General features: G+C 36.8%; 1 protein-coding gene across 6 annotated transcripts; it reads right to left on the bottom strand.

Annotated features, from left to right (window-relative positions):
- Nucleotides 1–28,810: 28,810 nt before the first annotated feature.
- On the bottom strand, nucleotides 28,811–68,082 carry TTK (TTK protein kinase). Of its 6 annotated transcripts, none has more exons than XM_049653928.1 (23): nucleotides 67,760–68,082; nucleotides 66,774–66,962; nucleotides 66,411–66,551; nucleotides 62,797–63,019; nucleotides 62,114–62,220; nucleotides 59,318–59,461; nucleotides 58,489–58,603; nucleotides 58,257–58,329; nucleotides 58,071–58,162; nucleotides 56,041–56,131; nucleotides 54,941–55,061; nucleotides 51,154–51,302; nucleotides 46,873–47,009; nucleotides 44,943–45,075; nucleotides 42,304–42,396; nucleotides 37,922–38,079; nucleotides 37,638–37,789; nucleotides 36,030–36,154; nucleotides 34,592–34,672; nucleotides 31,176–31,352; nucleotides 30,745–30,829; nucleotides 30,283–30,380; nucleotides 28,811–29,083 (listed from the first exon to the last, which is right to left on the bottom strand). In XM_049653928.1, the coding sequence occupies exons 3-23, from the start codon at nucleotides 66,547–66,549 to the stop codon at nucleotides 28,997–28,999; spliced, it is 2,580 nt and encodes an 859-aa protein (XP_049509885.1). In that variant the 5' UTR covers nucleotides 66,550–66,551; nucleotides 66,774–66,962; nucleotides 67,760–68,082; the 3' UTR covers nucleotides 28,811–28,996. The 6 variants fall into 6 exon arrangements, with proteins under 6 accessions (XP_049509885.1, XP_049509887.1, XP_049509886.1 ...); XM_049653930.1 differs by having other exon boundaries at nucleotides 66,774–66,908; XM_049653929.1 differs by lacking the exon at nucleotides 66,774–66,962.
- Between the last annotated feature and the right edge of the window lie 4,007 nt (nucleotides 68,083–72,089).

The following is a 72,089-nucleotide window of genomic DNA, read 5'->3' as shown; positions in this document are numbered from 1 at the left end:
ACTACATTCTCCATGCTCAGGACCACTTTTATAAAGCAGCCCCTGCCTCAGAGTACTAAAATGATTCAAATAGTGTGGGTCTGTAATAACCCTCCACAGGTTCCTGTCTCTGAACCTATTCCCTTTTGTCAAGACCCTTCAAGAGATAACCACCCGTTTCTCCTTAGTCCCTCTACCCCTATTCATTTATTGGGCCAAGATTCTTAGAAAAATATCATGCTGGAATTTCTTTCTCCAAAAAGAGGGAAATAATGTTAGAATTTTATGGTAGTAATCAAAATAGCCAACCAGGTGAATTGAATCCCACTTCGACATCTTTTATTTGCTTTATAGCTGAGTCTGAGGGCACTGATAAGCTGTGCCTACTGGATCAGCTACCACCCTCCTTCTGGACAAAATCTTCAACTAATATTGGCAGAATCCACGGTGCACCTTCCGTGAAGATTCAAATAGACCCCTGAAAACCTCTCCCCAGAATTAATCAATATCTATAAATAAAGAAGGCTTTTAAGGCATCAAGCTCATAATAGATTACAATGCTCAGGGCCTCATTATCACCTGCATTGTTCCTTCTAACTTTACTCTATTTTACCTACGAGAAAACCAGTGGCCTTGGATGGAGTTTTGTTCAAGATCTGTGAGCAATAAATGACATTGTTATCCCTTGGCACTCTGTTGTTCCTAACCTCTATACGCTACTGACATCCATTCCCATTGAGGCAAATCTTTCACTATAATTGATACATGTAGTGTATTTTTTAGTATTCTAGTTGATAAGGCTAGCCAGTATTTTTTTTTTTTTTTGCTTTCACTTAGAAAGAGCCATAATAAACCTGAACACTAATGCCCCAGAGTTTTAATGAGAATCTTCCTTACTTTTCACAAACTTTAAAGACTGATTTGGATGACAAAGTTTTCTGCACGTTTTACTTTGTTACAATATGTAAATGACTTGCTTCTCTTTTCTTCTCAAACCTCTCTTCAGAGGAGACAGCATCCACCAGTTAAAACTTTCAGCCTTAAAGGGATATAAAGTCTCCAAAGAAATATTGCAGTTTTGCTCAGACTTGGCATTCAGGGCACCTGACCTTGGAACAGGGGCTACATTTAGACCCGGCAAGGCTTCACGGTATCCTGAACTTCCCCAATGCAAAATTACGTGCCAATTATGAGGTTTTCTCTGACTAACTGGCTACTTTCAAAATTCAATTCCAAATTTCTCTCTTATGTCTCAATCTCTATATGCTTCACTGAAAAATGACAAACTTGATCTTATTTGGAAAGATCGGGCTGACATAGCTTTTGGAACTTTAAAGAAAAGCTTGACAAAGCCCCTCGTGCTTGGACACTTGATCATCAACTCCCCTTTTTTCTCTTTGTATATGAGAAGGAAGGCAATGTCCTTGGAGTACTCATCCAAAAACATGGGGTCCATCATCAATTCACAGGATATTATAGCCAACGACTGGACTCTGTGGCACAAGGACCCCCTTTGCCTCAGAGCCATTCCTGCCACTGCCCTTTTGGATAAGACCACTGAAGAAATAATCACAGGATCCCCTTTAACCATCCTGCGCCCCATGCAGAAGCCCCTCTGAATACTCACCCCCTCAATATCTTTTGGCCGGCCATCTCACCTTCTATGAAATCCTTTTGCCAACTGCTCCTCACGTAACTCTTCCTCACTGTGATAACCTAAGCCCTGCTGTCCTTCTCCCCTCTTTAGCTGATAAAACCCCTCACCCCTGCTTGATGCTGACAAATCACCTTCTGATTCCCTGTGATAATTTACAGAAAACTCTAACCAATGCAGATTTTTCATGGTATACTGATAGTCTTATTTAAAGGATGAAAATGGTGAATATCATACTGGGTATGCTATTGCAACAATTCCTTTTGAAGTTGTCAAGGTTTTACCTTTGACAATTTTACCTTTGGCAGCTCTGGCCCAACAGGCTCAGTTGTATGCCCTTACTCAGGTTTGCACCTTAGCCAAGGGTGAAACTGCAAATATTTACACAGATAGGCGGTATGCCTTTGGGATAGCTCATGACTTTGAGACGTTATGGAAATAGCGAAGTTTCCTCTCCTCCATTGGGGATAAAATTAAAAATGGCTCCCATCTCCAAAATTTATCAGATGCCATACTTTTGCTCGCTGCTCTGGATATTATTATGAGTCCCGGGCTTTCCAGACTCGACCCCCAAAGGAAACTACCTTGCTGAGGTTTCAGCCAAAAATGTTTCTGTCAAGGACACCAATACCAACTTTCCATCATGGTCTAAAGGGATGTCCTCCTAAGTGATAATCTGGAAAAATTGGCCAGAGACACCCAACAATTGGCCCCAGAAAAGAAAAAAGAAAAAAAAAGAAAAAAAAAACAACAATATTGGAAATCTAATAATTATTGGTTTGATAAAAAGAGATAACTCTGGATTGGACCAAACAACAATCCAGCCCTACCAAAATTTCCCAAATTTCCACTACTTACCACTCATTGTACAAGAATTAAGCCATTGGTCTACTGACAAAATGATAGCACTCATGAACAAATATTGGTAGGAAAATATTAATAAGGCTGCAAGAAATGCCTATCTAGCTTGTCCTGCCTGTCCTAAATACAGTCCTTGGAAACCTGCCCACACTGCCCTATAGGATTTTAAATTGACCAGTGGACCATTTGAGGTTTGATAAACAGATTTCATACAGTTTACCCCATCTCATGGATCTGAATATGTTTTAGTCATAGTTTGTATGTTTTCTCACTGGAATGAAGCTTTCCCTTGTATATAGACCACTGCTGCTTCTGTGGCAAAAAGTCTATTAGAAAAGACTACTACTACCTGGGGAACCCCACTTGAGTTTCGCAGCCACTTGATGACCCACTTCACTAGTCAAGTACTTTTTTTTTTTTTAATTTTTTTTTTCAACGTTTTTTATTTATTTTTGGGACAGAGAGAGACAGAGCATGAACGGGGGAGGGGCAGAGAGAGAGGGAGACACAGAATCGGAAACAGGCTCCAGGCTCCGAGCCATCAGCCCAGAGCCTGACGCGGGGCTCGAACTCACGGACCGCGAGATCGTGACCTGGCTGAAGTCGGACGCTTAACCAACTGCGCCACCCAGGCGCCCCTAGTCAAGTACTTTAATAGATGTGTGCTGTTTGGCTGGTCCTACAACACTTTACTTACCAACTTCAACCCTCAGAGCTAGTAGAATGCACTAACAGCACCATTCAGACTCAATCAACAAAATTTGTAGAGACCCTTCAAATGCCTTAGCTAAAAGCATTGCCATTGGTCCTTCTAAATATGAGATCCATCCCCTTTGGAACTCATAGACTCTCACCTTTTCAGATAGTCACAGGGCACCCGATGCACCTGGCCCTGCCTCTTTGGAGCCACAGCCGATAAAAGGAGATACACTCCAATACCGTAAAGACCTAACTGCCTTAGTTGAGAATAACCATGCTTTAGTAGAATAATGGTTTCACAGAACACTCCCACAAGACAAAGACCTTTAGCATCATACCTTGCCACCTAGAGATTTAGCCTATTGGAAAAGACACCTCCAAAAAGACTCTCTTCAACCTTGCTGGAAGGACCCCTACAGGTACTGTTAACCAACACTGTGCTGTCAAACTTTAGGGAATAGACTCCTAGATTCATGTGTCACATCTAAAGAAAACAGCAAACCCCAAATGGCCCTGCACACAAACTAGTGACCTAAAAGTAAATATTTCCAGTAACGAAACCAGATGGCATCTTATAAAGACAGCTTTCCCAAGATATCCAGACCAGTCTGTATACCTTTTTCTCATTGTTGCTTCCTACATTAATTTTTCTCTCTTTTTTGGAAAGACAATGATCTTACTGGTATTTCCCAGTCTATTGCAAAAGGGAGAAACCTTTCTGACTGTTGGATCTGTCAACAGGAACTCCAATCTGTTCATGATATCTGAGATCCTTTAGTCTTACTGTAACCCATTTCTCTTGTAATCTATTCCGCATACTCAAATGGAATATGAATGGGACGAGTCCTCATTTAAGTCTTTTAGAAAAGACCCCTTAAGGATGGGATGGTGCCTCACAGAATGTCATCCTAATTCCTCTGATCCCTGGCTTAAAATGGCCAATTAGGAAATTCCAGCCAATGGATCTATCAATGACCAGACCTTAGTTGCAGTCATCTGTGCTCCACCTGGTATCTTTTTTGTTTGTGGTTAGCCTTTCCCAAGGGCATATGAATGTTTAGATAGCTGGGGAACTTACTGAGATATTTAGCTGTCCCTGTCAACATCCATAAATCCGAAATCCCCCATTGATCTGCCCACTCATCCTCTAGAGCTAACTTAAACAGGAACTTCCAGGAAGTAGTCATGACTGCAGGTTTGCCTTCATAGGGAGAGCCTTTCTCCCTTCTGTTGGAGTAAGTGTCAATGAGTACATGATTGGGAACTTCTTCTGAAATAGAAGAGCTGGCTGATTCCATAGCCAAAGCAGTAACAGCCCAACAATGATCACTTCAGGCATTGGTTAAAGTAGTTTTGGACAATCGCATAACCCTTGATTATTTACTTGCTGAACAAAAAGGTATTTGTGCAATAGCAAATACGACCTGTTGCACATGGATAAATGCCTCTGGACAGGTAGAAATTCAATTACACAAGATCAGGGAATAAGGCCACCCATTACAACAAATTTTATCAAATGACCTCTAGTCTTTTGACCTATTTAGCCAGTTACCTTCAGGTTTGGGCTCCTGGTTTTGAAGACGGTCTAAATTGGATTTATCATATTAGTTTTGATTCTGCTTTGCATAATTATTTTTAAGTTTTGTACCTGTCGCCTGTCAAACCTTTGTGAAAAAAGGCATACCCAATAGGGTGATGCTAGCTTAGTGCTTGGAGAGGATCTCCAATGTTTATCACCTTGATAAGACTTTAGAAAAGAAATGCCTGAGATTTCTCTCTCTCCTAACCTTCCTTGCTACTCAAATGTGGCCTTAAGCGGTTTTCAACTGCTATGTACTTTCCCTCAAGGTACATGACAACCAGGAAAGGTCCTTTCTGGCACCAAGGGACAAAAACCACTAAATACAAAAAACTTGACTCTAGATGAGCGCTGCTTTCTTCAAAAGATCTTGACCAAAAGGGGGAAATCTCTCTTCAGGTTTCGAAAACATTTATCTTCTATTCTACCTCATCCTGAAAAATATCAGTTCTGAGACTAGGGAGGCAAAGAGGTAACTAAGGCATCCAGATAACTCTAGAAACAAGAAAAGCCCTTGATCACTTAAAAGACTCTGATTCTAGCTCTTCAAGAGTAAATCAACCTATGCCCGTTTAGCTTGGCTTTGTCGCTTAAAATTGCAGTGAGGAGAAATAAGAGTTATTGGTGTCTTTTGTTTCGGGGGTGTTTTGTTTTGTTTTGTTTTTAGCACAGGAAAAGTTACACTTTTGCTCAAAGGAAGTCCTTTAAATTTCTCACTGATTCTGTCTCTTAAGGCTGAGGGCAGCTTATTTTGGCCTATAGTTGCAAGGCATAAAAGAGGGTCAAGGGCACAGAGAGAATGGAATGGGAATCTTGGGTGAAGAAATGGAAGCACGTGTACTGTCTGTTCTGAACCTCTTCCTGCAAGAGTCCTCAAAATACCAAGTGCTGCTACCGTGTGTTTCCAGGCAATGCACATGCCCGCCCTTGCAAAATGACCTCCCACAGCCACCCGAATTCCCTCAGATGTCTTTTCAGAATTGAGACTAAAGGGCTTAAATTACCAAAACCTGGAAGAATTAACCTGCTCATATGAATGAGTTGTAAATGTAAATGATGGTCTCAGATCTTTGTTTGAATTGAGGGAGAGCTTCAAAAACTGTAAGAATAAAGACAATCATGTAAACTCTAAGAATAAGGGGAAAGGGAGGGTTTGACACTGAAGAATAGTAAACCCAAAGCAGAGGCTGCAGAGAGAGGAACGTTTCCAGGCATTTCACCCGGACTGGAGAAAGACCAAACTATAGTACGAGGGACACTAACTAGCCAGGTTTGGTCAGGTCCAAGGCGTTACCTAGGACTGAGAGGTTTCCCAAGATGTGACACTTCCACTGCTAAAACCAGAAAAGCCACTGGCAAACCAGGACTGTCACCTTAACTATACTTCATACCCAGGGGGCTCTAAGGAAGGTCACATTAGCCAGAAATCAGATTTCAGAGTAAAGGCCTCAGGGCACTTTCCATGACTTAAAGTTACGATTCCTGGGGTATTTAGTTTACTGGAGTTCCTGCCTTCCTTCCTCCGGCTCCTCACTGTGAGTGGGTAGAAGGTACAGATCCATGAGCTTTGTAAGAACAGTGGGCCTTTGAACAACTCGGGATTGAACTGAGCTGGTCCACTTACATGTGGATTTTTTGAATAAATACAGTGTAATACTGTACATGTATTTTCTCTTCCTTATGATTTTCTTAATAACATTTCCCTTTCTCTAGCTTACCTTATTGTAAGAATAATACATTATTATTATACAATATTGTATTATTGTAAGAATAACACATTGACATGTATATGATACATGCTATTACGTTAACTGGCTGTTTATGTTTTTCATAAGGCGTCTGATCAGCAGTAGACTATTAGTAGTTAAGTTTTAGATAAGTCAAAAGTTATATGTGGATTTTTGACTGTGATCCCTGTTTCTCACACATAGCGTGGCACAACAGCAATTCAGAATGGCTGGACCCAAGTCATTGGTCAGCCCCAGCTTCTCTCTCAAGCAATGTAGTTGTGTGCAAGGATCTAGAAGGGAAAAATGTAGCCTGACCAAAGAAACATGATACACTCCCCTGCAGTTCAATTACAAGTACAGTATAAAGTGTTGTTTTCAGGATCTTGACCTTTAAATAATAATTGAAGTGACTTTATTTTTACTTTCAAATGTAGCTATTTTGGAGGGGTGGTTACTTTTATATTATGGATTCTTATTTAATTTTGGTCTCCTATGTTCCTTATTCCCATAAATGGCACCCCACACTGCCCAAGCTGGAAGCCTACAATTGCCCTTCTCTTTTCCCCCCTTCCCCAACTACAGTGACCATCTTATTTACTAATCCATCCTCTTCTCCCCACCCCTGATCAACTGGGTGTAAGCCCTCACTGTCACTCATAGCTTTTAGCAAAAACCTATTTGCTCATGTCCTCACTATTCCATTTTCCTCAAAGAATTAAAGAGACATTTTAAAGTACAAATGGAGACAAATATGTCTCCATCCTGCTTGAAAGGCTTTACTGATTCCCAGTTAGTTGTGGGAAAAGAACCAAGTCCTTAGCATTGTATACACAGTCCTTCCCATCTGGCCCTTACTCCTGGCTCCAGCCTCAGCTCCTGCTGTGACCCTACCAGTTTCACAAGGATAGAATCTTTATTTTTGCATCCCCAGCACTTATCCCACTCCCGGATTTGATAAATGTTTGCACAATAAGGGAAGGCTTGCATATAGTAAGAAGCGTGAATTTTAAAAAGATACTTTTTAGGGGCACCTGGGTGGCTCAGTCGGTTAAACATCCGACTTTGGCTCAGGTCATGATCTCGTGGTTCATGAGTTCGAGCCCCGCATAGGGTTCTATGCTGACAGCTTGGAGCCTGGAGCCTGCATCGGATTCTGTGTCTCCTTCTCTCTCTGCCCCTCCCCTGCTCGTGCTCTGTCTCTCTCTCTCTCTCAAAAATAAATAAACCTAAATAAATAAATAAATAAATAAATAAACAAAGAAAAAATAAAAAGATACTTTGTAGCTCTGAATTTTCTATGAATGGTTCAAATTTATTTCAGATTGTCACATTGAAACTTCAAAGTTAGCTAAAGCTCAATTTCAACACTTAGAAAGTGGTCATAGAAAACATATTTTATATAGATGTACAGATATGTGTATATATGTGTGTATATTATGTGTATATATATATATATATATATATATATATATATACACACATAGGCATATTTCATAGAACATAAATACATTTATCTCCTAAACATCTGTTTTAAGTTTTATCTGCTTCCTAAAAACATCATTTAGCACAATAAACATATTGACGTTTATATCTTTTTGCCAGATAAAAAATGAGATGTTTTTTATTAAAGAGTGACAATTAAAAATTAGAATAATTGAAAATGAAGAGTACTGAAGACCACCCCCCCCCAAAACAAAAAACAAAACAAAACAAAAGGCTAGGCAAGGAGATACTGTGTTTGGAGGCCCAAGGAGTAAAGATCAGGCCAAAGGAAAGCATACCTGAACAAAGTGTAGCTATGACCTGATAGAAGGTCTTGTTGACCTATGTATGTGGCAACTCATTAGACATCATTTCACCCAGGTGCACATTATCAAAGCTAAACTGAGTCCCTCCTATGTGCCAAGCACTATGCTGGGTGACAGGAGGCCTAGATGACCATGAAATAGATATTAAGGAGTTCACAATCTAGCAGGACAAATAAGCCGTTGATAATTATAATATGGTGGCATATTCAAAATGCTGTGAAACACAAAGAAGGAGCTTGAGTGTTGGGACCAACAAGGAGGCCAAATCAAGGAAAGCTTTTTAAGGGAGGTAGCATGAACCGGCCTTTAAGGAAAAATGGTGAAGGGTTATCCATCAGAGGACCCAGTGTGAATACTGGCAAGAAGTTTGGGAATTCATGGCATATTAGGTGCCAGATGAGAGGTGGGGTGGGGGTGGGGGCTGGTAATGAAGCTGGACAAGTAGGTGGAGGACAGATGATCCAGTGTGAAGGGCAATCTAAATAATTAATGGAGGACAAGTCATAAAGCCAGTACCCTAATCTGATGCTCAGAAACCAGACCTCTCCAGAGTGGAGAGGCACTGGATGCCTGTTTTTTATCCATGAAGCAATAGGGAATACTTCGCAAGGGTCATTTTGATTAAGTTTCGAAATATAGAATCACACTTTTCATTCAGTGCTGCAGATGTAGTCCTCTTCCTAACCACAGTTTTCAAAATGCTAGTCAAATCATGTATAATCCAAACACAGGGATTTTCTAAATGTGGCCAGCCTCATTAGAGCTAGCTATTTGATCTTCTTTCCAGGAAAATGCGCTTTATTTGAGGATTGTGGGCTTCTTTCCCCCTTTTACATTTATGCGTGTATTTATACTCCTACCACTTTCACAAATGATTTGGTGTAGTCTGTGCTATTTGCTATAGAATAAAATAAGGATAAAATAGAAGTAGAAATAATTATGACCAGGAAAAATCGGGGAAAAAAGAGTTCAAGACCAAGGAAAAAAGAACACAAATGTACAGATGATAAGATCAGATATAATTCATCAGAGCTTCAAAATTAATGCTGAGCTTCCTGGAAATCAAAGCAAAAAGGGGTATCCACCAGTCAGCTCTCTGTTTTCAGCAGGAGAAAGAACATAGCATACCAGTTGATCAGGAGACACGGGCTCTAGAACAGGTCTTTTCTAATTTGTGTGACCTTAGGACAGTAACTGAGCCACTCTGTGCTTCAGAGTTCTCATCTGTGAAATGTATAATCATATTTCACTTGGTCTCATTCAGGAGGATCAACTGGAATTATAACACAGAAGTACTTTGAATAATTTAAAATGTCATACCAATGGATTATTATTTGTAACAGAATGCTGAAAAAATTGCCTTAGGAGTATTTGCTATCCATCTACAATGACGCAACTGCATGGCAACATCCCTGATGGCATGACAATCGTGTTGACATTTACATCAACTTGCAAATAAATCAAACACCAGCATCCCACAGGACTGTCATTTGTGTGGCTTTAGATAGTGCAATTCCTGGGACACATCAAGTCTGCCTCTTAATAGAAATAGCATCTCTGATTCTTATCAGCCCAGGCAAAAACATCTCTCTATCCTCCCACTATATATAATCATCTCCTTAGCTATTTATTTATATGTTTATTTGGAACAAGAGAGCAGAGCACTGAGTTAATCCATACTAATCACATTACTGTCCCATTTATGGAACATTATCACTGCTAACACATGCAAAAATCTTCTATTGATTTTTATATCAATTTACTCATTTCCCCCTATATCCACTACCATTGCCTTCCCTCATATGTGCACCCAATTTAGTATTTGATGTACATCATTTTATTTGCATATTTCCTTATAAAATATGTATTTTCCTGCGTGTCTTTATTTTAATGAACTTCTGTTTCCTACTTTCTTAGCAATGTTTTTAAGATATATACATGGTGGCCCATGGACATCTAGTCTACTCTGGTGACAGCATTCCCCACATTAACCTCTCCATATCCCCCATAACAGATACCCAGATTACCTCTATTTCCTTGCTCATAAATGTGTTGTCATAACATTTTTGAATGTTTCTCTGGGAATGATTGTTTAGACTCAAAAGCTTAACAATTCTAATTGAAATTATTGAAGAACAACTTAAATGAGAAATATTTATTGTAATAAAATAGTTGAAATATGGTCTGTACCATCTAAGACAGAAAGAAGGGAGTAAAGGAAAATGAAATCAGGAATATAAATGAGTTTAAAATGAAAAAAAATTACATTTTTAAAAAATGTTTATTTATTTATGACAGAGAGAGACAAAGCATGAGTGGAGGAGGGGCAGAGAAAGAGGGAAACAGAATCCGAAGTAGGTTCCAGGTTCTGAGCCATCAGCACAGAGCCTAATGCAGGGCTCGAACTTCTGAACTGCAAGGTCATGACCTGAAGTTGGATGCTTAACCCACTGAGCCACCCAGGCATCCCCAAAGTTACTTTTTATAGAAGGAAAATAATAGAAGAATCATCAATATAGATGTGTCTGTTGGAGAAGAAAATTGACAAGCCGTGACCACCGGTTGACCCAAGCGATTGGACCCAAGCGATTGGAGGGTCCTCACTCCTTCCCCCGTGCTTGAAATGTACACTCTCCCCACCATTCCCACAGTGGGAGCTGTTTGCAAGGACACAGCCTTGAGAGAGCAATGTGTTGTTGAGACCATCTAGGCGGTATATGTGACTAAAACCAGTTAAGGTCTATCTATAGATTTTTTAAGATTTGGTGGATGGTTGAAGAGATCTACTCATCTTGTGGCTGCCTAAGACAAACCTCAGAGTAAGTTCCCTTCTTTACTAAACATGCTCACCTACAAATTTGGAGTAGTCTAAGCCTCTCTCCTCAGTCTCCTCTTCCCCTGTGTATACGAGTGTCAGTTTGCAAACTAACAGCCTGGAGAGTACGCGACAGGAAGAGTATGGGGAAAACTGGCTGAATTATAGGAATATCCATTTTCCTTTTGCTACTTCTGGGGTATGTGTAGTGGGAAGTAAAGAAGAAGAAAGACTGGCAAGATCCATGGTTGACTTCTGGAATTGATTTCTTAACTTAAATGTAAATACAGTTACATCATGTATGTTGCTCACCCACATCGCTGTATGTCATGCTCACTTATGCAACAGCAATAGTCTTTCCCTTTCCCTTGCAACTGGGTACATGAACTGCCAAGCCTCCTCTGCTTCTGCTCTGGGAATCCAAGATCTACTTGGGCCTTTTTTCCCTTTCCCACCCTACCAATGATTGGCCTCAGGACATGTTTATGTTATGACTTCTGAATTCAAAAATATTCAGTCTCCTCATCCAGGGACACCTGCTCACTAAATGTACAAGCAAATATACAAGCCAGATCTAATTTTTTCTATTTCTCAATATTACAAATCCTTCTAAACCTGGATTGCAAAAGAGGACTGAATATCCCCTGAGCAAATTTCAATAATATGATGAGTTTGAGTAAGTCAAGAGTCCTGTGAGATGCTGGTGTTCAATTTAAGGTAAACTTAGTGGTGACCAAGGCATTCCACATTCTTATTTTCCTTGCTTCCACTCTTCTTCTCCCATTTATTGTGCTGTTTCAAATAATAAGGAGGAAATTAAGGCAGCAAAACCATTTATAGATAAGAAAAATAAGATTAATCGATTGCTGAGATTGTAACATCTATCCCAATATCAAAACTAGAATACAGATGATCCCATTTCCCCTTATTCTTTGCTATGGTTAATTGTTCACATTCCCAATTTTTATTTTGTGTCTCTGTGGTAAGTTAATGTAATTTTTTTGTAATTTTTGGGGGGCAGGTATTCTCTTACCCAATTCCATTAGGCCTGGTCTTGAAAGTGTTTCACATTGACATCTCCCCCTTTGTTGCCTGATCCAAATCTCAGTGCAAACAAAAGGGATAAAGTGGGAAAATAGATGTATGTTAGTCATTAAAACCAATGTGCTGGGGCAAGAAGCTCATCTGTGTCATTAAAATGCACCAAAGAGCAGTAAAATTTGGGGTGAATCTTAGGACATTCCTAGACCCCCTTTTCCTCATTAGTACAATGAGAATTTTAGTGAGATAAGTTCTAAATATCATCTCATTCTCCACTTCTCCCACTGCTGATGGTCCTCTTTGGGGGAGTTTTCCTTTACAGCAATCACAAATAAATTATGGAAAAGCTGTGTATCTAGATACACATAGGTAAGTGTTCTACATGATATCATTGACTCTCTATTATGTCCTGGGCATTTCACATTCATTGTTTCATTTAACCTTCAAAATAATGTTACAAGGTATAAGTAATCACACTTTACATAAGAGAAAACAGAAATCTAGACAGACTAAGCAAGCTGCATGAGAACCCACAGTTAGGACACGATGGAGCTTGGGGTCAAGTGGGTCAGCCCCCATCTCTACACTCTTTACATTAAAACATACTGTCAATCATGCAAATCAGGGCAAACCAATGTGCAGACTGTAAAGGCCAAAATTATTCTCATTCTATTCTAAATACCACCAAAGAAATGTTAAAGTGTTTGTGTTGTACTAGAAATTAAGTATTCCAAAAAGTTATCATAGGATCTTGAATTTGCAGGAAGAGATGGAAAGAGAGAGAGATGCCAAACTGAGTCGATAAAAGGAGTTCAGAGGAGAGGGCTTATTTTGGGCTGGACTTTCTGGGCTGCTTCACAGAGATAATAGAACTTAAAACTTATGGGGCCCAGAGAAAATGTCTTTGTCTAATAAGCAGAACAAGGGCTTATATATTATTTAGGATGCCTCCAACTTCATAAAACAGATAATATACAACTCAGCTTGGCTTAAATATTAAGGAAAATGTATCTCATATAGCAAGAATTCTCAAGGTCAGATGGCTTCTGGATTAACTTCATGCTCTAGAATACCACCAGGACCCATGATTTTTGCACCCTCATGGTTTGCCCTTTTACTCCTAGTTTTTCTATGGTTGCAAGAAAGCTACTGTAGTTCATGATATTAAATGCAGACATAACCATATCCAGAAGAAAAATACGTATTGCTTCTTCCCATGAACTTATTTATTTATGTATGTATGTATTTATTTTAAATGTTTATTTTTGAGAGACAGAGACAGAGTGCGAGCAGGGGAGGGGCAGAGAGAGAGGGAGACACAGAATCCAAAGCAGGCTCCAGGCTGTCAGCACAGAGCCCAATGCAGGGCTCGAACTCATAGACCGGGAGATCATGACCTGAGCTGAAGTCAGACCCTTAACCAACTGAGCCACCCAGGCGCCCCTTCCCATGAATTTATTTTTAAGACCAAAGATATATTTCCTAGAGTCTCCTAGCAGATTTCCTTCATGTTGCATTTGCCAGAAGATATATGCCCAGGCCTAAACCAATCACTGACAGATGAATGAGACCAAGTTGGGCTTAGGCCAATCAGGATTAACCCCTAGAACTGAGAACAGAGCCACTCTTCTCTGAGTCTCTTGGAGGAGGGTTGGGTACCCTTAGAGAATTAGAGTCCTGTCCCCAGCAAGAAGGGGGGAAGGTAACGAGTAGGTAATTAGTGCGGCTACCTAGCACACCAAGATAAGGAGGGAGCAATGTTCTGGAAAAATCACCATAGCAAGGGAAGGCACTAATGGGGACAGGATTGGATCAATAGGTAAGTAGACCAAAATGAGAATTTTCAGGGCTACAAAGATAAAAGAACTTATCTTTGGGCAAGCAGAAAGATGCTATATTATTTCCTTCACATGCCAGGAAAATAGGTTATTATCAAGGGATTTTAGCACAGTTTGTATTCTGTCTGGATGATTAACTCTTTTAATTTCTCTCCCTCTCTCTCTCTCTCTCTACCTACCTCTACACCCAACATGGGGCTTGAACTCATGACCCCAATATCAAGAGTTGCATGCTCTTCCAAATGAGTCAGCCAGGCGCCCTGTAACTCATTTTTTAATATTCCTGAAAATCATGTCTTTTTTTTCATTTTCAAAATTGTTTTAAATGTCTAATATATTGCCAGCAGTTTTCTTGTTCCTTTACTGTTGACTGTGTCTTTCATGCATAATTGGTTACTTTCTGACCATTGGATTCTGCAACGTAGGGATGAAATGACAGACTTGGAGATATAGGCCATCAGGTATAAACTCTAACACAGAAACAGACAAAAGGGAAAGTTTTCCAAGTTCAGTCTTGCCAAGAAGAAGAGATCTCTTGAGACTCAGCAAAATCTCAAGGCCAATAAGTATAACAAGAAATACATTAATGACAGCTAATATTTATTGTTTATGTTGTACCGAGCACTGTACCAAACACTTTTCCATATATTAACTCATTCATTCCTCACAATGACCCCACAAAGTAGGTACAAGGTCTTCATCTATAAAATGGGGATAATAACTAAGGCATGGAACAGTTAAATGACATTTCCATGATCACACGAGTAATAAGTAAATGGCAGGTCCAAGATTCAGAATTGGGCAGTTACACTCTCTTTCCATTACTGTCTCTTTGAGAAGGTACAAATCAGAATAAAGTTTTGCTACAAGTCAATGACAGAAACAACTCATATTTATTAAGTACTTATTAAATGTCTGGCATTGTACTAAGCACGTTCAAGCATCTAACATTTACTAATCAGAGCAATCATGCAAAGTATTATTATTCCTATTTTGTAGGTAGAAAAACCAAGGCTTAGAAAGATTAAGCGATTATGTACAAAATTACACAGTGCATGACAGAGCCAGGATTCAAATTCAGATCTGAATAACTCCAAAGCCAATGCCCTTACTTATGCAAACAATGGAAATAAACTTTCAGATGAGGTGAATTACCATTCAAAGACCAAAAGAACACACAGGCGTTAAAAGTCAAATAATACCAGACACTGTCACAGGTGCTTTTTCATCATTATTTCACTTCATCTCTGTTACTAACATTTTGTTAGGATTAGGTCTCACTTCTGAAAACTTGGGATGACATTAGGTATTAATTATTCTTGTCCAGACAAAGATTCATGAAATATAAACTCTTAAAAAATATAATTACCTTTTAAAAAGCTGTACAGATTTTAAAAAGGAAAAAAAAAAAAAAGAGGCCTAGGATGGTTGAGTCAGAAGACCTAAATTCCAGTTTCTGCTCTGAAAATAAACATCAGTGCAGTTTGGGACAAGTTAGTTTTCTGGACTCAGTTTCTTCATGTACAAGGTGGCACAGGTTGGCCTGAATGATATCATTCTAAAAACAAGACTGTCCTCTTAGGGATTGCTGCAATGTATGATTCAGGGAGAGAGTAATTCACTGGCTCCTGGTGGCTCGTGAATATCAAAATCACTCAGCTCACAGCATGAGACATAATAAAAGGGAGTTGCACTTTATCAACATCTCCCTTGATTCCTACTCACATGTCCACTTCACTATTTGGATTCCTACTCACCAACTAAAATGCGAGTGGCATGCCCCTTCAATCAGACTGTCTACTTGCACCGTTTCCCTGTCACTCCCCTTCCCAATCCCCCCACCCCGCTGCTATCTCCCGGTGTTTGACCCCCATTTGCCTTCCTTGACTGTTTCTCTTCAACCCCTTGTAAAGACTCAGGCACTCAGCAAGTACTTATCGAGTGTTCACAGGGTATATCTAACAAGGGCTCTTTTCTTCCCTATTTCTTTTAATCAAAAAGTCACCTCCTTAAAAAAAAAATCAAAAATTGATGGGTACCTGGGTGGCTCAGTTGGTTGAGTGTCCGACTTCGGCTCAGGTCATGATCTTGTGGTTCATGAGTTCAAGCTCCACGTCGAGCTCGCTGCTGTCAGTGCAGAGCCCATTTCATATTCTCTGCCCCTCTCTCTCTGCCCCTCCCCCACTTGCACTCTCTCAAAAATAAACATTTAAAAAATCAAAATTTGAGCATTTACTGTTGACAGCCATGTTTCCTAAGCATGCTTCATGATGGGAAACATGTGGGTACTTATTCAAACTATGGATCTTCAGGAATCTCCCCTGAAGAATCTAGTTCAGAAGGTCTATGGTGGGGCCTTAGAGAATCCATGTTTTTCACAAATATGCCAGGCGTTCTTATTATCAAGCCAGTTTTGGAAAGACTCCTGTGAAGTATAAGAAAGGAATCAGGCATTGTGAGTGTGACACTAAGAAGTTAACTATTATAAACCTTAAGAAGCTTGTAATCTATTTGGGGAAACTAGATCCATATATGTAAAATAACGTGGGATTTTTACATTACATTACAAGGTGGGATAAATAAATGCGTTAGACCATAAAAGTACATAAGATCAGAATAAGTTCAGGGGGAGAAGAGAGCTCTGGGCTGGGCCCAGAAGGAAGACTTGGGCTATGCTGCTGAAGACACAAGGACATGATTAAGTATGGAGAGCATGGAGGGAGGAGTGCATGGAATGGCAGAAATGTCGGCAAACATGGAGCAAAGGAAATACGTAAGAGAGGAGTTGCTAAATTTCAACTTAATCATGTAGGGGCTGGGGAACCATTCAAGATGTTTGAGCTAGGGGGCAACAGATAAAACAATGTTGCTAGCAGATGAGTCTGGCTATCACGTTTATCAGTGGCTCAGAGGTTCTCACCTAGAGGGCCCAGCCCCACCTCAAGTTTCGGATGGAGAAGCATGAGAATTTGCATTTCTAAAAAGTTTCCAAGCAATACAGATGCTGCTAGTCCAGGAACCACGCAGTGAGAACCACTGTTGTACCAGTGATGGATTGGAGAGCACAATAAAGAGGTGGGGATGCCTGAGTGCCAAGACAATAGTGGTGGTTTTAAAATAGGAACGAAAGGAAGGAATTATGAAAGAAACTGATGTGTGGTACGGATGGGTGTGGATAGGCAAAGCAGGAAGAAAGGGAGATAAAATTATTTAGAGTTCAAATCTGTGGACCAAAATAGCACAAAAAAGAAAAGAAGAATGTTGAATATAGAGCCATCTTGATTTTAGGAAGACGAAAAGTTCAGTCTCTTATAAGGAGCTGCTGCTTGACTTGAATCCTTCTTGTCCGGTTCCATGTGGCCCCTGATCGCAGACAATTAAGCAGCAAGGACCAGCCGGTGAGGACAAAAGGAATGCAGAGATTCACAAGAGTGCAAGAAAGTGCTCTGGGCGCTCACTGGATAGATTGGGTAATCAGTGAGTGACAATGTCTTCCAACCTGACCTGACCCAGTTAGCCATCAGTCCCTGGCTGAGCCCTGCAGCATTGTTTCAAATCAGTCATTTACGTAAACTCCCACCCAAACCAGAAAATCCTGCTTAGGACCAGAACCACAACTGTTGTCACTGTCAATCCACTCCTACCTACTGGCTGTGAACCTTGACTCACTAGGCCACAGCTCCCAAACTTCAGGGATGGGTGACATCTCAGTATCTCTTGTCCTTACCACAAGGGGGCCCTTTCCAGCCCTACAGAGAATTCTGGCTAGCCTCAGAGTATGGAGAAGCCTCCAGCCCAGGGTGGGGAGAATATCTGGTTATGACAGAGTCGGCCCTTGGGGAGTCCCCACCAGAAGGGGAACCAGGATCCCCTCAGAGACAGCAACAGAGTGGGGAGAGAGGACAGCACTCCCACATCCTGCCCTCACCAGCTTCCCAGATCCTGCAGGCACACTGGGACACACTGCTTGCCCCTTGTGTTCTGTCAACACTTCTATGTACTTGCTCTACCATACTATCAATGAGAACTAGAAAGTCAATGCTAGGACATCTGGGCTACAGCCAAAAAAAAAAAAATTCCTTTTCATATCATGAAAGAGGAGAAACACAGAAATAAGCACCTGGAGGGCAGGAACTTCAGTTTACTTCATTTATTTGAATATAGACATACTTCGTGTCGGGGCATGTAACATGTGATGCCTCTGTGGAAAGGTAAATCCCTAATTCTGTATGAAATCCTCCCTGTCAGTTAAGGTTATTTCTGGAAAAAATGGTCTGCATCTGTGAACATCCTTCATTCCTAAAATCCAAGTGTTGCAAAGTAAGTCACTTGGAATGGGTGGTGACCATGAAGGACATCTTATTTTGTCTACTACTCTAGGATTACATCAGTCCATTGTGCTTGCCAGGTTGCTGATATAGCCAATATTGGTTTTCTCTGTATTCAACCAATATTTATCAAGTGTCAGCTATGGAGCAGGCATTATATTAGGCTCTGAGAATATAGTAGTGAACAAAACTGATAAAAAAGCTTTACATCCTGGCAACCGGTATTATACTCAGGGTGGGGGAGGGAAAGAGGGATAAATAGTAAAATAAAAACAAAAATCTAAATCCGTTCTGGGGAATGTTAGAAGGACAAATACACAAAAAGTAATAAAGCAGCAAGGAAGGGGATTATGGAGTGGAAGGGGAAGGGGATAATGACTTTAAATATGCTATTTAAGGAAGGCTTCATTAGGAAAATGACACTTGAACAAACAGAGGAAGATGAGGGAAAAAGCCTAGTGGCTACGAAGGAGAAAGCACTCTAGAAGAGGGAACAGCAAGTCCAAACGCCATAAGGTAGGAGTGTGCCTACCACACTCAAGATACGCCTGCATACAGCAGGAGCCCTATCCTTCACGGACATGGGCATTTACTCTGAATTAGATGGGAGTCAGTTGGAAGGTACTGAAGAGAGAGCAAAGTGCCTGACTCATATTGGAACAAATCACTCTGGCTGTCCTATAAAGAACAGAACATGTAGGGACAAGAGTGAAAGCACAGCGAACAGTTAGAAAGTTATTGCAATGACCCAAGGTGACGTAGGTGCTGGTGGGGAGGAATGTTTGAATTCTAGATATATATTGAAAATGGAATCAACAGAATTTTCTGGTTAAATAGCCTTTGTCTCCGCCCTGAAATATTAATTAAACCTACTCACAAAGATAATAGGTTGGCCACCACACATCAGCGACAGCTTAAATGTGAACCCAAATTTCAATTGCCAAATCTAATATCAAATTGCTGATAAAAAAAAGTTTCCATGATGGTATCACAATCTTTATTTATCTATGGGTTTGTTAGTTATGTTTTAGGACAAATATTAACTTCCATTCCCATCAGTTCTGAATTATTTTACACAAAACATAGAGAAATATCCTTATACATTCACATCATAGGATATTACACAGGAATTAAAAATTATATTTATGAAGGGTTTAAATGACTTAGGAAAAATGCTTGAGAAAGGTAGGTGGAAAAATAAAGAGTATAAAGTTATAAATATATTATCTCGGTGCAAATATGCCAACTGTTAATAGTAATTAACTGAGGATGATGGGACTGGGAGTTATTTATGCTTTTATTATACTTTTCAAGTAGATTAAGATGAGACTATTATTTTCCTTTGATAGTAACATTAAAAAAAAACCACTATTGAATATTTCACGAGCAACAGTCTCTATCTATAGTTGCTTTACATGTACCCAACAAGACGAGATAGAGGCAATGTACCAGGTTTATTTAGGCTGATCAGAGTGCCACCAAAGGGAAGAGAGGCAGCATGCGCGAGTCCCCACACATATGCAACCCCAGTGTTCCCAACTCTTCTCCAAAGGTGTCTTTTCACACCACCCCATGCTTCACCACCAAACTTCTATTATATTTTCCTCCGTCTAGTCCATAGTTGCTCCATGACTAATTATCATTTTCTTCATCTGCATATGCTTTAAAAAAAATTTTTTTGGTAATGTTCATTTATTTTTGAGAGAGAGACAGAGACAGAGACAGAGTATGAGCGGGGGAGGGGCAGAGAGAGAAGGAGACACAGAATCTGAAACAGGCTCCAGGCTCTGAGCTGTCAGCACAGAGCCCGACACGGGGCTCGAACCCACAAACTGTGAGATCATGACCTGCAAAGTTGGATGCTCAACCAACTGAGCCACCCAGGCGCCCCTGCATATGCTTTTTATTTTCAAAGAGGATTATAATATCCTTAAACTAAGTGGAGACTTTGGAACAGAGTTTCCACTGGATCCTCTGTTCCACTTGATAGAAAGCCAACTGTGTTCCTGCCTCTTATAGTAGCAAGAATGTAAACCATTCACAATCACCTCCTCATTTCACCTATGAGTACAGGGGCTGACCTTGTTATCTCAAATTGGCTAATTTAGTGTTTTTCTAATAACATAGTACACAAATCACTCCCATATATACACCCATACGACTCTACAAACATTGTAACATAATAAACATTATTATTACTTTTACTAAACAACTAGTCAATATGATTACTAATACATTTCTCTTTTCAAAACAATACACTTTCTTTCTGGACAAGTAGAGCAGAGAAGAAGAAAGGAAGAAAATAAAGAGGAAGGGCAAAGAACCATAGAAAGCATCCCAAACTTGTTTGCAATACTTTGGGAAAGTAGCATCAATTAAAAATCCTCCAAAATGCCATGACAAGAAAAAGCAGAATATTTTTATTCTCTGTGTCACTCAATACCTAGTAGTCCTAGGAGGCCCTGAATACAGGGAAAGAATCCCTGACTGAAGCAAAGTAAGAAAGAGTATTGCCGTATCTTCTTATAAATTTTAGTGCTGTTCATCATGTATTTTTTAGCCCTCTTTCTGGACGCATGATCATTACATTAAACCATGCAACTTCTTTAGCCAATGAATTGTGAAAAGGATGGGCACAGAGCCCAATGCAGGCCTCGAACTCACGAATTGTGAGATCATGTCCTGAGCTGAAACCAAGAGTCGGACGCTTAACTGAGCCACCCAGGTGCCCCTTTGAGTGGTAATTTTAAGAAGCAATAATTTATCATGCTTTCCCTTTCTGTCTGCCACAGCAAACAACAGTGGGGCACCAGATAGCCTGGGTCCAAGAGTGAGGGCAATGCAGAGCAACATCCTACTCCTCCCTCTCCCACAGACATTAGTGAGAAATAAAATTTCATTGTTTAAAGTTATGGACATCTTTCAGGGTTACTTGTTACCATGGCAAAACCTAACCTACCCTGATTGATACTGATACTCGTTTAATAGCAAATGCTGGTGTGAAAATTAAAAGGAAATCTCATTTAGAATGGAGTCAGGAGGTTGGGCAGTGGGAGGTCTTATATCCTAACACTGTTGTTAATTACAAATCCAACAGAAGAGATGGACCTAGCATATGGATACTACTTTGCTATCTCAGTAAGAATAAAAGCTTTCCTCCTTCGCCTGGCAACAGCTCAGCCAATGAAAAGCCACTATACTTTAAACTGCCACTTTACTCCAATAGACTTTTTGTTTATATCAGCCTTCCAAACATCCCCTTCCTCTACAAAAGTGCTCCTCTGTCTTGTTCTGTGGACTTGCCTATGATTCTGCTGTAGCTTGCTTGTTCCAGATTGCAATTCTCTGCTATTCCCAAATAAAACCATCTTTTGCTGGTAAAATAACTGTCAGTTTTATTTTTTAAGATTAACACTGGCTTCCTCTGGAATTTCCAACAATTGAGATCAAGCAAATCGGAGATCATGAAGGCTAACAAATTCACAAGAAGGTAAGTGTAAAGAGTAAACATTGCAAGCTTCAGACTGCTGTCCTTAAAAAGGTCTGCTTGGAAGGTTGCCTTTGGCCAGAATCTTGGAACTCAGATTTGAGGAGTGTTCCCACCATTGCCTAAATAATGAGTAGGCTCCCAGTGCCTGATTTGTGAGGTACAAACAATGTGGTGTATGCTAAATACCTCCTTTCCTTCTGGGAGCCTAAAATTTCAGCACATGTTAGGCAGTACATGACCAGTCCCCCAAGACACTTAGAGTGACAAGTCTGTAATAAGCTTCTGTCATAGACAACATTTAGTAGGTATTGTCACAACTTATCACTGGGCAATTAAGTGCATCCTATATGAGTCACTGGGAAAGGGCACTTGGAAACCTGTGGCTTGTTTCCTGCAGACTTTGCTTCATGCACCTTCATACCTTCACACCTTTTCCCTTTGCTGATTTTGCTTTATATCCATCCACTAGTAATAAATCATGGCCATGAATGTGACCAAATCCTGTGAGTTCTAGCAAATCATCAAACTTTGGGGGTGATCTTAGAGACCTCCAACACAGTTAGAAACCAATGACAGAATTAGACAACAAAAGAGATTTTAATTCAAAAACTTCAAGTACTAGAATTGCAGATATGGAAAATAAAATTGTTCCATGTAAAATGACTAAAGAAATAAATGATAAGAATCACACATTTGAGGAGGAAGCAAATAACCATCGAGGAAGAACAAGCAGATTTGAAAAGTAACCAAAGGAAATTTCTAAAAATGAAAAAGTTTAAAGAGATAATGGCTGAGAATTTTTCAGAATTAAGAAGATATATGATTCCACAGACTTGGGAAGCATAATATATACCAAACAAGATTAAAAACAAAACAAAATCAATAACTGGCCATATTTTAGTGAAACAGATCACAGAGCTTTAGATATTAAAAGTAGCCAGAGGAAAAAGGAAGATCACTTATATAGAAATAGATGGATATTAGAAATAATAATCAGATGGACAGACTCTGAAAAAAACAATCTTCATGAAAACAAGGCTGAATTAAAACATTTTCAAGTAAGCAAAAAGATAATTTTATTATCAATGGATTTTTGCTAAAGCAATTTTCCAAAAGCATACTTCAAAAAGAGAGGAGATCCTCTCAAAAGCATAATTTGAGGTACAAGGAATGTATAAAATAGCAAATGTTTCTGTGAATCTAAGTAAGTATTTCTGTATAAAATCCTAATAGTAGTCTTGGGGTTATAATAGGATAAAACTAAAATATACCACGATTGTCACAGAAGTTGTGCTAATGTGGTTAAAATACATTACAATCTTTCTTGTTTGGTTGAGAAGGCTGAGATACTTAAGTCTTTGTTAAATTAAATAACGGTAACATTTAAGACTAATCACTAAAAACAAACCAAAAAAACCAAGACTCTAAACCTTCCAAGCCATCAGAGGGAAAATTATAGAATAGAACAACAAACACAAAACTAAAAAGGAGGGGGAGGGAGGAACAAGAATAAAGGAGGGGCGCCTGGGTGGCTCAGTCGGTTAAGCATCCAACTTCATCTCAGTTCAGGCTCTCACAGTGGATTCAAGCCCCGCATCGGGCTCTGTGCTGACAGCTTGCTCCGAGTGTGGAGCCTACTTCGGATTCTGTGTCTCCTTCTCTCTCTGCCCCTCCCCCACTCATGCACTGTCTCACTCTCTCAAAAATAAATAAATGTAAACAAAAAAATTTAAAAAAAAGGAAGGACACAAGTGGATCAGATAGAAATGCAAACATATTATAGTAGAAACATATTTACTATAATCATAACAAATATTAATAGATTAAATTTGTCAGGCAAAAGAGACAAATTATCAATGACTGGATATAAAGTAAAATTCAGTATGTTATTTACAAAGGATATTCCTAAAAGGCCATAGAAAAGCTCAGTTAAAATTACACACACACACACACACACACACACAATCAGGGAACTATTAACCAAGAGAAACCTGAAAAGGACACATTTAGAAGAAATAAATACATATTTAGAAATTGAGGAGATCCCTATGAAATGGTAAACATCATAATTAACCAGGAAGATAAAAAAACTAATTATGCATGCACCTAGCAAAATAGCCTCAAAATATATAAGGCAAAAATGAACTTAACTTAGCAACTGAAAGTGGTATTTTAAACATATTTATATATTGTCATCCTGACTGGATAGCTTGTCCCTTATCTAAGGTTTTATTGTTTCAGAAAACATGTGATACATCGTAATTTTTCCATTTAACATAATAGAAAATAGGCTCCTGGTTAGGAGATATTTTTACACAGACATCTGGTTTTTCAAAAACAGATTAAATAGGAGACACCAACATACTGTTCAAGAATAATTTTTAAAGAGCAAAAGAAAGGTAATTTAGATCAACCCTCCTAAGGACAAACTTTAAAAAATTGGGAAAAAAATAATCATAAAAAAAGTTAACATTTAGTGGTAGGGAGCCTCAAAGATGACCCATGATGATTTCTGCCTTCTGGTAATCATACCCTCAAGAGTAATTTAAAAAGTATTTTGAATAAATGAAAATACAACATATCCAAATTTGTGGGATGCAGCAAAAGCAGTGCACAGAGAAAAATCTATAATATTGAATGCATATGTTAGAAAAGAAGAAGGTTCTACAATCAGTGATCCAAGTTTCTACTTTAGGAAACTAAAAAAATAAAAGCAAACTAAATCCAAAGTAAGAAGAAGAAAAGAAATAATAAGTAGAGCAGAAATAGATGAAATTGAAAACAGGAAATCAATAGAGAAAAATCAATGAAACCAAAAGCTGATTCTTTAAAAGATCAATAAAATCAACAAGCTTCTAGTCTGACAAAGCATAAAACAGAGAGGACACAAATATCAGAATTTAATATCAGAAATAATAATACTAATATCAGAAAAAAAAAAGAAAGGACCTAACTACAGATTCTGTGGACATTAAAAGGATACTAAAGGAATAGCATGAACAACTCTATGCTCACAAATTTGATAAACTAGATGAAATGGACCAATTTCTTGGAAAACACAATTTGCCAAAACTCACACAAGAAGAAATAAACAATCTGAGTAGGTTTGTATCTATTAAAGAAATTGAATCAATAATTCATGACCTTCCAGATGGGATCCCAGGACCAGAGGGGTTCACTGGTGAATTCTACCAATTATTTAAGAAAGAATTTTGTACAAGCTCTTTCAGAACACAGAAGCATAGGGAATACTTCCTAACTCATGCTATAGGGCCAGCATTACCTTTATACCAAAACCAAAGACAGGGGTGCCTAAATGGCTCAGTCGGTTGAGCATCGGACTCTTGATTTCAGTTCAGGTCATGATCTCATGGTTGTGGGATCTAGCCTGATGGACTCTGTGCTGGGCATGGAGCCTACTTGGGATTCTCTCTCCCTCTCCCTCTGCCCCTCCCCTGCTCATGCATGGTCTCTCTCTCGCTCAAAAAAAAAAAAAAAAACATTACAGGAAACCTACAGATCAATATCTCTCATGAATATAGATGCAAAAATCCTCAATAAAATATTAGCAAATGTATAAAAAGAATTATACACCACAACTCAATGAGATTTATCCCAAGTATGCAAGGCTGGTCCAACATTCAAAAATCAATTAATGTAATCAATCACATCAACAGGCTACAAAAGAAAATTCACATGATCATTATTAACAGATGCAAAAAAGCAATCTACAAAGTGTAACATCAATTCACGATTAAAAAAAAAACAACTAAGAATAAAGGGGAACTTCCTCAACTTAATAAAGAATATCTATAAAAAAAACCATATAGCTAACTAATATATCATAGTTAATGCTGAGAAACTTGAAGCTTTCCTACTAAGATCAGAAACAAGGCAAGAAGTCCCTTCACCACTCCTTTCAATAGCATACTGGAAGTGCTAGCTAATGCAAGACAAGGGAGCCTGGTTAGCTCAGTTAGATCAAGAGCATGTGACTCTTGATCTTGGGATTGTGAGCTGCAGCTCCACACTGGGTATAGAGATTACTTTAAAAACCAAACCAAACCAAACCAAAACAAAACAAAAAGAAGAAACAAAAGGTATGCAGATTGGGAGGGAATAAATAAACAGTCTTGTTTGCAGATGATATGATCATCTACGTAGAAGACCCAAAAGAACCAAAAACTCCTGGAACTAATAAACAATTATAGAAAGGTTGCAGGATACAAGGTTAATATACAAAAGTCCATCATTGTCCTATATAATAGCAATAGACAAGTGGAATTTGAAATTAAAAAAACACAATACCATTTACATTAGCACCCTCAAAAATTAAATAATTGGGAATAAATCTCATATATACAAGGTCTATATGAAAAAAACTACAAAACTCTGATGAACAAAATCAAGGAAGAATAAATGGAGAAATATTCCAATCATGGATAGGAAGACTCAATATTGTCAAAATGTCAGTTCTTCCCAACTTGATCTACTAACTGAATGCAATCCCAGTCAAATTCCCAGCAAGTTTTCTTATGGTTATTGACAAACCAATTCTAAGGTTTATATGGAAAGGAAAAAATAACAATAGTCAACACAATATTGAAGGAGACAAAGTTGGAGAATTGATACTATCCAACTTTAAGACCTACTATAAAGTGACAGCAATCAAGACAGCATGGTATTGGTGAGGGGATAAAGAAATTTTGTTAATTCTTCACAAAAATTAACACAAAGTGGATCACAAATCTAAATGTAATGTAAACTGCAAAACGGTAAAACTCTAGAAGATAACACAGCAAGAAACAGATGACCTTGGGTGTGGTGATGACTTTTCAGCACGATCCATTTAAGAAATAATTGACAAGCTGGAGTACATTAAGATTAAAAACTTCTGCTCTGTGAGAGACAATATCAAGAAAATGAGAAGACAACCGAATGAGAAAAAATATTTGCAAAGATATCTGATAAAGGACTGCTATCCAAAATACACAAAGAATTCTTAAAACTTAACCTTAAGAAAACAAACCACCCAATCTAAAAAATAAACCAAAGACATCTCACCAAAGATGGTATCAGTTGGCAAGTAAGCATATTAAAAGACACTCCACATCATGTGTCAGTGGGAAAATGCAAAATAAAAAAACAATGAGATACTATTATTAGAATGGCCAAAATCTGGAATCCTGACAACACCAAATGCTGGCGAGGTCGTGGGGCAACAGGAACCCTCATTCACTGCTGGAAGGAATGCAAAATGGTACAGCCACTTTGGAAGACAGTTTGGCAGTTTCTTACCAAACTAAACATAGTCTTTACATACAATCCATCAAACATGCTCCTTGGTATTTACACAAAAGAGTTGAAAACTTACGTCCACACAAAAACCTGCACACAGATTATAGCAGCTTTATTCGTAATTGTCAAAATTTGGAAGCAATAATCAAGATGACCTTCAGTAGTTGGATGGATGAACTGCAGTACATACACATAATGGAATATCATTAGGCACTGAAAAGATCTGGAGGAACCTTTTTTTTGTTTGTTTGTTTGTTTATTTTTGAGAGAGACCGAGTGCAAGTGGGGAAGGGGCAGAGAGAGGGAGACACAGAATCCAAAGTGGGCTCCAGGCTCCGAGCTGTCTGCACAGAGCTAATGCGGGGCTCAAACTCACGAACTGTGAGATCATGACCTGAGCCAAAGTTGGACGCCCAACCGACTGAGACACCCAGGTGCCCCTGGAGGAACCTTTTCTAAGTGAAAGAAATTAATGTGAAAAGGTTACCAACTGTACAACTCCCAACTACATGGTGTTCTGGAAAAGGCAAAACTATCGACACAATAAAATCAGTGGTTGCCAAGGGATTATGGGGTAGGGGTGGGATGAATAGGAGGAGCACAAAGAATTTTTAGGGCCATGAAAATTCTCTGTATTCTCATTATACACTTGTCCAAATGCACAGAATGTACACCAGCAAGAATGAACTGTAATGTAAGCTACGGACTTCAGACAACTATTATGGTGTACCAACGTAGGTTCATTAAATTTAAGAAATGTACCAATCTGGTGGGGGATGTTGATAATAGGGGAGATGGTGCATGTGTGGAGGCAAAGGCTATATGGGAAATCTCTGCACCTTCCCCTCAATTTTTCTGTGGACCTAAAACTGATCTAAAAAAGATCTTAAAAAGTCTATTGAGGGGCACCTGGGTGACTCAGTCCATTGAATGTCCAACTCTTGGTTTCAGCCCAGGTCATGATCTCACAGTTTGTGAGATAGAGCCCGAGTCAGGCTCTGCACTGACAGAGTCAGGCTCTGCACTGAGCCTGCTAGGGATTCTCTCTCTCTCTTTTTCTCTCTGCCCCTCCCCTGCTCACGCTCTCTCTCAAAAAAAAAAAATATAAAAAAAAAAAAAAAAAAAGTCTAATGAAATCTAAAAAAAGAAGAGAAAAGATAAGATGGAGGGAGAATGTATTAGATTTAGTCCCAAAGATTCTAAGACTACATTGGTAATTACCAATTACCAAGCAAGTCATACACTGAGGGCATGCCCTATACAACTTATACCACAGAAGCCAGCATGATACTCTAAACACCAAAAACAATCGGTATTATGAAGAATCAAAGGGAGAATTAAAAGAACCAGTGCAGCTCTAAAACTCTGGACTGTATCAGTGCCATAAAGCAATCAGGAAATCTATTTTAGAATTCAAACCCTTTGGAATTTTCTTCTTGAAGACTCTTGTGTCTTCCCTTAACTCAATTTTTTTAAAGTGTTTTGCTGCCATACCAGCAGTGCATTAGCTTAAAGAAAATAACCATACATTTTTTTACATTTTAGTGTCATTTTATGCTACAAAGCTTTATTTACATAGTTCTTCAGAATATATTTCAGTTGTCCATCCACTATTCTAAGTGTGATATGATATCAAATAGAGTAGATTTGCAGGAAAGCATAAAAGAGAGAGAACAATTCTACAACTTAATATATATAGTATCATTAGTGGTTATTATTTTTACAGTTTTCTTTTGAGAATAATCCACTGAATTTTTCTGCCATTGACATTTCTGGATTAAGTTGTCCTTAAGAGCAGTTTCCACAGAGACTTAAGAGTATAACAGTCCAATATATTTTTACAGTTGATATTTGACAGTTTGTGAGTAGGTGCAAATCATTTTTTCTCCCATTTTTTTTCAAAAGTCTTGGATGATGAAGAGGAATCATGACCTTCACCACTACTATATCGGTCATATAAAGTCTGAAATTAAAAACACACACCTGTTTTGTAACTTTTTAAATTCAATGGATTATCAGATTAATAAAGATAACTAAACATATTCTAACATGAAATGAATTTCTCTCTTGTTCTTATAACTACAAAATTATTTTATAAACTATTGAAGATAATTAAGAATTGTAAACACCTAGCTTGGCCTAAAAATCTATCATAAGATACAGCTCAATATTTCTGTAAAAGAAATGTACCATAGCTATTAATAAGCATACATATGCACCTTCAAGCCCTTTTTAGTCTCCCGTATTTTTTTTTAAATAAAGCTAGTCTTAGATAAATTGCTACACTTTAAAATACCCTCATCAGGAAATAGACTATCAGATGATATTTCAACTAATAAACAGATGACATTAAAAAAAATAATACAAATTATTATATAAATAGGCATAATCAGCTATAATAAAATCTACATATTTTTTAAAGGATTCAAGACTAAACCAACATCTAATTTATGAAGATGACAGACATCTCTGTCTTGGAGAACACATAACCTTAGTGATAAAGGAAACTAATTCATCTCTATTTATAAAAGGCTCTAAATAATACACTGGTAGAAATTTAAAACATGAAGATGTTATTACTGAAATAAATAATTAGTAACTGCTTGGTTAACTAAACCAGTGGGCAATAAACATACATAGGGTTCTAGAAATGACAAGGTGTTTGATGGCAATGAGATCCAAAAAATGGTGGCATAGACATAAACCAACACTGGGAGGCTGAAAGGTTTGAGGCATTCACTTTGAGAAGTGTTCTGACTGCTGTACACAGCTGTAAGTCATTACATGTAACAAATACTGAGACTTCTCCAAGATGGTTTAAGAAAAAAATGGCTAGAAGAAATGAATTCAAAAGCTGTGTTAAGAATATTGTTGATTCAAAAGACAGGTTGCTTTTTAAATTTATCCAGCTGAGACCTGACTGCAATCTTAGGTATGCACCTTGTATGACAATTCACTTTCAATTGTGCTATCTGTACAATAAGAATGTAAATCAAGTAAGTCTATTTTGTCAAAAAGCACAAGTATCTAAATGTCGAAATATATTTCATAGTTGTCTTATGATTGGACCAAGTTTTCTTTGGAGTACCTGTTTAAGCATCTAATTCACTAAACTATACAAAACAATTAAAAGTAATGTAAATAGAGAACAGACATTCTTACTTTAGCAGCTTTCAAAATGGAGTTAGGAGAATTCAGACCAACGAGTTGGCCCAGAACATATTTCATTTCTTCAGTGGTGCCCTTAGCCATCTGATTACCTGTAATAAAAATATAATCAATAACCTACTAGTACCATTAAAAAAATATAAAATACACAAATACATTCTGTTTAACAGCACAATGGCTGGCTTTATGTAATTTATCATTGATCAAAGCTACTTACCAAGGATAAGTGAAAATGAATGCAAGTTAAAAAAAAGGCGATTTCATTTATTTTAGTATTTTAGACTAAAAGAAACTTCCTTAAGGAAGGAGGAAATCTGGAAGTAGCCCATTCAAATTCTGGTTTTGTTATAGCTAAACGTCTGTTTATATTAGTAATTAGTATAATTACTTAGTATAATTAGTGTAATTACTTAGTAATTAATTAGTAATCTAATAAACTGATTTTCAAAGAAATACCTGGATGAGTTTGAATTTGAACATATGGATGCACCAGAAGCTCAGGAATGGATATCCTCTGTTTAGGGTCCCTTATTAAACAACACTATAAAAATAAGGATTAATTTTTTTAAAAATCAAGTTTTCTTATGTAATATTGACATAAAGTGTTTTTCAAGATTGCACCATACTACAGAAGTTGCTTTCTAGATAGCCCACTCAGAAATGACAAGATTCCATAAGTCATTCTTGCAAAATTCCCAAGTATTCATAAGCTTTTTAAAAATACCTTCAAAATAAACTTAACATTACTTAAAAAGCTAAGTCATTCAATAATTCCCTCCAATAGACTAGTTATATCTACCTATGCCAGATTTCAATGATTTCTTCTAAGCAAACAATTTAAGTATATGAAATATCATTCTTCTATATCCATATACTATTAATGTTACCTTTAACACATCTTGAAGATCTTTCTCTGGGATATCAGGAAATTCGATTTCATGATTAGGGTCAATTATGGCATGTAATTTAGAAATCTGATTAATTATATGTTGAAATGGTGTCTTCCCATAAGTCATATAGTACAAAATGCATCCTAAGGACCAAACGTCACTTTTGGGGCTTATCTAATTCAGAAAAAAAAAAAAAAAAAAAAAAATTATTTTAACATAAAATTAAATGTAAGAGTATTTTATATACACACATGTAAACATATATTCCCTGCCATTTAAAATCATAACTAAACCTCAAGGAATGTGCAAGTACTAGATTAAGTTTACATAAAAAAAACATCTTTCTCTAGTTTTTGCTATATTTGGTTATTTTACCAAGAAATGAGCTTTAAGTCTCTCAACAAACTTGTAATTAAAATATTTCAACCAAAACATATATTACGTTCTTGTCAGCTTGCAACAATATAAACTAAAAAACATTAACTGCAAATTTTAAATTTATTTTTCTCCAAAATTATTTTATTATAATAAATTTGTATATAAAATTAATAATATGTAAATATGCATAGATTTCAAAAATGTTAAGTTGAACTATCCTAAACCCAAGAATGCAAATTATAGAGCCAGGCTGGGCTGCATTTGAATCCTGGCCTTATCATTAGCTAATTCTATGTATCTCCATTTCCTCACCCCTAAAACAGAAATAATAAAAGTACATTGTCATGGGCATTAAATGATGTAACCATGAGATATGGGTAAGCATAAAGAATAATTTCCAGTTATAGTAAGTTCTCAAAAATATTACTTATCATAACATGTTCTTTGTATTAAACAATCTCATTAGAAACAATGCAGTATTATAACATAATTACCATTTTGACTTTAAGAGAGAGAAAGAAAAAAAGAAAGCAGAATAGCAGTGTTGACATTAGGAAAGGAGAACAAGAACATAACAAAATACTTTTAACAGAAGAAAGAAAGGCATTTTATAATGATAAGAGATACAACCAACCAAGAAGATGGTCATGAACTTCTTTGCACGGAAACTACATTTAATAGAACTATATTTAGTAAAAACTACAATAAATTCTTTTGGTTGGAAGGGTAGAGAGATTTTAGCACACCTTTCAGAAAACGGCAGATAAAACAGACCCCATTGCCGAACACAAAGAAAACTAAAAATTAATAAAAATACTCCTCTTCCTCCAACTTAACCATCTGGAAATTAAATCTGTTTCTACATAAATCATGGATTAAAAAAGGATTTCAGAGTCTAGAAAAATAGCAGTGGCTGTGGCAGAATAGTTTTTCTTATTTATTTTTTTTAATTAAAGTATAGCTGACACAATGTTAGTTTCAGGTGTGCAACATAGTGACAATTCAATACGTTATGCTATGCTCACCACAAGTATAGCTACTGTCTGTCAGTACACAACACTATTACAATACCATTGACTAGATTCCCTATGCTGTACCTTCCATCCCATGACTTACTCATTCCAGAGCTGGAGGCCTGTACCTCCCACTCCTCTTTTGGAGATCTATTTTGCCAGATCTCTTACCCACCTCCCTCCCCTCTGGCAACCATCAATTTGTTCTCTGTATTTAGGAGTCTGTTTCTGCTTTTTATTTGTTTTGCATTTTAGATTGCAGCACAGTTTTTCATTCTGTCCAAATCCCCAGATAAGACAGACAGAGAAGCCTGTAGCAAAACCATAGACATATGGAGAAGATTTACAACAAAACAAAGTGAAAAGCCATACCCCAAAACCCCAGAATACGAAGGGACACAAACTACCAACAGCCACAAGTCGTGTATAGTAGAGGCATTTGAAACAGAAACAGAGGGAAATAGTGAATGTGCCCAATAGACCTCAGAATAGAAACTCCAAATAGCCAACAGATGTTCACTGGAAAGTAATTTGCAAACAGAGCTAGACTGGGAAGGGTTTGAGCTTTTCACAAGCAGGGATTATCTTACATGGTGGGATAAAAAATTTGTCTTCTGTTCAGAATCATTAAGGCCACTGTTTAGCAGGTGATTACATCGAATGGAGATTTACCCATAATATTAAAGCACTTAGTTGAAAACTGAAAAAATCTGAACTCTACAAGCAATTCAAAATAAATCTTATTTCAAAGTATTTTAAAACTGCAACTGAAAACTTTAGAATTAATGAAAATTAATACTACAAAAAAGTGGAAGTAGAAGTTAAAGTAAAACTCAGTAAAATTCAGTTTTAATGTTTTCATTAAGAAAGAATACAAAAATTAAATTGGCAATTATCTAAATCCAGAAACTACAAAAAAAAAAGAAACCTAAAGGAAATACAATTAATAAAGATAAAAACAGAAATTAGAGAGCAAATGAAAATAGAATTAATAAATGAAGACTTGGTTCTTTAAAATTAACAAAACCTTGGAAAGTCTAACCAAGAAAAAGAAAAAAGACAACAAATCTAAGTATTAAAAGAAAAGGGGAAGCTAAACAAATGATAAAAAGAATTTTATAAGAGACTATTTGACATAATGTTATGTCAGTTATTTGAAAAGAAATTTACAAGCCACAATTTTCTAGGAAGGAAAATATAATTAGTAAATAAGCACATATTTATCAAGCAATTATTTAGGGCTAGACAATGTATTAAGTGATTTATATTCTTTATCATTTAATCCTCACCTTTAAAATAGGTACTGTTTATAAGCTGAATTTATAGATGAAGAAACCAGGCAAGTTAATTCATAAAGATGGTTGTTAACAAAGAGGCAGGTCTATTACTTGAATGCAGGTCCCTGGACAACAATGTAATGCTTGCATGCACTTGGTTACACTGCTATAGAGCAACGAAGGATTAGCTTGGGAGCCAGAGGCATCCAGGCAAGCAAAATGAGCCCAAGAAGAGACACCAATGAGGCTAACACAAAGTTCACTGAGGTGGTAAAATAAGGCAAGTGGGAAAGTAGCTGTGGCAGGCTGGGAAAAAACTGCCTATTAGAATTGTACTTGGAAATGTAGAATTCACAAATGAATAAATAGTAAGAGATAAAATGTAAGAATCAAAGAGGAAACAAAAGACTTCAAAGATCATTTTAATGTGCCTAACTCTGAGCTAATTTAGTCTTAATTTCTACCTTTCATTTTGAAACTGAAAAAAAATACCCTGGGTACATTTTTTGTTAGAGCACATTGTTGAGACATCCCATATTAAAAGCACAATATTAAAAGAACAGTCTCAAATCAATAACTGTAAAACTGAATCCCATGACCATTTGCCAAAGAAAGCAAGGTCTCTAAAATGGCCTAAAAAGTTTTAGAACTTAAGCAACTTTCAGTTATCCGTTAGGTTTAATCAGAGAATAGTCCATTCCCTTCTGATGCCAGATAAATGGGATCTAAATAACCTTCATAATACCTTTGACTTGGATTTCCCATTCTCTCTTGAGGAAGACATATCTTTGATTGCTTCTGGTGGCATGTAATTAACTGTACCAACCTGTATGCCAAAGCACAGAAAACACTAATCAATGAAAATATTTTATTCTGCTTTAGATTTTTTAAAACACAAATGTCAGATTCTTAGAAACTTGAATAATTACATATTTCAATCATATATTTTAAAAAATCAAGTAACTGACAATGATATTAGGACATAAGTTTCTTCACAACTCCAGAAAAATAAATTGGGTCCATAATCAGAAAAGTTATTCCTTTCAGAATGCTAAGCTTTTTCTATGATTATGATAGGCAACTACCATAAAACTGTAGAGGCTAAAATTATATTAATGGCCATAAACTTGAGGAATTGATCTCACTCATTTCTCTGTGCTGGAACAGGCCTAGAATGCTTAAAAAAAAAAAAAAAAAAAAAAAAAAATCAACCAAGCAACAATTCAAAAATCTAGCTATGTCTCCAAGTATTCCTTGGGCCCATGTCCAGAGTGAGATGGGGCAGGAATCTAAACCATGCAAGAGTTTCCACAGTCAGATTATGCCAACCTTAAAAGGCATTTATTTTAGTCTAAAATAAGTGGTTCTGTTTTCAAGCACCAAATACCTGTACTTTAGGGCCTTGCCATAGAGGGAATCTTCAAGTTGATTTACAATTACATGTTCAGCCATATTTTTGATACAAAGAGAAGTTATTATCAAATAGAATTGTTTCAAAGGCATTCTGTTCATCTATTCCTCCTAAAAATAGTCTAGTTTTACTTCTAGGATTATGGCACATCCACACCAGAAATCTGCATACATAGAATACATCATCTTGACTTCAAGCAGGGTTATTTTTAGTTATTCTTTGGTGTTATCACCTCAGTTTTTATGGAGACAAATTTATTAAGTTTGTAACTGCATATCCTATTAGAAAAAGGCAGTAGAGTACAATATTATGGTTGTTTCCAATATGAAGGCCCATTTAAGAACTTTTTTTCAAATGCAAGTGATAGGAAAAGCTTTACTTCTCCAGAAGAATGAAATAATCTTACCTCATGGACAATAGAAAAAACATGTAACTGCAATTCCCTCTTTGGTTGCTACCAGGAATCTCTGAGACAAAGTTTCAGGTGAACTCAAGATCATGACAAAGGTGATTTCCAAGACAGGCATTATGCTTCTCTACCTCAGCTATAGGAAAATCATTTCAAAGTGCCAGATTTGTTTCTACCTGATCTTGACTCTCTAAAGTGTATTAAATATGGTTTTTATTCTTATAGTATCTATTCTTAATACAAAGGTTTCAAATCCTTTGAAGAATGAGGTAGGAAAAATAAAATCCCCATTAGCAAAATACTTTACAGGTGAAATGGAACTGAACTGTAGTGGGTAGTAACCAACCATTCGTTAAGTCTTACCTGAGAGTCTTTAACAATACTTGTTGTATCTGGTTGCATTTGATTTGCAATCCCAAAATCAATTAGTTTTAGCATTCCATCAACTATCAGAAAGTTAGCAGGTTTCAGATCACTGTGAACGATGCCTTCAAAATAAAAATCCATTGTAATATCAGACAATGTAAAACATTCTAAGTATAAAATAAATTTCACAACGGGATGCCTAGGTGGCTCAGTCGGTTGAGTGTCCGACTTCTGCTCATGTCATGATCTCACGGCTCGTGAGTTAGAGCCCTGCATCGGGCTCTGTACCGACAGCTCAGAGCCTGGAGCCTGCTTTGGATTCTGTGTCTCCTCTCTCTGCCCCTCCCCCGCTCACTCTGTGTCTCTCTCTCTCTCTCTCAAAAATCAATAAATGTTAAAAAAAAAAAAAAAAGAAATTTCACAATCTACTGGCCTAGTTGATTCCTTTGGTCAAAGTAAATGCTCATGTATAATATTTTTTTAATGTTTATTTATCTTGAGAGCGAGAAGAGAGCATGTGAGTTGGGGAGGGGCAGAAAGAGAATCCCAAGCAGACTCCATACTGTCAGCTCAGAGCCCGATGCAAGGCTCATCTCAATCAACCGTGAGATCATGACCTGAGCCGAAACCAAGAGTCAAACACTTAACCAACTGAGCCACTCAGGAGCCCCTCCTTTTTAATATTTTCTAAAAAGATATAGTACCGGCAATGTACCAAGCACTATTCTAAGTTTGCTGCTTATCTTGAATCATTTAATCCTCACACCAGAACTGGGGTAATTACTATACTAATATTATCCTTTTAAGTGAAAAAACTAAGGCACAGAGATTAAGTAATTTGCTCAAGGTCATAAAACCTAAGTGACAGGGCCTCTGGCTTCAGAGTTTATGATCTTCACCACCCACTAGATAACATCATAAATTATATTGTCAGATGGAAGACCCTAATGCTCCTGACACCTCTATCCCTACAGCCCTGATCTTAATCACTGAAATATCTTTTAACTTATAGGGAGACATGAGGAGAAAAATTACAATTAATCTAGGTTAGCAGTTATTTTTTAAAAAGGATAAGGTAAAAATAAATAAATAAATAAATAAAATAATAAATAAAAAAAATAAAAAGGATAAGGTAAAGGCAGAGAAGCCCTAAAAAGAACCAAGTCCAAGTAAAAAAAAAACAACCTAGGGCTAACAATTGAAAAAGAATAAAACCAACTCCCACAAAAGGGACACAATACAAAACGACTAACATAATGAGCACAATAAACATCTCAGATCTTTGGGATGCCTGAACCCCAAAGTCTCAGATCTGCTATAACTGAACTATTTGGAGACACAGGATAATGGACTATGTTAATACTAATAAAGATATGGGTATATTTTGCACTATGGATGCATTATGGCTGTGGGGACTTGAGTTCATGCACTATATCCTTTGGTTAACGGTGTTTTAAAGAAATGTTTTTTGTGCCTCCATCTTTAAATGAGCGTCCAAATATTTAGTTTATCTAGTCTAGAGGTGCCAATAACAAATACCTAAAAATCGTAAGATGACACTATTAATGATTATTGTAACTCAGCATATAACGAGTTTTAAAATACCATGTTGATGAATTGTGTAAACTGCCTCCAACATATTTTTCCAGTAACTTTTACGTTCCCATGGATTGATGGATTTTTTCTTTTTGAGCCAACTATTAAGATCTATATTTCCACATTCCATTACCATATAAATGTACTGGTCCGTGATTTCACTGCCATTAAAAACAAAAACAACAACAACAAAATACATGGTTAGCTTACACTATTAAGACTAAGTATTTATCTTCTTTATCTGTAGAATTATAGCAAAAATAGTGTTCTTTTATATTAAAAAAAATCCTTACTAATCATAAAGTCGGATGATCTTATCACTGTGTTGTTGTAGTTTATTCAAATAAGCAATTTCATTCCGATAACTATCGATTGTTTGATTATCTGCTTCTTCTAAGTTCACATACTTTATAGCATGTATCTGTTTCTTTTCATTCAATACCTGGAATACCTATATAGAACAAAAGAGAAAGTTTAGAATGCACTACTTTTACACTATCACGATATCTCTAAATTTATTAGAATTTTAGGTTGAGAAATACCGATATGAATAATTAAACGTGTCTGGGCTTATTTTGAGTATTGAAGGGAAAAAAAATATGTTAGGAGAGTTAACAGACCATTCTCAACTACCTATGACAATGGGCATTCAATAACACAAAGGCATAAACATAAAGTTTTTATAACAACATATAAGAAAGATTATTTAAATTTCACATCTATTCATAACACTGTTGGGTTGCCCTGACCAAAAAAATAACCTAAAGCAAAAGACATTCAAAAATGTTAAGAGGGGTGCCTGGGTGGCTTAATTGGTTGAGTGTCTGACTCTTGGTTTTGGCTCAGGTCGTGATCCCAAAGTCACGGGATAGAGCTCAGCAGGGAATGTGAAGCCTGCTTAAGATTTTCTCTCTCCCACCACTGCTGCCCTCTTCTCTGTTTTGCACTCATGCACATGCTCTCTCTTTCATAAATGAATTAAATAAATAAATAAATAATTCAATAAAATGTTAAGAACTACTAAGGGCTTTCATAAAGAGTCAATTCATTTCACAGATGGTGTTTTTTCCAGGTGCCTGGAATTGGCATCTCATTCATGTGGTATTTTAAAATATGTAATAATTGTAAGCTATTTGTATATTCAGTTGTGAAAAGTAGATTAGATCAAAGTTTATGAATTTTTCTTTAAGTAGGCTTCACACCCAGCTCAGAGCACAATGTGGGGTTTGAACTCACACCCTGAGATCAAAACCTGAGCTCAGATCAAGAATCTGTAGCTTAACTGACTGAGCCACCCAGGCGCCCCAGATTAGGTCCCATTTTCAAAGTCAAGTTGACAAGAACAAGATGTTCCTATAAGCCCACTGTCAGGTATGGGTCAAACAGCTCTGGCTATAATGACAGTCAACTTCTAAGCAATAGGGCAGATAATAAATACATTTTGAAAAGTAGAAAATACTGTTAATGTATCCAACTTTCAGAAAACATGCAAGAGGCATGAGGCTTCTAAAATGCAAGTATACAAATACAAATGCCATTATAAGCAAGAAAAATTACATTCATTCATCCCTTTTGACAAAATGAAGTAAAATATCATTTATTTAAAAACCATTTAACCTTGACCAGGTCGGGGCAAGGATAAGAAGAGAACGAATGTGTCTATGAGATTCATGCATTTACAACTGTACTAATAAGGACAGTCTATCAAGCAATCAGGTATAGTTACTTTAAAATTTTAAATATAAAACTAACAAAGTATTACTGGTTTTATTTGCACACACAGCAAATTAGACAAAGAGGGGCATTAAAACAGTGATAGGGCAAGAGACCGCAGAAAAGAGCAAAGGATGATAAAAGGAATTTTAAAACAGTGTAAAACCACTTTGTATATGGTAAACAGCCTTCTAAACCTCAGAGAATTGAGAGTACCTACCACTCTAGTAGAATTAAAATGTTGTTAGTAGTTCCTACCACACAGGGTTGGAAGGATGACCAAGATGGATGTGTCTGGAATGTAGCAAAGTTAGCTACCATCATTAAGGACAATTAGGACAGAATGAAGTGGACATTTTAAAACCTATTAAAGTTGTCAGGTATATCAGAAAAAGAGATTTGCAAGATATTAAAACTATATAATAAGATCTCAAAGTTTTGAAGGAAATAAAAACTTTTCAATCAACTTTTTGCACGTATGTGCTTTTACTCCCCTACTGCCCCTTTTCTGGCAAAATTCTTGCAATAACTGATGATTAGATAGCCTCTACTTCCATCTCATAGAGATAGTATCAGAGTTATAATTTTCAGTTTCATGGGAAGTTGGTGAAAGAACTAGACAGGCTAGTATCATGACTATTCCTATTAGCCTCTATGACCTTCCTAAATGTTCTTAATACTGTATAAGTTGGCCACTGCCTAAACTCTAGAATAGAGCATAAATGGTTAGTTTCACAAAGCATGTTACCTTCTTTCCCTGAGGTACATTGATTTTGTCAACTCCACCATAATAATTAAATTAAAAAATGATAATATAATCACACTAAAAAAAATATGGGCCAGTCGTGTCTTTATCATCTGACACTTCACTTAAGCTAACATCTTCATTATGCTCCAAGGAAAAAATGTTTAAAACACCGTCAAGATTATTTTACATCCTCTGAAAACATGCCACTAAATAAGTATCTCACCTGGACACTATTCAACTATAGCTAAAGTAATAAAGGTTAACAAAAGAATTTCTATTAAAGCAACTAAATCAGATAATTCAAATATATTGATAAAAATCAATTGTCCCTTTATTCCCATGCCTGAAATCTGAGACAAGGGAAAGAAGAAAATGTATACAAAAAAGGAATGAATATTATTGAACTGCTACTCATAGTAATGTACACACCTTTTTATAATAAGTTAACAAGACCATCTTAAACAAATCTAGCTATTGTTAGTTGGCTTAAAAAATACAGTAAAACTTAAACCCAACAGGCTGTGCTTCATACATCATCCTTAACTTATAACAGCAAAACAGTTGAGGAGGGACATTCATTCAACAAATAACTTCACTCTGTCATGTTCTAGGTAGTATTCTAGATAACAGAGCAAACACTGTTGAGCAAATCAGACAAACATCCCTATCTTGATGGAACTATATTCAAGTTCAGGAAGACACAAACAACAAACCAAATAAGTAAATTACAAAGCACAGAGGATGGGCTACAGAGAAAAATAAAGAAGGAAATGGAGCTCACCAGTGACTGGAAGGTTAAGAGTTGTGGTACTAAAGAGTATGGCCAAGGAAGGCCTGATTGAGAAGATATTTGAGCAAAGACATGAGGAGATCTAGAGGAAAACTGACTCTTACGTTAAAATACACCAGGAAAGCAAGGATTAAATCAATGAAACTAGGGATACGGCTATTATAATAATCCAGGTGGAAAGATGGCAGTTGTTTTGAACAAAATGATAGTAGTGGAGGTGGTGAGAAATAGGCAAATGTTAGATATGCTCTGAGGTAGAACCAACAAGATTTACCAACTGACTGGGTGTATGTGTGAGAGAAAGTGAGGTCAATTATGATTTCAGAGTTTTTGGCCTAGTTAGTGGAAGAATGAAGTTGCCATTTACTGAACTGGGAAACACTATGGAGCCAGAGTTATGTTTGGGACATATTAAGTTTTAAATATCTAGTAGACACCCAAGGAGAGATAGTGAGCAATGAGACTGGATATACAAGTCTGGAATTCAAGTGGGAGGTCTAAGCTAGAAAGATGTTTAAGAACTGTCAGCATATACATGGTATCTAAAACCATGAGTCTGGACAACACCAGTGAGTTTAGAAAGAGAAGAAAAGAGGTCAAGGACTAAACCCTGGGGCATTGCACCATTAGGATGGGGGACAAGAACACTTAAAAGGAATGGCCAATTGGAGAAGAGGAAAACTGAGGGAGGCCAAGTGGGAATAAAAAAAAGTTCCAATAAGAAAAGAACAACCAACTCTCCCAAATGCTAAGTAACCCAAATTAAAGCAAAGAATTAGATTTAATAAAAACATTGAGATCACTGGTGATCTTGATAGCAATTGTTTTTGCTAAGTGATAAAGGTAAAAATCTGACTGAAGTGGATTTAAGAGAACCGAATGAGAAGAACTAAAGATGGTAAGTTTAGACAGATCTTTTGAGATGCCTTCCACCCAGAAAAGCAGAACCATGTAAATTTAGAGCTCAAATACATTTAGAAAATGATCTAATCTAATTCCAGAAACTCTCATTACTAAACTGTTTTTGAAATGAAAAACTCAAAAAACTCAAAATATTAATCATATATCTTGCTGAATCATCCTAAAATATTATTTACAACATGCCCTACCTGATGTTTATAAAGATTCTTTTATGACAATACATAGCCTCATTTGCCACTCCAAATCCATGTTAATGTCATTTAGAGAAGAAATCTAGAGGCATAGGACATCAGAGGGAAGAACAGAGAATTAGAATTAGGAGATAGGTCTAAAGAGATATGTCATTTGTTGGAAAGAGGGAATGGGAGCAGGGGATAAGGATATTTTTGGCTCAAAAGCAATATGGGCCCCTAGATGTTAAGAAAAAAGAACCCCAAAGGGTAAAAAGACAAAGAAAGGAAAGCTGAAAATATTTTTCTTTCTTAAATATTTAAGATACTTACCTTACTTGAGCCTCCACTTCCTATCTGCTTCAATATGGAATAAATTCTTCCTTTAACTGAAATGCATTCATTTGTTGAAGAGGATGCTGAAATCTAAATAATTAAAATATATAAAGATTCAAAGGTGCAAAGAATATGCCTGAGAAACTAGCATGCATTTAGTACAGTGAAATGCTTCCAATTTTTAAATTATCTTAAATTTCAAGTAATTAGATATTAGTCATAATATTTTAAAGAGGAAGTTTACATATTTTAGTCAAATTAATAAACTTATTAATATATAGATAGACTTCCAAGGTCTCCCTCTAACTTGCCTTTACTTAATTTTAAAAAAAACTTTTAAATTTAAGTATAGTTGACATACAATGTTCACCTTTACTTCTTAACATAAATAAATAGAAGATTCAGGGGAGAAAACACTTAATGCCAATACACAAACTCACAAGCTATTACTTTTCACCTTATTCTTTTTTCTTATATATCCCTCTTCACTTACATACATGCATAAATAATTATATCTAAATTCTTCTTCCTCATTTAGCACTACATTATAAGGGAAGCAGTATGCTAGCTCCAGAGTCAATCAGACAAATGCAAATTTCAGCAATGCCCCCTTTCTGCTGAATGATGTTCAACAAGTTAGTTAATTTGAACTTCAGCATCTACCTTGGCAAACTTGTAGCTGATGTACTATTGCAACAGACCCCATTTCCCTTCCTTATGCCAGAGCTCTCAGAGAATCTATAAATGCTTTGCACAGATGGAGTGCAGTGAGAGGACCCATTCCAAGCTGACAAGAAAGCTGAAGACACAAAGCGCATCTGATTAGCTGATTTACTAAGTTGAAACGGGTCTGTCTGAATAAACCTCAATTTAACCAAGTCCTGCTTTAAATCCCAAATGGTAGAACTCTCTCATGTAATCTCTTTCTTTACCTTTTAACCTCAGGGGTTAAAAAACACTATTGAGTCATGAAATATGTTTTCTGTAAGAAAGTATTAGGCTTTGAAATATGTACCTGTTATTTTTCATTCAGTTATAATTTCAGAAAGGCTCTTCACTACCTACTCCCACCCCTCTTCCTTTTGGAGCATCTTCTCGCACTTAAACTGAAAACTTCTGAGAGAGAAGAAAGCAGTTCAATGTTTTTGCCCCCTAACTGCTGACAGTTGTTAGAGTAAGTAATTCTGACTTATTTCTGACTCAATACTAATGTGAAGTTCAGTTTCCTACATAGGACATTCCACATCCCCCTTAGCCCATCCTCCTCACTGTGGCCAGAGTAGTTTTTTTCAAAATGCAAATAAGATCACTTCACTTTTCTGCTCCAACCTGTTACACAGCTTCTTATCCCTCTTGGGGTAAAGTTCAAAGGGCCCAGAGGAACCCTAAGGATCACCTCGTCCCTCTTGGACTCTTTTTAGTTTCCTCCTGACACTGGCCTTTTCTAGAAGGCTCCTGGCCCATTCATGTGGTCATGACTTGACTTCTAGATATCAACTCAAACAGGGTCTGACATGAGGAAGAGTTCAACAAATGTTTTGAATCAATGTATGGACAAACCTGATCATCTTTTTCTCCTTAGTAATTTATTATTCTGCTTCAATCTTCAAAATACTATTTCTCTTTCCATAGGATAATCTATTGTCAGCTTTTTTGTTCTTTATTAATTGCAAAATATACATAACAAAAATTTGCATTTTACTCTACACCCATTAAACAGTAATTCCTCATTCCTCCCTCCCTCTAGACACTGGTGACCATTGTTCCACTTTTTGTTAGCTAATTTTTTTTTTAATCTCTCAATATGTAATAGCTAATTACCTGTTTGTGTGTGTGTGTGTGTGTGTGTGTGTGTGTGTGTGTGTTTTGCTGTTTTATTTAAATAACAATTGCTGCTATCTTTTCTTTACTAAGTAGCAGGCTCCACTGTACAAGTTCCATATATGTTAACTAATTTAATCTTCACAAATATCCTCTATGGTAGGTATCTTTATTATCCCCACCTTATAGATGATGAAATGGCCACAGAAAATTTAAGTAACTTACAAAAGGTCACACAGTTGGTAAGTAGTGAGGCCAAGAGTCATGGCCAGAAAGCCTCTCTTCAAAGTTCATGCTTTCCACCAGTATTTAGTGGCCACTCAGATAGTTATTAGAAACTAATTTTAATAGTATTGATATCAGGAGTATTTTTTATCCAGATGACAATACAATTGCCTCACCAGCAAAAATTTTCCTATTTTTATAATTACTTTATATTTTAGTAGCATCTTATATTGCTATTCTGATACTCTTGAAAACTTAACTGCATATTAACCAGCCAGTGAAATGAGGCTGCACAGTTAATAGTAGGCTTAAGTAGTGAAACAGAATAAAAAGTTACCTAAATTACAAGACAAATTTTGCCTAGCTATTCAAACTGGATCTTTTGGCCTAGTTCATGAAAAAGCTTCATTAGCTTCTTCAATAACTAACCTCTCAAAGTCACAAGGCACCCTTAATAGGTTTTCCCTATTAAGAGTTTTGCCTAAGAATGGACAAGTTCTTAAGGCCTTTCCTAACAACTAGATGCTATGAAAATAAAATCTTTGGATCATACCTTAAACATATACCATCATAAATAAAATTTATCAAACCTGTAAAGTTTGAAGTGGAGTAACAGGTATTTGCTGCTGCTGCTGCTGCTGCTGGAAACAGGCAAGTTGGCTATAAGGTGTTGACAACTGACAAGCAGGTGGAAAGTCATTCTTTACAACTGGAGTTCTAAAGCTAGGAAAGAAATGGTTTTAATTTAAAACATGAAAAATGTAGAAACAAGATTCTGACTCAGTGTTTGTGTGATTTTAAAAGATGCATATAAACTTAAATGTATTACATCAAACAGAATCCACATCAGTTTTCATAATATAGCTAAGTTATTTATTCTAGATATACTATCACCAGAAATTTCATTTTGAGGAAATTCTTTCCGAAAGTAATTTTTTGTCCCTAGACAAGAAATCCTTACTAGTAAAAATAATAAGATGGCATTTAAAAGTGAAGTTGGGTTATTTTAGAAAATTTAGCCAATGCAAAGGTCAGCCTATTGTATACGAGTGCTTTTTAACAATAGTGCTCTACAACAGCATGCTATCAGAAAGCCAATTACATTACAGGAGTTTGGACTTTTTTTTTTTTTAATTTTTTTTTAACGTTTATTTATTTTTGAGACAGAGAGAGACAGAGCATGAACAGGGGAGGGTCACAGAGAGAGGGAGACACAGAATCCGAAACAGGCTCCAGGCTCTGAGCGGTCAGCACAGAGCCCGACGCAGGGCTCCAACTCACGGACCGTGAGATCATGACCTGAGACAAAGTCGGACGCCCAACCGACCAATCCACCCAGGCGCCCCCAGGAGTTTGGACTTTTGAGATTAAAGCTGTTGAGTTCACATTTGTGTTTTGCTTATCTTATTCACTATCACATCCTCAACACCTAGAAGAGTGCTTGGCACAAAGGAGTTTAAATACTTGTTGACAATATATAACCTAACTTCACAAAAAATAACTATATCACTATTCTAGCTATCAACTTTCTTTAAAATATTCCACATATGGGGTGTCTAGGTGGCACAATAGGTCAAGCATCCAATTCTTGGCTTCAGCTCAGGTCATGATCTCGCAGTTCATGAGTTCAAGCCCCACATCAGGCTCTGTAGAGAGCCTGCTTGGGATCCCCTCTCTCTCCTTTTCTCTGTTCCTCCCCTGCTCTCTCTCTCTCTCAAAATAAATAAACTTAAAAAAAAATTAAAATATTCCACATATAATAAAATGAAGTAATATATAGCAAAACTATATTAAATTGGTAATAGCCCAGGTTATAAAACTTCTAAGGCCAGTTCTAATTAAAATCAAAGATTACATTATGAAAATTAAAAACAAAAGGCATCATGGACTTAAGTTATCCTCTAAGACATTAAAAATATAGCTACTAGTTGGATGATATGATGTGCCACATTCCTTTATTTTCTTTCTTTGAAATGTCATTAATTTGTTTTTGCAATATCCCTGTGTTTCCTATCAATCCGCATTGACCATCCAATTTCTTTACTCATCCCTCATTCCCATACACTCAAGTCTTTTACCTTTGAACACTCCCAGAACTATGTGACCTATACAACCAACTTCTTTCAGAAACTATCACATTCCAATTAAAAACCCTCCTTTGCTATAAAATGTAGCTACCCTTTATCATGTATAAGAATGCTAACCTTTAAAATACCTCTCTCAGTTACATAAAGATATCCATGTAGCAATGTGTAATTACCAAGAAGTTTTACATATTTAGAGTATTTATAGATTGTAGGTACAAATTACAATAGGACAGAGACTTTCAAAACAATCCTTAAAAATGTATTGTAGCCACCTTCCCCTCCCCTTTTACAGGTGAAATAACTGATGCTCAGAAAAATAATATAAATTTGGAAACTCTTTAAAGTAACAGAGCAGGATTCAACTTCAGATCTATTTAACCCCGAAGCCCATGTTATTTCCACTGTGCCAAACTAGAATGCCAAAAGTAATTACCAGCTCATGTAATCATCCAAGGCACTGCTACTGGGTGTCTTACAAACAGATTTTGGGTCAATCCATTTAGGTGCTGATATTGGTGGTGACTGCTTTGAAACTGAAAAGGCAGGTTGCTCAAAAGTGGTTTGTTTCTGCTAAAAAAAAAAAAAAAAAAATCACGATTTACAGTTTTTAGACACCTGTTCAATAGCTTTACAAACATTTTAATTTCTAAAAGAAAAAATAATGTAATACACAAACATGCTAAAATAAGTAAACATATGTATTCCAGACTTCTAATAACTTTTTAGTATAGCTTTCACTCTAAGTTCTGAAGCCTATTATATTTTCTTCAAAAGGATTACAAGGAGAGGGAAGACTCATGGTATTGTTTAACAAAACAAGATCTAATATCCTCTGCCATCAGGACTACTATAACCATTACTGAACTTCTATAATCTAAATAAGTACTCTGTATTTCTGAAAACTTAGCTTCCTTTAATCAATAAAACCACAGTATATGGGATATAGGAACGGGTAGCTAAAGTACAATTAAGGAAATGGTCAGAAGGGAGGAAGAAATTATTAATCAGAAGTAGGTGGAAGTTATCCAGAGCCTAATATCCTCAAGGAATGATGGGGAGTCACTAGGATGTCCAGAGATGATAGCAATGAGCAAGGAACAGGATGGTATATCCAAAAAACAGGAGCCTCAAAAGGTCAGGGCTCTGTAAGAGAAGAAATGATCTGGATATAGCTACAGGGAGTTTTTAGCTATAAGGTAAGTGAGATGTGAAATAAAAACAATCTCTACTTGAGAGGGCTGCTGGAGAAGCAGTGACTTCAGGAAACCACCTAATTCCTTTTTCTTCTTTTCATAAGTATGCTATCCAGTGGATTTTAGTATGTTCACAAGAGTACACAATCAGCACTATTTAATTACAAAACCTTTTCATCATCCTAAGAAACTCCATATCCATTAGTGGTCACCCTCCGTTCTCCACTCTTCCTAGTCTCTGGCAGCCGCTAATCTACTTTCTGCCTCTATATGGATTTGCCTATTCTGGACATTTCTTATAAATGGGATCACATAATATGTGGCCTTTTGTGATAGATTTCTTTCACTTAGCATGTCTTTAAAGTTCATCCATGTTGTAGCATTTGTTAGTACTTCATTACCTTTCATTGTGGAATAATAAAATGAAATAATGAAATTAAAGTACCACATTTTGTTTATTCACTCACCAGCTGTTGGATATTTGGGATTATTTCCACTTTTGGCAATTATGAATAATGCTGCTATGAACATGCAAGTACAAGTTTTTGTGTGGATATAGATTTTCAGTTTTCTTGAGTATATACTTATAAGTAGAATTGCTAGATCATATGATAACTCTATATTTAGCCTTCTGAGAAACTGCCATACATTTTCCAAGTAACTACACCATTTTATATTCTTACCAGTAGTACATGAGGGTTCCAATTTATCCACTTCATCACCAACATTTGTTATTGTCTCTTTTAAATTATAGCATCTTAGTGGGTATGCAGTGGTATCTCATTGTGGTTTTGATTTGCATTTCCCTAATGACAAATAAATGGTTTTGAGTCCTCTCACCCTGCTATTGACTTTCAAGTTTCAAAAAGAAAAAAGAAAAGATGCTGTTTCATATGATGCATGATTTAACCCATCAGGATTCTTCCCATCTAATATTTATTATTTACTTTATTACTTAGATCTTTAATTAAATAAGATAAAGTCTCTTCAATAAATGGTGTTGGGAAAACTGGACAGCAACAAGCAAAAGAATGAAACTGGACCACTTTCTTGCACTATATACAAAAATTAAATCAAAATGGATTAAAGACTTGAATGTAAGACCCTACACCATAAAAGTTCTAGAAGAAAACACAGGCAGTAGGCTCCCTGATAGGAGTCTTAGCAAGGATTTTTTTGGATGTGATACCAAAAGCAAAGGCAACAAGGCAACAAAAGCAAAATAAGTAAGTGGGGCTATAATTGAACTTAAAGAGCTTCTGCGCAGCAAAGGAAATCATTAACAGAATGAAAAGGCAAACTACTGAATGGGAGAAAATATATGCAAATCATGTATCTGATAAGGGGTTAATATCCAAGATATATAATGAACCCCTACAATTCAATAGCAAAAAAGCAAACAATCCAATTAAAAATTGGGCAGAATATGTAAATATGTCTAAACATATAGACATATTTTTCCAAAGATATATAGATAGCCAACAGGTAGAGAAAAAGACGTTCAACATCACTAATCATCAGGGAAATACAAATCAAAACCACACTGAGATACCACCTCATACCTGTTAGAATTTTGTCAAAAAGACAAAAGCCTCATACCTGTTAGAATTTTGTCAAAAAGACAAAAACTAATAGTGTTGGCAAGGATGTGGAGAAAAGAGAATTCTTGTGCAATATTGGTAGGAATGTAAATCAGTGCAGCCACTATAGAAGACAGTAGGAAGGTTCCTCAAAAAATTAAAAATAGAACTATCATATGATCCAGCAGTTCCACTTCTGGGTATTTATCCAAAGAAAATGAAAATACTAACTCAAAAAGATACAATCTTATGTTTACTGCAGCATTATTTACTATAGTCATGACATGGAAACAACCTAAGTGTCCACTGATGGATGAACGGATAAAGAAAATATGGTGTGTGTATATATAACATAGTATACAGTGGAGTATTTGCCATAAAAGAGAATGAAATCTTGCCATTTGTGACATGGATGGACGCTGATGGCATTAAGTGAAATAAGCCAGATATAGACAAATACTGCATAATATCACTTACCTATGAATTAAAACAAACAAACAAACAAAAAAACGACTTCATAGATTCAGAGGGCAAATTAATGGTTGACAGTGGTGGGGATGGGTGGTGGACGAAACAGGTGAAAGGGATCAAAAGATACAAAGATAGGGTACCAGGGTGGCTCAGTCTGTTAAGCATCTGACTTTGGCTCAGGTCATGATCTGGAGGTCCATGAGTTTGAGCCCCATGGCAGGCTCTGTGCTGACAGCTCAGAGCCTGGAGCCTGCTTCAGATTCTGTGTGCCTCTCTCTCTCTAATATAAATAAACATTAAATAAAGACATACAAAGGTATTTCCAGTTACAAAATAAGTTATGAGGATGCATGTGTAGCATGGTGGCTATATTTATTAATACTATATGCATATTTGAAAATTGCTAAGAGAGTAAATCTTGTAAGTTTCACCATAAGAAAAAAAATTGTGTAGCTGTATGGGTACAGATGTTAATTGAACTTATTATGGTGATCACTTCATAATTCAAATATTGAGTTAGATTGTACACCTGAAACTGATGTTATATGTCAATTACACCTCAATAAAAGAAAACACAAAAATACTTATTTTTCATAAAATATCCATATTCACATGTGATTTATTATTGTTATTTTTAGTAAGTTAATAAATATTTTTAAAATGTCTGTTTTACTTTCTAATACAGTAAATACAGATAAATATAACTTACATAAACAAAGCTCTTTAGTGGTCTTGATAATGAAGAGTGTAAAGAGGATCCCAACACAAAAACATGTGAGAACCCACTGAGTTAGAATATAACTGAAAGTAGTGAGGACAGTATAGCCATGGACTATATATAGTATGACTCTCTAGTAACCTATCAGATCATTCCTTCTGAAATGATCTTTGACCATTGGGAATGATCATTCAACCTGTTATAAATTCACATACAGTGTCTAGTCTATATTTTTCTATTTTATCCATGGGATAATAGGAAATTATCAAATCTTTTGGTACAGCATTGCACTGGTTCAGGGGTCAGCATATCGTATTCTGTAAAGGGCAAGGTAGTAAACATATGGGGCTTTTTAAGGCAGAGTCTCTGTTGCAACTACTCAATTCTGCTGTTACAGTTCAAAAGCAGCCCTAGACAGTAATAAATGGGGATGGTTGTCTTCCAGTAAAACATACTTTACAGACAGGCTGAGAACTAGATTTGACTGATATAGGCTGTAGTTTGCTGACCCCTGCACAGTCTACCAGAAATCCAAAAGCACCACTGAAAATAAAAAAAGACTTCAGCTTGACATACTTTTACTGAATCTGTCACTAGTAGTGATCATTGTTTTGTGAATAATAAGAAACATCCTTTAAGTAAACTATTCCACTAAAAATGGTACATAAGGATTTAATAAAAGAAAAAAATTTAACATGACGATCACATTACAAATAATGGCAATGTTACACTTTAGAGGAAAAGAAAGTTACCTCTGTATCAACTTTTTGGGCTGTGTCTGGAATCTGCCACTGATTTGAAGATACAGCAGGATTCTGGTTTATACATTCTGACTTTCTCTTAGACTGCCATTGTTTCTGGTTACTCTCTGGAACCTTTGGTTCTTGATGTTCCTTAATTTCTGAAATTGCATTTGTTGTTGTTATCAATAAAAGGAAAGAATATTTGATAATAAAATTAAATCTGAAATACGAAACATGTTACAAACTATATTAGTACAAAGAGAGAAGGGGTGCTTTGGTTGCTCAGTTGGTTAGGTGACCGACTTAGGCTCAGGTCACGATCTAGCAGTTTGTGAGTTCGAGCCCCACATCAGGCTCTGTGCTGACAGCTCAGAGCCTGGAACCTACTTTTACTTGAATTATGACTAAGTTATGTTTATTCTTAAATGTGAAGTTTGCTTAACATGTGAAAATCAATTTGATTTGCCATAATAACAGGACTAAGAAGAAAAATACATGATCAACTCAATAAATGCAGAAAAAGCATTTGACAAGATTCAACAGTCACAAAAAATATCTAATGATAATCTAGGTATAAAGCAAAATTCACTGTTTTGGTATTTGATTAAGAGTAGATAAAAAATCTACAGCAATTATTTCATACAAAGGTAAAATATGGAAAGCTTCCCTCTAAAATAAGTAATAAGATTGCCCACCTATCATCTCTTCTATTCATTATGATGTTACATGCAATACAAAGAAAAAAATGAAGGTTAAAAGGATAAGGAAAAAATGTTATATTATTTTCTTTCTATGAAAGAATTCATAGAAAAATGTTAGAATTATTCCGTGAATTTAGTAACTCACTGACTATATCTAAGATCAATAGCTAAAATCAGCTGTATTTTTATATACCAGCAATGAGGTAGAAGATGAAAAAATAGTTTAAAAATATTCCATTCACCATCACAGCATTGAAAATGCCAGGTATCTAGCAAGAACTCTAGCAAAAGAGAAGAAAATAGTTCTCAATAACATCTTAAATACTACTTAAATGAATGAAGGGATATATGCCAGATTAGTGGATTAGAAAACCTATCTGATAAATGCCAACCTGTCCCATTAGGATCTCAATAAAAAAAATCCCATTTTAAAAAAAGAATCTGGTAGATTCTAATATTTATATGGAAACCCAAAAGGCCCAATAGCTGATACAGCCTTGAAGATGAATGAAGTTGGAAGATTTTCAATTGATTGCAGTAAATAAGATAGTATTGGCACAAAGATCTATGGAACAGAGAAGAATCCAAAACCAGATATCACAGGATATCTAATTTATAATTCACTAAGGGAGGGGCGCCTGGGTGGCTCAGTCAGTTAAGCATCAGACTCTTTTGGATCAGGTTATGATCTCATGGTTCATGAGTTTTGAGTCCTACGTCAGGCTCTGTGCTGACAACATGGAGCCTGCTCAGGATTCTGTCTCCATCTCTCTCTGCCCCTCCCCTGCTCACTCTCTGTCTCTCTCTCAAAAATAAATAAATAAACATTATAATTCACTGACGGGAAAAGAGGGTCTTTTCAATAAATGATGCTGGACCGACTGGATATCCACATGAGGGAAAAAAACAACAGAATCTTGATACGTCATCTTACTTATACACAAATATTAAATTCAGTTAGAATGTAAGTCCATATGTGAAAGGCAAAATGATAAATCATCTAAAATATGCAGAAATATCATTACAATCTTGGAGCAGGCATAGATTTGTTAAAAGACATAGGAAATACCACAAAGGAAAAGACTGATAAATTAAAATGCATAATAATTAAGAATTTCTTTTCCGGGGCGCCTGGGTGGCTCAGTCGGTTAAGCGGCCGACTTCAGCTCAGGTCACGATCTCGCGGTCCGTGAGTTCGAGCCCCGCGTCAGGCTCTGGGCTGATGGCTCAGAGCCTGGAGCCTGCTTCAGATTCTGTGTCTCCCTCTCTCTCTGCCCCTCCCCCGTTCATGCTCTGTCTCTCTCTGTCTCAAAAATAAATAAGACGTTAAAAAAAAAAAATAAATAAATAAATAAAAAAAAAAGAATTTCTTTTCCTAAAAAGTCTTCACTACATAATGGGAGAAATTACTTGCAACACACATATGCAACAAAGGATATGTATCTAGATGATATAAATATCTCCTAAAAATCAATGAGAAAAAGAAAGAAAACCCAATAGAAAAACTGGCAAGAGTTTCAAACAAGTACTTCACAAGAGAATATCCAAATGGCCAATAAACATAAAAAAAGATGTTCAACATCATTAACCATCAGAGAAGCGCAAATTAAAACCACAGTAAGATATCACTTAGCAGCATCCAAATGTCTAAAATTAAAAACCAACAATAAAACAATTGGGACTAATATGGAGCAAGAGCAACATCCCTGCTAGTCAAAGGGACCACCATTCTAGAAAACTAGCACTATTTGCCAAAGTTGAACATACACACATTCTGTGACCCTACAACCCCACTCTTTGGATACACTCAAAAGAAACGCGTATGAATGGAATGATATTTCAACAGACCGTACTCTCATGATTTGGGTGATTTTGTAATTGGCAGTTTTACTATATAATAAAGTATTATTGGCACTGTATAGGTACTCAACAAGTATTTACTGAAAAACATTAAATTAGGTATAAGATTAGTATTATTAACAAGCATATTTGGTAAAGATAATTTTTCAGTAATACCAGTTTATGATAGATGCCATGAAAATATCCTTCAAATACTAGGAAAAGGAATCTATTCCAAATCAAAATAATGGCAAATAGACCATTCTAGGGTGAATAACAGTCTCAGTTTGCTGGGAACTGATGGTCATTCTGCTATATATAGAACTTTTCAGGGCTAACACCAGGGAAGTTCCAGTCTGGAAACCAAAGAGTCTCAACAAGCCTAGTATGTCCCAGTTTTCCTCTTCAGTCCAATTAAAGAAAACCATTAGTAAATCTGGTAAACTTTGTTTGGACAAGGATCATCCAATTCATGATCTTGTTCAAAAATCTCTAATGGTACTCTGATATCTACAAAAAAAAAAATGTAAGCGTGGAATTCAGTTTACCTAGTTTTACCTTCTACTTCTGTATGACCTGTTATAGTTTTCTGCATAGACTATCTTTTGTTCCTAAAATATTTTATTCTTTTGTTTTCATTATTTCCTCCATCTGAAATACTCTATCGTTGCCATTTCTTCCTATTTAAACCTAAATAGTTCTTCACCTTTCTTCTCCATAAAACATGTTCTTACCCTAAACCAAATAGTTCCTCACATTTCTCCTTCTTCTGAATTCTCACAGCATTTTATTTATGTGCTTCTCAATATGCCCTCTAAAATTCTACACAGCATTATATTTATCAGTCTGTCTCCCACACTGGATGGCAATCTCTTTGGGACTGTTTCATTCATTTATATCCCCTTAGAACATATCATACTACTCATATAGTAGAAAATCAAATGTCTGATAAAAAAGAGAATTATCATAAAGATACAGCTTGTGTTTTTTTCCAGAAAAGTATTTGTCAAGCTAACTGAAAAACCTAACTCAGCCCCAATGTACTTTCCCTCCACTCTTGCTTTTACACAGCTTTTAGCCAAATAAACTTCCACTGCTACAGAATTCAACACTTTTCATAGACTCTATATAATTCAATTGACATACAAGATAAAGGGACATATAGTCTTACATTGTAATTTGTAGATGGCTGGTCAACTTTCACAAGCACCAGAGTGCTATTCTTAATTAATAAAAGCCTATTTTGTCTCTCTTACCTTCTAATTTTGATAGAAGACTTGATTCAGTTTTATTCTTCAAGGTTACTGAATCTGTAATAAGTTCAGAACTCTTCTCATCCGACATCAGAGGTTCCTTGGAATGGATATTTTGAATAGACTACATGAAAAGAATAAGACATAAAAATAATAAAGTCTCATAAACAGTAATAGTACAAATTTGTCTTAGTGTTCAATAGACTAAAGTCTCATCTATGTGAAAAGATTGCTAAGAAAATTATCTACTATAATCAGATATAGACTCACAAACTGAGAAAAGATTAACTTCTTGAATTATTGACTAGAACAGTGGAACTGGCCATAACCATAAATTTGGCCAATGTGCTTTCAATGGACGTAATCAACTCATAAAATATAATCACTTAAAAAGAGAGGTTGAAAATTTGAATATAACATAAGACATACCTCATTATTTTGTGACTATGATGGTATTTTATCCCCAAAATAACATTAGTGAAAATTAAGATTTGCATAAGTCTAAAACAGTAGTTATTCTAAAATCCAAAAAGTAAACTTTTTAAACAACTATGCACTATTCTCTAAGGTAGCTATGATCAGTTAAAATAATAAGCATAGACCATGAAAAAGATGAATTATAAAAAATATAAACTTGAAAAGACCCACATTGTGAGGCCAGGGGTTGAACTCAAGTACAATAAGAACAGTAGGAGACTAAAACTGTTTCCAGTCTTTGCATTTACAAAGACACATCACAATTTACTCTCATTGCTATATAAGATGTCCTGTCAGAACATATGATTAAACACACCAGCCAAGAAACAGAATTTGGGGGGAATGACTCCCCTAGCTATTCCCAAACCCAACTAGTCTGTTTAAATATAAGCATGATAAGTATTATGTCAAAGTTATCCCAGGAGATCATTGATCATTTCTCTACATGAAATGTACATGTTCCTCAACTTTGGAGGAACAGTTTAGGACTTCTGTACCACTTCCCACTAGTGGTCCTGTATCTCTTGGGGCTTCAGGAACACTGTTGGACCCCTTCCCCGGGAAAAACTCCATGGATCCTAGATCAGGAAACCTTGCTCCATATAAAGATTTAAAAATTAAGATACCTTTAAATTTCTCAATTCACTGGAATCATTTCCACTTGATTTAGATCCAGGTACAATCATATCTTGGCGTTCTGATCCAGAGGTCTGTCTGCTACCCACAAACCAAAATAGTTTTAATGCTTAATTTGAAATTAATCTTTTTAATGTGCTATTTTTTCCATTTTAAAATTGACTTCTTAACAATATATACACTTTTTAATTGGAAAGATCTCTTGAAAAATTATTTTTAAAAATAACATGATTGTAGTACAAATGTAATGAAGTTAGGTGCTGGGCAATGATGAAAAGGACAGATAAGTGGTAGGTGATTTTGTACTTCATAACGTAATAAGTAACAATTGGGGCTAAGTAGGAATGTGGTAAAGAAGGGGACAGCAGTGTTAAGCGTCCGACTTCAGCCAGGTCACGATCTCGCGGTCCGTGAGTTCGAGCCCCGCGTCAGGCTCTGGGCTGATGGCTCAGAGCCTGGAGCCTGCTTCAGATTCTGTGTCTCCCTCTCTCTCTCTGCCCCTCCCCCATTCATGCTCTGTCTCTCTCTCTGTCCCAAAAATAAATAAAAAACGTTGAAAAAAAAAAATTAAAAAAAAAAAAAAAAAAAAAAGAAGGGGACAGCAGTATGTAGGTGAAACCACACTTAGAAATGCAAGCAGCTTAAGGAAAAGGACTAGAGTATAAACCTTTCCATAGGCCTCCACAGTGCCAACCATACAGTGTATCATGGCAAGCACCAAGAAAATGGCTGGTTTTGTTTTATTTTTATTTTTTTACAATGGGAGAAAGTCTCCTTTTATTATTCGGAGAGGTATTTAAAATGGAGACAAGAAAAAAGTCATCTCATAAGATTCTGGACAACCAAAATATGCTTAGTATCTATCTTTAGTCAAGTGCTAAGTATAACCGAATTTTAATTAAAGATGCCAACTAAAAACAATCAGGGGCGCCTGGGTGGCTTAGTCAGTTAAGCATCCAATGACTCTTGATTTCAGCTCAGGTCATGATCTCACAGTTCGTGGGTTTGAGCCCTGCATTGAGCTCTGCGCTGACAGCATGAGCCAGCTTGGGATTTTCTGTCTCCCTCTCTCTCTGCCCCTCACCCTCTCCTGCTTGTGCACACACGTGTGCTCACTCTCTTTCTCAAAAATGAATAAATAAACATTTTATAAATAAATAAATGATAAAAACAACCTGTTGTATTTCTGAAGTTTATTTGCAAAATGATTCTCTGGAATCCAAGGGGCTTTTTCTAATAGAAATAAGGTTACCAAGAATGGTTAGAGTTAAGAACAGACCAGAATAATTCCCTTAGCTAAGATGGAAAACTAGATTCCCGCTTCTTTTAAGGGGATAAATATCCAGGTTGAAGAAAGGAGAACACATTGGACGTGATGAACAATATTTCATCTCTACCTGCTCTGCCCCACCTCTTGATGCCCTGGGCTCTGTAGCAAATGAGTGAATTAATCATCTTTCCCACTGATAGTTATTCTTTTCCTTGAACTTGCTAGCAAAGAAATTGTTCCTAGACCTCCTTCCTCCCCTGCTATGAAGACTTTCACAAACATAAGAAACGGATTCTTACCAGAGAAACTACCCATAAGCGAGAAATGCCCAGATACTAGGAGTTTTTACCCCAAAGATGTCTGTATATATCTTTTAAGCTTAATATTGATTTAATATTTTTTCCTCTATGTTCCATAATTTGTTAATCATTCCTTTTTTTTTTTTTTTTTTTTTAAGATTTTTAAGTAATCTCTACACCTCACATGGGGCTCAAACTCACAACTCTTACCTAGATCAAGAGTCACATGTTCCACCAACAGAGCTAGCCAGGTGCCCCCATTTCTTTAATTTTTAATGAGTGAAAAGCAAAATAAAGTCACATTCCCCACTCATTCCTTTGTCCCTAACCTTTAATACTAAGTAAAAATACTTAATCATAATTACTATTATGCAATAAAAAACTGTGTGACCATCCTGTCATCAATCTTTAAGTATTGAAAACAAATTAAAAAATTAAAATTCAAACATACCTTTTTGTAAAACTTGGTACAACTGAATCATCTGTCTTCCCATAATCCGGGCTACTTAGAAGGTTAACTGGGACTCTTCCAAAAGGGCATGACTAGAAATGTTTTGAAAGATTAAGTAACCAACTAGGAAATAAGTATAGACCTCACCACTATCACTTTAATCAAGGTACATTAAAAATAACTTACCCGTTTAGCTTTCTTTGTTTGTTTCAAGGGATTTCGATGACCTATTTCTGCATCTTGAGGGGGCAAGTTTTCTCTATACAGGAAGAAAATACCCCAATTTTTAAAAGAATAATATTAATAGGAATTGCCATTAACTGCTAATGTTATTACTCTAACACTAAAGTACAGATGTAGATGTATAAATAACATAAATGTATGATGAACATTTAAAAAACAGATTCAGTTTCATTACCCATACAAAAACTTGGCTTTAGTAGTCTGTCCTCTGGAATCACAACTGATGTTCCTATTCTGTAAATGTCCAAGTGAATTGGGGAACGATTCTTGAGCAGTTAATATTGTAGATGCTATAAAAAAATTTAAATTGTAATTAAGTTTATAAAGACATAAGAAATACACAAAAAGTAACCTCACAAATATGAATACTTAAAAAGATAATTCAGGGGCACCTCAGTGGCTCAGTCAGTTAAGAGTCTGACTTCAGCTCAGGTCACAATCTCGTGGTTCATGATTTCGAGCCCCACATCAAGCTCTATGCTTGATAGCTCAGAGCCTAGAGCCTGGAGACTGCTTTGGATTCTGGGATTCTGTGTCCCCCTCTCTCCCTGCCCCTCCCCCATTGTACTTTCTCTCTCTCTCAAAAAAAAAAGAAAAAAAAAAAAAAAGATAATTCATAAACATTTGTCCCCAAATAAGATATGCAGACATGAAGATGTTGTGAAGGTAATTCTCTAAGTATACATGTAATGGTTTCAAAATTACATAATTGTTTCCCCAGAATAAAGGTATATTCCTTATTTCTAAAAAGTCATTCTCTTGCTTAGACTGAATTTTTTAATTTACTAATGAGTTTGATTAGCAAAAAAAAAAAAAAAAATTCCAACATGGTTAATAAAGATTTTGGTACTTCTAAAAGCCCTACACCTCCTTTACATCTGAAATTTAATCTGAGATTTTGATCATTCTACACAGATGGTATTTTTCTTTAAAATGTTATCCTGAACTCTTTCTTGCCGGACAATCTACCACAGAAAAGTAGTAGCACACAGTAATACCCTTACCTGATAAACTCTTCTTTTCCTCCTCTGAAAGCAGCTGCTTTTTTTGAAGGTTTAAATTCCGAATGGCAATTTCTAGCATTTCCAGTGGTACTGCTCCACATTCTACAGCTTTATGAAGAAGTTGTTTACTTTTTTTGAAATTACCTAACAAAGTAAAAAAAATTTGTCATTTAAATGCAGCAATCTTCATTCCCCAGATACTTATTCCTCAGGACCTAGGGAAAAAATTTAAAAGGCTTAGGTAAAAATATTTATTCCAAGATTCACATACCTTATCTCATAAACAAATAAAAGCAATTTCTCTCTTTTGGTAAGAATTCTTGTCAAATAGCTTACTTATATAATAAGTAGTTAACATAATTATGCATTCGTTTTAGCAACACTGCCCATTTTCAGAAGTAAAAGGAATATAACAAAGCAGTATAAAGCGGGGGCAGCAAAAACTAAATAAAACAGAAACTTAGGGGATGTAGTAAAAGGAAAAACTAAGCTCTAGATGTTACTACAGTCCCAAGAGCATCAATCTGTTACAATGTAGTATAATAATCATTCATAACAACATTTAGTTATTAAGGACGACATATTTTGCTAAAGGGAATCCTCCATCAAAAGATTCATATTTTAAAAAATAGTAATAGGGACGCCTGGGTGGCTCAGTCGGTTGAGCGTCCCGACTTCAGCTCAGGTCATAACCTCGCGGTTTGTGGGTTCCAGCCCCGTGAGGAGCTTTGTACTGACAGCTCAGAGGCTGGAGCCTGCTTCAGATTGTGTCTCCCTCTCTCTCTGTTCCCCCACCCCCCCACTCACACTATCTCTCTCTCCTTCAAAAATAAACAAACATTAAATAAATAAATAAAGACTAGTCTTTAGCTATCAGACTTAGCTATGCCGCCCCCCAAATGTAAAATAACTGACACCACCATAATTATTTTTCTGACTACAGATAAACCACCAAATTTTCTTTCAATTGCCAACTTACTCAATATATTTTGTCTAGAATTTGATTTAAAATGTCAAATGTGTACATCATGTATCATATGGAATGTGTTATCAGCATTTCTGGGAGCAACTCAGCTATGCTACACACTTGGGCACTTAGGATTTATTTATTTTTTTTAATGTTTTTTTATTTATTTTTGAGACAGAGAGAGACAGAGCATGAACGGGGGAGGGTCAGAGAGAGAGGGAGACACAGAATCCGAAGCAGGCTCCAGGCTCTGAGCTGTCAGCACAGAGCCCAATGCGGGGCTCAAACTCACGGACCGTGAGATAATGACCTGAGCCGAAGTCGGACGCTCAGCCGACTGAGCCACCCAGGCGCCCCATTGGGCACTTAGGATTTAAAAATGATTAGGAAATCTCTATCTTCTGACAGTTTACAAATTTTAAGAATTTAAACATATCTGATAGTGGCTAAGTATATGTTTATTCAGAGTAGTGGTATTTCACAATTTAAGCATTTTAGGGCAGCAAAAGAAGGTAGGCTTAGATAAAAACTAGTAATTAGGGAGCTTAATAAAGTAACAGACCCCTTTGAGAATCTAATAAAAAAATACCAAATGTCCTCTAACCATACACACCAAACTGCACATAGAATTTCAGAGATGTGCATACTTCCTAAAAACCCATTCATAATCTTGTCCAAAATAACTGCAATTTTGACCTTGAGTGATAAGATTTTTTTACAGATAACAAAATTTGAGGTTTTCAATATTTGTGTGTTCTAAAGATACAAAACTTGTAGTTGCTATTGATAGGCTACAATACTTCAACAAATGCTTTAAGTAGAATGACAAAAAGAGAGAGAGGGTACTAAAGGCCTTGCCAAACTTCCTCGAACAAGCAAGGAGGAATCAATGTTCCTAGGCAGAAAAGGAATGGTTTTTTTAAAAGTCACCTGACAGTGCACAGGATAGATTAGAGGTGATTCAGATAACTAGGACTCAGAAATCATGTAAACACGTAAAAGTTAACGGTTCTCAAACCATTTCCTGAGCTATTACAGTGCTCTTCTCTAACCTCAATCCTGGGAAATACATGCCAGTGACTGAGCCCTGCTTTGGGCACCGTGATGGAAACTCTGGCTGAACCAAAACACTAGCGATAATGTGTGCATCACAGGTAACAAATGGGATTAGGGTTGGAGCAGAAACAAGACAGAGGGAAACAGTAACATGTGGCCAGAGGGCAGACTGAAGCCCTCATGGATCCAAAAGCCCCAGAAAATTAGAAAAAGAAAAGACTAAGGAATGGGCAGGCTAAAAATGTGAGGAAGACATTGCCATAGTTCTATCCAAAAACTCAAGACTATGAAGAATCAAAAGAACAAGAAATAAAAGCTTCCACAGCAGTTTCCTTTTTTTTTTTTTTTTAAATTAAAAAGAAGAACTACCAGTTAATGCTACAATTTTATTTTGGTGTATATATTTTAGTACTATGAAACCATAGTATAAGGAAAGCTTATCTAAGCACTAACTTAAGTATCTTATATGCTTCTCTCGCACAAATACTCAATGAAAAAGCCACTTTCCTTTAGACGCTTCCTGAATCTAATTAATGGCACAAACACGATGTTCACTTACATCTCTGGATTATCTGTTACAAGTAGAAAAGCTAGTATAACAAACATTCTCTACATTTACACTTTGGTGGCATTCTTCCCCCATACTCTCACCTGATCAATTTTCATGCCTTTAGCCTCAAATTTTTACTTCATATGTATGATTTAATATTAGAATGTGAGTTACAGCGCGAAGTTAACATTTTTCAAATTTGGACTTGACATTTTCAAATTACCTTGTGATAATTCAAATTGTGCAAAAGATATATGCACAAAAGCAAATTTCTTGCAGTTTGCTCTGGCCATCTGAAAGTAGTCCCGTGCATCATCTGGCTCTTGAATACTGTAAAAAAGATTTCAGAGTCAAATTTTAGAAAAAAGGGCACAGCTACCTAAGTTTGATAACTCCTTATTCAATTTTCTTTTTTTTTAACGTTTATTTATTTTTGAGCCAGAGAGAGACACAGCATGAACGGGGGAGGGGCAGAGAGAAAGGGAGACACAGAATCGGAAGCAGGCTCCAGGCTCTGAGCCATCAGCCCAGAGCCCGACGTGGGGCTCGAACTCGCCTACCACGAGATCGTGACCTGAGCTGAAGTCGGACGCTCAACCGACTGAGCCACCCAGGCGCCCCTCAATTTTCCAAAGGACATGGGATTCTGGTTTTTTTCTGTGTAAAATTAAATACTAATAAGTTAATCTTTAACATCTTTCTAGGCAGAGTCCAGAATACAAACTTTTGTGGAAATATATACATAGTAAACAGAGTTTACAATATTCATTTGCTCATTATAAACAGAAGGATTTGGTTAAAAAATACTAATTTTCTTACAATTAATACTAACAACATGTCTTTTATAATGTAGTTGTGTACTATGTAATGTAGTTAGTTAAACATAATTCAAAAGTGAATACTTACGCTTTTAATTCAGCAAATCTCACTTGAATTTGAGCAAAACTCTCATTTTGGCCATATTTATCTGGAGGAAGTGCTTCAATTGCTTGACTGTAACGACCAATTAATTTATTTAAAAGAGCATCATTCAGAGGGACACTGTTTTTCTCTAGTTTGAGCAACAAATTTAACCAGTCCTCCGGGTTGTTTGCCATCATCATAATTTGGTTGACAGTTCCCGAGTTATCTGAATTAGAGGAAGAAAATATGCCACAAGAAATGCCAAATTGCACTTTTTCTTCAAATTAAAGTTAGTAATTTATATTCTTAATATAAATATACATAAACTCCTTAAATTATTTTAAAAACCTTAACAATTCGTATAAATGTAAGCAACATATTTCCTGCATATATGTCTTCGTAAGAGTTTATTTTACTCCAAAAGTTACATATTCTGAAGGAAAGAAAAACTTTGGAAATAAGCTAGTTTTTTATAGCTTTTAAAAAACCATATGTAAGGGCACCTGGGTGGCTCAGTCAGTTAAGCGTCTGTTGATTTCAGCTCAGGTCATGATCTCACAGGTTTGTGAGACAGAGCCCTCATCATAGAGCAGGGCGTGCTTGGAATTCTCTCTCCCTCTCTCTCTACCCTTCCCCAACTTGCATGTGTTCTCTCTCTCTCAAAATAATAAACATTAAAAAAAGAAAACCCTATGTAGTCTAAAAAAATTTTATCTTGTAGCAGCATAATTCTATTTCATCCCCCTAACTACCCAAAGAAAACCTAAACCTCCCCGACTATCACCTATAACAACTTTGTCAGAAAATTCATCAATGACTTATTCGTTAAAAATTTTTAAACATATCACCTTATTCCTCCCAACATAATCTTTACAACTTCATCCATCCAACATTATCTCCATAGACTTCAAACTTACCTTTAATCCAATTAAATAAAATCAATTTATAAAAGATAAGTAACTGGTATGGTTATTTTCTTCTCCCTCCAAGTTACCCATATTTCTCCATAAAGATTGTAATTTATTTTCTTACTTTCTTTACTGTCAATTGTTTTAAAAAGACAAATTGAATTAATGTCAGTCTCCTGTTCAGGATATTTTAGTCATTACTAAATATTATTAAACACAGATTTCCCAGAGAAACTATCATTCTTTCTATAAGTTTTGGTTACCTTCAATAAGAGCTAAATCTATGCTTTTATAAACAAAATTACAGTTTCTGTTTTACTAAAACATAACTTTAACTCTGCTTTTTTATTTTAAATTTATTCTGGACTGGGGAACCTGGGTGGCTCAGTCAGTTAAGCGTCCAACTTCGGCTTAGGTCATGATCTCATACTTTCTGAGTTCGAGCCCTGCATCACACTCTGTGCTGACAGCTCAGAGCTTGGAGCCTGCTTCAGATTCTTTGTCTCCCTCTCTCTCCACCCCTGCCATGCTCGCTCTCTCTCTCTCTCAAAAATAAACATTAAAAAAAAATTTTTTTTTTAATTTACTTTGGACTGATATTAATTTCACTTTCCATTTTTTACTTCCCTTCCATTGTTGTCCTAGCAAATTAGTTTACAAGATGTCTAAAAACCACTGTGTTTGTAAATGTATTCCCCATGCCTCTGAGTACCATTCTCCTTCTATTCAGAACTTAAATTGTATCTTTATATTGTTAGTGTTCACTTGATGACAAACATATTTTGCAATGCAGTGTAGTGGATGCATACTCTTCCCATCTATAAATCATGGTTTTAAGTATCTTTGATACTTATGATACTGTCTTATGTCCCAGTTACCCATATATGTTAAGTATTTACAAGTTTGGAGATCACCTGGGTGGCTCAGTCCGTTGCGCATCCAACTCTTGATCTCGGCTCAGGTCATAATCTGTTTGTGGGATCGAGCTCTGAGTTGGGCTCTGCACTGACAGCATGGAACCTGTCTGGGATTCTAATTCTCCCTCTCACCTTGCTCTTTCCCAGCTCACACGCACGCACACTCTTTCTCAAGATAAATGAACTTTAAAAAAAAAAAAAAAAAAAGTCTTGGAGCCCCTGACTATGTGGCTCAGTTAGTTAAGCCACCAACTGTTGATTTCAGCTCAGGTCATGATCTCACAGTTCATGAGATCAAGCCCCATGTTGGGTTCTGTGCTGACAGTGTTAAATAAACTTAAAAAAAAAAAAAAAAAAGTATTTACATGTTTGAGTGAGCTAAGGATATTTAAAAAAAAAAATTTTTTTTCATGTTTATTTATTTTTGAGAGAGAGAGACAGAGCACAAGCTGGGGAGAGGCAGACAGAGGAGGGAGACACAGAATCCAAAGCAGGCTCCAGGCTCTGAGCTGTCAGCACAGAGCCCAACATGGGGCTCAAAGTCACAATCCGCAAGATCATGACCTGAGCTGAAGTCTGATGCTTAACTGACTGAGGCACCCAGGCGCCCCATGACCGAAGGATTTTAAATAAAGACTCATCTTGGTGTTCAAGCTTTGTTAACATTATTTAAATACATTTAATAAAGTATGGTGATACTCTCCTAAGATTTTGTTTAACACCAAAACGATCAGTTTCTAGGTTGTTTCAAGTGAATATGATCTGCCATCTTGACTAGACTTCAGGTTCTTCCATTTATTTTCAATCCTTCACTCATTTAATGGTCAGTATACATATAACAAACTTATCCAAAGGTCACTTTTCAAACAACCTCAACAGTGTGAAATATAGAAAGAGTTAGGCTTATAAGCTAACTTTTCATAAAGCTAAGGTATTAAACTTTGGGCACATTCTACTCATTAATCATCCAATAAATATTTAAGTACATATTGCATGTCAGACAGCATTCCAAGCTCTATAGATATAACAAAACAGATAAAAATCATGCCCTCATGGAGCTCACATTCTAGTAGAAGAGACAGACAATAAACAAATTCATGAGTAAATTAGACACAAGATGATTAGTGCTATGGAGAAATATAATACAGAGAAGGAAGAGAGGTGTCACATGCCCACACCAGCAGGTTGCTATTTTAAATAGGTGGGTGAGGAAAGGCATCAATGAGAGGACCTTTGAACAGACCTGGAAAAGGAAAAGGTAGACAGTTATCTGGGGAGTGGCGTTTAAGGCAGAGAGCAAGAACAAAGGCATTGGGGTAGGATCTGGTCTAGTATATAGTAGAGACAGCAAGGAAGCCATTGTGGCTGGAACAGAGTGAACAAGGAAGAAAAGGAGAAAAGGGGTAGTAATAGGAAGATTCTCCCCTATCAAAAATTGAGTGTTTGACTTTAAGTTTATACATAATTTCATTGCAATTGGTGAGATCTTCTCAGTTTACAGAAAAAAAAGGAATGGAAAAAAATGGCATATCTACTGCTGGCATGTTTATCAGCAGAAATAACAGCTGACAATAATGGAAGAGTTAAGAGCACACTGTAATAAATTATATTAAGTTTCCATTTTTAAGAAAGCAGAAAATTGTGGGAACGTTTCCAAACAGCAGGGTTAAATTATAAAGTGTCTGTAGTCTAACTGGTAAAGAACAATTACTGAGGAAATTACAATTGTGAATACACAAGGTTAACACTTCATTCCTTTACATTAGAGGGCACTCAAAGAAAAGGAACTCACCTGTAGTATCGGCAGAGACTTTATTCAAGCTTAGCTCATCAGTAAGGTCTTCATTTTTAAATTTATTTTTAATATCCCTCACTTTGTTCATTATAGAATCAATTGTCAATTCTCTGCCACTTAAATCCTCGGCCTCCATTTCTAAGGCATAAAAAAAGTAAACGTCATATCATTCCTTTTTACTAGCACTAAAGAAAAAAAAGATGTCTCAACTAGCCTTTTTTTTTACCCAGAAGACTATAGCATTAGTTATACGAACACATCTAAACAGATTAATTAGAGTTATTTGTGAAGCTATGTGGATAAAAACAACAGCACATCCTTGTAATTTGTCCAGCAAGGTTTCCAATAGGCCACATATACCTTTTCTTCCCAAAAGAACTTCAACGAAGTCATTGCACAACACAGACGTTGCTACCCCTCCTTGCTTTCAAACTTTCCATTTTTCTTCCACAATTTCCTTTCACTCTTTTTCCAGAATTATTTTCTCTGGGCCATCTGCAAATTCACTTATTATTATTTTTTTAATGTGAGGGAATGCTTGCTTGGATTCTGGTAATGACATATAGACATAATATTTTTGGTAATGAAAATAACCATTCTTTTATTCACTCTCTGTATGCCAGTAAACCTGCACACTCAAAGTGCTTCCAAAGCAGAACATGTACAACATCATAACCCTTTACTGATAAATGGGATATCAGCAGGCTTGTTCTTATGCATGTCTGGCATAATTATGCTTTGCTATCTCAATCGTTCTAAAACCAAGAATCTACTGTATTCTTACACTACTGAGCACTTGCTCATCTGCATGGTGGTGATGGTGCAAAGTGTCTGCTGTCGTTCTTCCTATCAATCTCAGGTTTGTGATTCTCAAGGTTAATACCCAGTAACCCAGGGTAACTGATATCAATGCCGCTCCTGACCTCGAGTTTGACAATGAAAAGGGGTGATAAAGTAGGCAGCTAGATACCACTATTTGAAGTCAGGTTCGAAAGGTAACCGTCAGAAAGGGGCCACCATCTCCTCGCTCTCTTCTAAAAAACCAGACGAGAGGGCGTGCCTTTTGGGAGAGGATTTCCTGTCCCCCAAACTCTCCCCAGGTGCCACACCCGATGCACACACCCACCTCCGGCTTCCAGGGTCAACAAAACCTCTCTCACCACCCAGTGGATTGGCGGAAGCAGCGAGACTTCCCCTCCCCCTCCAGTTCGTTTAGCCGCGCCCCACGTCTCCTACCAGGCTCTGAGTCCTCCCTGCCTCGCCCTCACCACTCACCGACCCTCGCGCTAAACAGCCTACACACGGGCCGCTGCCGTTCCTCGGTGTGCCCCCAAGAAAGAACTCACCGCCAGAAAGCGGAGTTGGGAAGAAAAGATGGAACCCAAATCCCTCTCCGCAAACACGTTTGAATTTCCCCGCCGCTATCTTCGCGTCTGCTTATTGCTCAGTTCTCGTCACGTGAAAACGTCTTCTCTGATTGGCTTGCGTGCGTAGGCAATGCCCCGCCCCCAGTGATCCGCGGAGTGCGTCTTGGGAGTGTCTCACACTCTAACCTCGGGCGGGGCGCCTGCGGTAGCGAGGTGCTCGATTTCCATGCGCGTTCGGGAGGTGTTTTTGAGCTGGCTTTCTTGCACTTCCCTGTTTAACCAGGCCAAATTTTTGCCGGGGAGCGAACCACCTCTGGGCGGAGCTACCTGATGAGAGGAAAATAGCGACGGGGACGTTGCTTGGGATCTAAAAGATGCTCTGTGAATCGGTCCATTCCGCCCCATTCCGCCCCTTTCCGCCGCACTGCCACGCGATTGTGTCCTTCACGCGCCTCACTGCCCGGCTTAGGGAGAAGATGGCAAGAAAGGGTCGTTCGCAGGGCTACTTTCAGCCCTGCGGCCAGCTCGAGAATCTCAGTGCTTATTGTCCTTGAGCTTCAACTAAACGCTTTTCCACTATCCTAAAATAAGTAACTCCGCACTTCCTCTTTAAGCCAACGCCTTCCTCTTTGTGAGAATTCCGCACAGAATTCACCAGCTGTCGGGATTGCTGCGTCTGAATTTGCGCGATCAGACCCCTGCCTCCGAATTTGTCCCATTTAAGAGTTCAGGTGCCGGGGCGCCTGGGTGGCTCAGTCGGTTAAGCATCTGACTTCAGCTCAGGTCATGATCTCGCGGTCTGTGGGTTCAAGCCCCGCATCAGGCTCTGTGCTGACTGCTCAGAGCCTGGAGCCTGTTTCAGATTCTGTGTCTCCCTCTCTCTCTGACCCTCCCCCGTTCATGCTCTGTCTCTCTCTGTCTCAAAAATAAATAAACGTTAAAAAAAAAATTAAAAAAAAAAAAAAAAGTTCAGGTGCCTTCAGGGAAAGGGCACCTCCCTAGTAATCTACCCGTGCTAGGCCTCTGTGCTGAAGTGGGGTTGTGATCCAAGATAACACTTTTCTCTGCCAATGGGAGAGGTGTCTTTGTTGTACCAGCATTAGGACATACGCTGTATGGTCAAACAGGCTGGTTGATTTTGTGTGTGTGTGTAGAAACTAACTGCAGCTGTCACGTAACGCCAAAGCTGTCCTTAGAATCCTCACATTCGCGGGTCTGCTGGCCACTTAGCCAGCAAGAAAGCCTTTCCTTGTTTAATGAATCTTTCCATATCTACTGGCTATGTGATTTTACTTCAGCTGAGCAAAATCATCTGTTGTAGCATGGTTGGCTAATTGTTACCTTTGCATCATTGCAAGGAATTTTTTAATTGCAAGGAATTGATTATTCCACCAATTCTTGTTGATCTCTTGGGGCCTGATTTCAAAACTTGCATTTTCCTAAAAATACAGCTGCTGAATAACCTCACCCTAATACTTCTTTCTGTACACTTATTCCTTTCGTGATCTCTAGTCTTAATTTTTAAATATCAGCTATATGCTAAATGTATATGTCCAGCTGAACTCTGTTCCCTGAACTCCAGACTCCTGTATTCATTGCCTACTTAACATCTACACTTAAATGTCTCACAGCCACCTAAGACTCAAAATTGCAAAACTGAGCCCCCGGTCTTCTCCTTTACCCCCCAAACCTGCTGCTTACAAAATCTCTGTAAAAGACAATCTCATTGTCCTAATTTTTAGGCCAAAATCATTGGCGTCATCCATGACCCCCATATCCAATCTAAGAGCATATTGTGTTAGGTCCAACAAAGTACTCCTGGAATCCTACCACTTCTCCCCACCTTTACTGCTACCACCCTAGTCCATCACTCACCTGGATTTGTGCAATAGCTTCCTGGCTGATCTCCTTGCTTCTGCCTTTGCCACACTTCAATTTTTTTTCCAGCACAGCAAAATATTCTTAAATTACATCATATCACTCCTTTGTTCAAAACCCTTCAGAGCTCTCTGTCTCACTCAGAATAAAAGCCAAAGATCCTTACAGTGGTCTAGAGCTGCACTATTCAATATGGTAGCTGTTAGCTACATATATATGGCTATTGAACACTTGAAATGTGGCTAGTGCAGCTGAGGAACTGAATTTTTTAATTAATGAAACTAATTAAGTTTAAAAACTGATATTCAGTGCAATTATTAGAAGACTTTTAAGCATGTTTAGAACCTGAGTATGTGAATCTACTTGTTCACCTGTAAATCTTGTGAGATCTAAATGCAGATTAAGTACTTTCAATGAAAGTGCTTATATGTCGTAAGTATAAATACACACTGGGTTCTGAAGACTTATTATGAAAAAATAATGTAAAACATATTGTGGATAATGTAAAAAATATTGATCACTGTCTGAAGTGATATTTTTATATATTGTATTAAAATATATTATGAAAATTAGTATCCCTTGTAACAGACTAGAGGAGATTGACATGACAACTAAATGCAATATGGTATCATGGATTGGATCCTGGAACAGAAGGTGGACATTAATGGACAAACTGATGAAATCCAAATAATAACTGTGATTTAGTTAATAGTAATGTATCTGTGTTGGTGTCTTAATTTCAAGAAATATACCACGGTAATATAAAATATTAACAATAGGGAAATTGAGTGAAACCTATACACCAACTTTCTGGATTACACGTGCAACCTTTGTAAACCAACATTTTTTCCAAAATAAAAAATTTATTGAAATTTAATTTCACCTGCTTCTTTTTAAATATGGCTAATGGAAAATTGACAATTACATATGTGGTTTACACTGTATTTCCATCAGTGGTCTAAAAAAATCCTATAGTTTTACTTATCTGACCCACTTATTTAGCTTATTTATTTTCTGACTCTCCACCCCTTACCCACTAGAATGTAAACTCCATAAGTGCAGGAATTTTTGTCTACTTTGTTCATTACAGTATCCTTAGTGCTTAGAATGGTATCTGGTACATTGTAGACACTCAATAAATGCTAGCTAAATAATAACACAACCATTAGAGTGTTTCAGATTCCTATTTCTCCTACTATACTTGTAGACTTCTTGGGGACAGGAAAGTAACCATGTAAACTTCCTGTAAGTGCTTGAAGAATCTTTGTACTGTGTTCTACACAATTCTCAGCAACTATTCATTTACAGATTATCATAACAAGCTATTCAGAAATAAAAGTGGGTACCATTCTTGGCTAAATGTTTTACTGATTGTTTTCATGGGAGGCATGTAACAATGTACCATTTGGGGATGAATAATTCCACTGCAGTATTTATACATTTATGTATGAGGGTGTCTGTGGCTCTCCTACCTTACCCAGATTCAATGTTTCTGACTCACCTATCCAAATAAATTTTGATCCTTAACTGTTGTTCATCCATTGGAATCACAGACCAATGAGGAGCCACCTCCAAAGATGAGTGAAGAAATGAGATTTTTCCAGTCAAGATAACATACCACAATCACTAGTTTGTCTGAAAACCAACTTCACCTGACAGTGAATAAACTTGTTTATTTTCAGAGTCAAGCCTTCCACAAAACAATACAATTCACCGAGAGGCTATGACTTTAAGATGCAAAGCTTCAGTTTTTTGTTGGGTTTTTTTTTTTTTTTGACACAAATAAAAGTTTGGACCACGTAACTTTGCCATTATCATCATGTCACTTTTCTGCTAATCTGATGATTTTCTGTTAGCACAGTTCCTTTTATTTGTTGTTTTAATGTTTATTATTTACATTAGAGAGAGAGCACACGCGCACGAGTGGGAGAGGGGCAGAGAGAGATGGAGACAGACTCAGAAGCAGGCTCCAGGCCCATGCTGTTAGCGCAGAGCCTGGCGACTTTTTTTTCTTTCAGTTATTGAAGTCATTGTTACATGAGTTCACTAAGTCCCAAACTTTGGTTCCAGAAACCGTTTCCCATAGTTGGATTTACTTTGTGCATGTGCAGAAGCTAAATTTCTAATCAATTGTAAGTTTTTACAGAACGTAGTCGGTTATGAACTGCTTTACAGTGATTTATTCTGGGATAAAAACTCATTAGTATACCTGATTTGGGTGCATATAGGAATGGTGTGAAGCTATAAGGACGGTGAGAACCTGTACAAATAACAGCAGGAAAGCTACATATCACAGAATGGACCAACCCTTTTCCAAAAGAAAAAGAAGAAAAAGGGGTGGGGGGGGGCAAGGGCAGCCAACAAAGTGCTTCATGATTATGAAGAAAAATGGCAATGATGGTTTAGATAATGTTCTGACAGGGAAAACAGC

This window comes from Panthera uncia (assembly GCF_023721935.1).
Source record: "Panthera uncia isolate 11264 chromosome B2 unlocalized genomic scaffold, Puncia_PCG_1.0 HiC_scaffold_24, whole genome shotgun sequence".
In the NCBI taxonomy this organism is placed as follows: Eukaryota; Metazoa; Chordata; class Mammalia; order Carnivora; family Felidae; genus Panthera; species Panthera uncia.
The sequence above is the reverse complement of the archived record's forward strand: the minus strand, read 5'-3'. Positions and strand labels throughout refer to the sequence as shown.

Bases quoted from the DNA above. Each gene is read 5' to 3' on its own strand.
- TTK (XM_049653928.1), bottom strand. From the start codon at position 66,549: ATGGAGGCCGAGGATTTAAGTGGCAGAGAATTGACAATTGATTCTATA. The intron at 58,604-59,317 runs GTAAGGGTATTA...ATTTTTTTATAG, and splicing joins GGAAAAGAAGAGTTTATCAG to CATCTACAATATTAACTGCT. The intron at 45,076-46,872 runs GTAATTACTTTT...TTTCTTTCCTAG, and splicing joins TTGGATGATTACATGAGCTG to CTTTAGAACTCCAGTTGTAA.